Below are 72,089 nucleotides of genomic sequence, written 5' to 3' on the forward strand. Positions count from 1 at the left end.
TGATGAAAACGTGCCAAAATGACTAAAACAGGCAGAAACGAGCGAAATCGGTGAGAAACGATCGTTTCATCCAGGAATTTGCTCATATCGACCGATTTGGCTTATTTCGGCCAAATCTATCTATTTCGGGTTCAAATTGCACCAAATTGATGAAAACGTGCCAAAATGACTAAAACAGGAAGAAACGAGCGAAATCGGTCAGAAACGATCGTTTCACTAACGAAATTACTCAAATCGACCGATTTGGCTTATTTTGGCCAAATCTGTCTATTTTGGATTCAAATTGCACCAAATTGATGAAAACGTGCCAAAATGACTAAAACAGGCAGAAACGAGCGAAATCGGTTAGAAACGATCGTTTCATCTCTGAATTTGCTCAAATCGACCGATTTGGCTTATTGCGGCCAAATCTGTCTATTTCGGATTCAAATTGCACCAAATTGATGAAAACGTGCCAAAAAGCCTAAAACAGGAAAAAACGAGCGAAATCGGTCAGAAACGATCGCTGCATCCAGGAATTTGCTCAAATCGACCGATTTGGCTTATTTCGGCCAAATCTGTCTATTTTGGCTTCAAATTACACCAAATTGATGAAAACGTGCCAAAATGACTAAGACAGGCAGAAACGAGCGAAATCGGTCAGAATCGATCGTTTCACTAAGGAATTTGCTTAAATCGACCTATTTGGCTTATTTCGGCCAAATCTGTCTATTTCGGATTCAAATTGCACCAAATTGATGAAAACGTGCCAAAAAGCCTAAAACAGGAAAAAACGAGCGAAATCGGTCAGAAACGATCGTTTCATCTCTGAATTTGCTCAAATCGACCGATTTGGCTTATTTCGGCCAAATCTATCTATTTCGGATTCAAATTGCACCAAATTGATGAAAACGTGCCAAAAAGCCTAAAACAGGAAAAAACGAGCGAAATCGGTCAGAAACGATCGTTTCATCTCTGAATTTGCTCAAATCGACCGATTTGGCTTATTTCGGCCAAATCTGTCAATTTCGGATTCAAATTGCACCAAATTGATGAAAACGTGCCAAAATGACTAAAACAGGCAGAAACGAGCGAAATCGGTCAGAATCGATCGTTTCACTAAGGAATTTGCTTAAATCGACCTATTTGGCTTATTTCGGCCAAATCTGTCTATTTCGGATTCAAATTGCACCAAATTGATGAAAACGTGCCAGAAAGCCTAAAACAGGAAAAAACGAGCGAAATCGGTCAGAAACGATCGCTTCATCCAGGAATTTGCTCAAATCGACCGATTTGGCTTATTTCGGCCAAATCTGTCTATTTTGGCTTCAAATTATACCAAATTGATGAAAACGTGCCAAAATGACTAAAACAGGAAGAAACGAGCGAAATCGGTCAGAAACGATCGTTTCATCCAGGAATTTGCTCAAATCGACCGATTTGGCTTATTTCGGCCAAATCTGTCTATTTTGGCTTCAAATTACACCAAATTGATGAAAACGTGCCAAAATGACTAAAACAGGCAGAAACGAGCGAAATCGGTGAGAAACGATCGTTTCATCCAGGAATTTGCTCAAATCGACCGATTTGGCTTATTTCGGCCAAATCTGTCTATTTTGGCTTCAAATTATACCAAATTGATGAAAACGTGCCAAAATGACTAAAACAGGAAAAAACGAGCGAAATCGGTCAGAAACGATCGGTTCATCTCTGAATTTGCTCAAATCGACCGATTTGGCTTATTTCGGCCAAATCTGTCTATTTTGGCTTCAAATTACACCAAATTGATGAAAACGTGCCAAAATGACTAAAACAGGAAGAAACGAGCGAAATCGGTCAGAAACGATCGTTTCACTAACGAAATTGCTCAAATCGACCGATTTGGCTTATTTTTTCCAAATCTGTCTATTTTGGATTCAAATTGCACCAAATTGATGAAAACGTGCCAAAATGACTAAAACAGGCAGAAACGAGCGAAATCGGTTAGAAACGATCGTTTCATCTCTGAATTTGCTCAAATCGACCGATTTGGCTTATTTCGACCAAATCTGTCTATTTCGGATTCAAATTGCACTAAATTGATGAAAACGTGCCAAAAAGCCTAAAACAGGAAAAAACGAGCGAAATCGGTCAGAAACGATCGCTTCATCCAGGAATTTGCTCAAATCGACCGATTTGGCTTATTTCGGCCAAATCTGTCTATTTTGGCTTCAAATTGCACCAAATTGATGAAAACGTGCCAAAATGACTAAAACAGGAAGAAACGAGCGAAATCGGTCAGAAACGATCGTTTCACTAACGAAATTGCTCAAATCGACCGATTTGGCTTATTTTGGCCAAATCTGTCTATTTTGGATTCAAATTGCACCAAATTGATGAAAACGTGCCAAAATGACTAAAACAGGCAGAAACGAGCGAAATCGGTTAGAAACGATCGTTTCATCCAGGAATTTGCTCAAATCGACCGATTTGGCTTATTTCGGCCAAATCTATCTATTTCGGGTTCAAATTGCACCAAATTGATGAAAACGTGCCAAAATGACTAAAACAGGAAGAAACGAGCGAAATCGGTCAGAAACGATCGTTTCATCCAGGAATTTGCTCAAATCGACCGATTTGGCTTATTTCGGCCAAATCTGTCTATTTCGGATTCAAATTATACCAAATTGATGAAAACGTGCCAAAATGACTAAAACAGGAAAAAACGAGCGAAATCGGTCAGAAACGATCGGTTCATCTCTGAATTTGCTCAAATCGACCGATTTGGCTTATTTCGGCCAAATCTGTCTATTTTGGCTTCAAATTACACCAAATTGATGAAAACGTGCCAAAATGACTAAAACAGGAAGAAACGAGCGAAATCGGTCAGAAACGATCGTTTCACTAACGAAATTGCTCAAATCGACCGATTTGGCTTATTTTTTCCAAATCTGTCTATTTTGGATTCAAATTGCACCAAATTGATGAAAACGTGCCAAAATGACTAAAACAGGCAGAAACGAGCGAAATCGGTTAGAAACGATCGTTTCATCTCTGAATTTGCTCAAATCGACCGATTTGGCTTATTTCGACCAAATCTGTCTATTTCGGATTCAAATTGCACTAAATTGATGAAAACGTGCCAAAAAGCCTAAAACAGGAAAAAACGAGCGAAATCGGTCAGAAACGATCGCTTCATCCAGGAATTTGCTCAAATCGACCGATTTGGCTTATTTCGGCCAAATCTGTCTATTTTGGCTTCAAATTGCACCAAATTGATGAAAACGTGCCAAAATGACTAAAACAGGAAGAAACGAGCGAAATCGGTCAGAAACGATCGTTTCACTAACGAAATTGCTCAAATCGACCGATTTGGCTTATTTTGGCCAAATCTGTCTATTTTGGATTCAAATTGCACCAAATTGATGAAAACGTGCCAAAATGACTAAAACAGGCAGAAACGAGCGAAATCGGTTAGAAACGATCGTTTCATCCAGGAATTTGCTCAAATCGACCGATTTGGCTTATTTCGGCCAAATCTATCTATTTCGGGTTCAAATTGCACCAAATTGATGAAAACGTGCCAAAATGACTAAAACAGGAAGAAACGAGCGAAATCGGTCAGAAACGATCGTTTCATCCAGGAATTTGCTCAAATCGACCGATTTGGCTTATTTCGGCCAAATCTGTCTATTTTGGCTTCAAATTACACCAAATTGATGAAAACGTGCCAAAATGACTAAAACAGGCAGAAACGAGCGAAATCGGTGAGAAACGATCGTTTCATCCAGGAATTTGCTCAAATCGACCGATTTGGCTTATTTCGGCCAAATCTATCTATTTCGGGTTCAAATTGCACCAAATTGATGAAAACGTGCCAAAATGACTAAAACAGGAAGAAACGAGCGAAATCGGTCAGAAACGATCGTTTCACTAACGAAATTACTCAAATCGACCGATTTGGCTTATTTTGGCCAAATCTGTCTATTTTGGATTCAAATTGCACCAAATTGATGAAAACGTGCCAAAATGACTAAAACAGGCAGAAACGAGCGAAATCGGTTAGAAACGATCGTTTCATCTCTGAATTTGCTCAAATCGACCGATTTGGCTTATTGCGGCCAAATCTGTCTATTTCGGATTCAAATTGCACCAAATTGATGAAAACGTGCCAAAAAGCCTAAAACAGGAAAAAACGAGCGAAATCGGTCAGAAACGATCGCTGCATCCAGGAATTTGCTCAAATCGACCGATTTGGCTTATTTCGGCCAAATCTGTCTATTTTGGCTTCAAATTACACCAAATTGATGAAAACGTGCCAAAATGACTAAGACAGGCAGAAACGAGCGAAATCGGTCAGAATCGATCGTTTCACTAAGGAATTTGCTTAAATCGACCTATTTGGCTTATTTCGGCCAAATCTGTCTATTTCGGATTCAAATTGCACCAAATTGATGAAAACGTGCCAAAAAGCCTAAAACAGGAAAAAACGAGCGAAATCGGTCAGAAACGATCGTTTCATCTCTGAATTTGCTCAAATCGACCGATTTGGCTTATTTCGGCCAAATCTATCTATTTCGGATTCAAATTGCACCAAATTGATGAAAACGTGCCAAAAAGCCTAAAACAGGAAAAAACGAGCGAAATCGGTCAGAAACGATCGTTTCATCTCTGAATTTGCTCAAATCGACCGATTTGGCTTATTTCGGCCAAATCTGTCAATTTCGGATTCAAATTGCACCAAATTGATGAAAACGTGCCAAAATGACTAAAACAGGCAGAAACGAGCGAAATCGGTCAGAATCGATCGTTTCACTAAGGAATTTGCTTAAATCGACCTATTTGGCTTATTTCGGCCAAATCTGTCTATTTCGGATTCAAATTGCACCAAATTGATGAAAACGTGCCAGAAAGCCTAAAACAGGAAAAAACGAGCGAAATCGGTCAGAAACGATCGCTTCATCCAGGAATTTGCTCAAATCGACCGATTTGGCTTATTTCGGCCAAATCTGTCTATTTTGGCTTCAAATTATACCAAATTGATGAAAACGTGCCAAAATGACTAAAACAGGAAGAAACGAGCGAAATCGGTCAGAAACGATCGTTTCATCCAGGAATTTGCTCAAATCGACCGATTTGGCTTATTTCGGCCAAATCTGTCTATTTTGGCTTCAAATTACACCAAATTGATGAAAACGTGCCAAAATGACTAAAACAGGCAGAAACGAGCGAAATCGGTGAGAAACGATCGTTTCATCCAGGAATTTGCTCAAATCGACCGATTTGGCTTATTTCGGCCAAATCTATCTATTTCGGATTCAAATTGCACCAAATTGATGAAAACGTGCCAAAATGACTAAAACAGGAAGAAACGAGCGAAATCGGTCAGAAACGATCGTTTCACTAACGAAATTGCTCAAATCGACCGATTTGGCTTATTTTGGCCAAATCTGTCTATTTTGGATTCAAATTGCACCAAATTGATGAAAACGTGCCAAAATGACTAAAACAGGCAGAAACGAGCGAAATCGGTTAGAAACGATCGTTTCATCTCTGAATTTGCTCAAATCGACCGATTTGGCTTATTGCGGCCAAATCTGTCTATTTCGGATTCAAATTGCACCAAATTGATGAAAACGTGCCAAAAAGCCTAAAACAGGAAAAAACGAGCGAAATCGGTCAGAAACGATCGCTGCATCCAGGAATTTGCTCAAATCGACCGATTTGGCTTATTTCGGCCAAATCTGTCTATTTTGGCTTCAAATTACACCAAATTGATGAAAACGTGCCAAAATGACTAAGACAGGCAGAAACGAGCGAAATCGGTCAGAATCGATCGTTTCACTAAGGAATTTGCTTAAATCGACCTATTTGGCTTATTTCGGCCAAATCTGTCTATTTCGGATTCAAATTGCACCAAATTGATGAAAACGTGCCAAAAAGCCTAAAACAGGAAAAAACGAGCGAAATCGGTCAGAAACGATCGTTTCATCTCTGAATTTGCTCAAATCGACCGATTTGGCTTATTTCGGCCAAATCTGTCAATTTCGGATTCAAATTGCACCAAATTGATGAAAACGTGCCAAAATGACTAAAACAGGCAGAAACGAGCGAAGTCGGTCAGAATCGATCGTTTCACTAAGGAATTTGCTTAAATCGACCTATTTGGCTTATTTCGGCCAAATCTGTCTATTTCGGATTCAAATTGCACCAAATTGATGAAAACGTGCCAGAAAGCCTAAAACAGGAAAAAACGAGCGAAATCGGTCAGAAACGATCGCTTCATCCAGGAATTTGCTCAAATCGACCGATTTGGCTTATTTCGGCCAAATCTGTCTATTTTGGCTTCAAATTATACCAAATTGATGAAAACGTGCCAAAATGACTAAAACAGGAAGAAACGAGCGAAATCGGTCAGAAACGATCGTTTCACTAACGAAATTGCTCAAATCGACCGATTTGGCTTATTTTGGCCAAATCTGTCTATTTTGGATTCAAATTGCACCAAATTGATGAAAACGTGCCAAAATGACTAAAACAGGCAGAAACGAGCGAAATCGGTTAGAAACGATCGTTTCATCTCTGAATTTGCTCAAATCGACCGATTTGGCTTATTGCGGCCAAATCTGTCTATTTCGGATTCAAATTGCACCAAATTGATGAAAACGTGCCAAAAAGCCTAAAACAGGAAAAAACGAGCGAAATCGGTCAGAAACGATCGCTGCATCCAGGAATTTGCTCAAATCGACCGATTTGGCTTATTTCGGCCAAATCTGTCTATTTTGGCTTCAAATTACACCAAATTGATGAAAACGTGCCAAAATGACTAAGACAGGCAGAAACGAGCGAAATCGGTCAGAATCGATCGTTTCACTAAGGAATTTGCTTAAATCGACCTATTTGGCTTATTTCGGCCAAATCTGTCTATTTCGGATTCAAATTGCACCAAATTGATGAAAACGTGCCAAAAAGCCTAAAACAGGAAAAAACGAGCGAAATCGGTCAGAAACGATCGGTTCATCTCTGAATTTGCTCAAATCGACCGATTTGGCTTATTTCGGCCAAATCTGTCAATTTCGGATTCAAATTGCACCAAATTGATGAAAACGTGCCAAAATGACTAAAACAGGCAGAAACGAGCGAAATCGGTCAGAATCGATCGTTTCACTAAGGAATTTGCTTAAATCGACCTATTTGGCTTATTTCGGCCAAATCTGTCTATTTCGGATTCAAATTGCACCAAATTGATGAAAACGTGCCAGAAAGCCTAAAACAGGAAAAAACGAGCGAAATCGGTCAGAAACGATCGCTTCATCCAGGAATTTGCTCAAATCGACCGATTTGGCTTATTTCGGCCAAATCTGTCTATTTTGGCTTCAAATTATACCAAATTGATGAAAACGTGCCAAAATGACTAAAACAGGAAGAAACGAGCGAAATCGGTCAGAAACGATCGTTTCATCCAGGAATTTGCTCAAATCGACCGATTTGGCTTATTTCGGCCAAATCTATCTATTTCGGATTCAAATTGCACCAAATTGATGAAAACGTGCCAAAATGACTAAAACAGGAAGAAACGAGCGAAATCGGTCAGAAACGATCGTTTCACTAACGAAATTGCTCAAATCGACCGATTTGGCTTATTTTGGCCAAATCTGTCTATTTTGGATTCAAATTGCACCAAATTGATGAAAACGTGCCAAAATGACTAAAACAGGCAGAAACGAGCGAAATCGGTTAGAAACGATCGTTTCATCTCTGAATTTGCTCAAATCGACCGATTTGGCTTATTGCGGCCAAATCTGTCTATTTCGGATTCAAATTGCACCAAATTGATGAAAACGTGCCAAAAAGCCTAAAACAGGAAAAAACGAGCGAAATCGGTCAGAAACGATCGCTGCATCCAGGAATTTGCTCAAATCGACCGATTTGGCTTATTTCGGCCAAATCTGTCTATTTTGGCTTCAAATTACACCAAATTGATGAAAACGTGCCAAAATGACTAAGACAGGCAGAAACGAGCGAAATCGGTCAGAATCGATCGTTTCACTAAGGAATTTGCTTAAATCGACCTATTTGGCTTATTTCGGCCAAATCTGTCTATTTCGGATTCAAATTGCACCAAATTGATGAAAACGTGCCAAAAAGCCTAAAACAGGAAAAAACGAGCGAAATCGGTCAGAAACGATCGGTTCATCTCTGAATTTGCTCAAATCGACCGATTTGGCTTATTTCGGCCCAATCTATCTATTTCGGATTCAAATTGCACCAAATTGATGAAAACGTGCCAAAAAGCCTAAAACAGGAAAAAACGAGCGAAATCGGTCAGAAACGATCGTTTCATCTCTGAATTTGCTCAAATCGACCGATTTGGCTTATTTCGGCCAAATCTATCTATTTCGGATTCAAATTACACCAAATTGATGAAAACGTGCCAAAAAGCCTAAAACAAGAAAAAACGAGCGAAATCGGTCAGAAACGATCGTTTCATCTCTGAATTTGCTCAAATCGACCGATTTGGCTTATTTCGGCCAAATCTATCTATTTCGGATTCAAATTGCACCAAATTGATGAAAACGTGCCAAAAAGCCTAAAACAGGAAAAAACGAGCGAAATCGGTCAGAAGCGATAGTTTCATTCAGGAATTTGCTCAAATCGACCTATTTGGCTTATTTCGGCCAAATCTGTCTTTTTCGGATTCAAATTGCACCAAATTGATGAAAACGTGCCAAAATGACTAAAACTGGAAGAAACGAGCGAAATCTGTCAGAAACGATCGTTTCACTAACGAAATTGCTCAAATCGACCGATTTGGCTTATTTCGGCCAACTCAGTGGCCGTTTTCGACGTGACTAACACGCGTATCCTCTCTACGAGGTGGCTCAAAAAATGCCTGCAACAATATGAAAAAATAAAATCCTTTCATCGTTTGGAAAATTATGGAATTTAATTAGTTTCTTTATTTCTGTACTAAACTGAAAATGTTTTTTCCATCACATACGCTATTAATTCAACATTCGAATTGTTCATTGATGATAAGAGGTAATTTTTGACAAGTAAATAAACAATTCTCAGGTTAAAGTTAATGTTGGGAAATAATCAAGTTGGTCGTATTAACTTGACTATACACACGCGACAAAAGACCAACAAAAGCATGTTTTTATCGACGGCAGGAACATTTTATTTGATGGTAAATTGACATGATTGGCTGAAAATATAACGTTTCTCGGGATAATTGCAATTGTCAATGTAATATTGCTGTCATTGGTTGAATTTCAAATGTTCTTGAAATTTTATTGGTTGTGCGCATAAAGCGGAAATAATTTAGTAATACTATCCAATTGGACATTTACAGAAAATTCTGCAATTGATAGTTTTATAATTAATAGTTCTCTAATACAAAGTGTTACGCACGATAAACTGCTCTGTGTCTTTGATTCTCCAAAAATCTTAGGTGACTACCTCTTTAAACCTTAGGTTGCAGGAATCGCATCGTTAGCAACTTTTACTATCGGTTTCTCTATTTTGAGAATATGTTTCTATTTTGAATCATAACTGACGAATAAATCGTTCATACCAGACTAAATAATTTTGTACCAAAATATTAATTAAACCTTATTCTTTTTACATAAATGATTTATAACAATTACTATAAATATAAAAGGATAATAATAATCACTAAGTATCTATTATATAATATATCATTAAGTTATAATAAAACTTTATTGGAGAATTTTGACTAGAGACAAAGTTTGTAATACATAATTTATCTATATTCAAGAAACAAGCAATCTCATAAACAATAAGTTAATATTGCAAGATAACTTTTTAAGAGAATTGTTAGTGGTACCAAAGAGGCGGTGTAATACAAAGATAAACTACTTAGGCAGAACCTTGCTTGGGTTTAATGACTTCGTCACGTGTTATGTGATTCGTCCCTTGCGAGATTTACTAACCTACTACTATTTGTAAGGGTCCTATTGATACGATGAATGCACAAATATCCGGTTTAAAAGCCACACGTTTTTAACTATTCAAAAACCTTTCCTAAAAATTTAAATGGCAATCGACGACAGGTTGCTACGGTTTCGTAGGGCCCGTAAATCAAACCTTTACTAACATTTTACTAGAAGGGTGGTAATTTTGGGGCATATTTTTATTGCCTTGTTCTAGTACCCCTGACGGAGACATTCAATAATCGTGGGTTTAGATTTAATGCTTTTGTAAATTTTTTATGACCATTAGATTACAAATTCGTGTCAAATTTATGACAATGCTATTTCAATATGTCAGGCATTGCCAATTAAATCCAAATTCTGCTCTAGACCGTCTTCCTGTTAGGATATTCGGGCATATTCTGGTTATCAGCCTTTACTGCAAAAAAAAATTACACTAAAACACTTAAGGCTAAAAGAGGACTTTCTAAGATCTAATAACATCAAAAAAGAACAACTTTTAATTTAAATAAGAGAATAGTTGTGGAAACACCTGCAATTTTTCAACCGATATATCCCTAATTAGAGTGCGGTAACTACATAGTAAGTAGAAGAGAGTAGAGTAGAAAAAAATTAAAATAACCAAAAAAAAATATCTTCCAGAATAAAAACATAATTAGAAAATTACTATACGTAGAAGTCATATTTTTTATAGTGTTACAAAGCATTATTTAAGATACATACATATCTATATTAAATTTAGGTAAAGTAATGGAGGATAGGGGTGGCGGGGAATATATTTAGATACATGTGTTGTTTAAGGGTTTTCCGAACAACTTTAGGTTTTAAGGGGTGAGTTTGGAATTTTACACCCGATCGTACAAAAACTCTTTTTTAAGTTTATATTATCGTTCTCATATTTAATAAGCGATATCTTGTAGGAATTGTGGACATGTTCCTGGCAAAGAGCCTTTCTAGGGTTAAATTTTATATTAGATTGAAGGGAAAAATTAGAAATTTAACTTTCAAATTTAAAAATTTTTCTTTCTAGCAAAATATTTACCTCAATCTAAACAACAAAAGAGGAAAATTATTTAAATAAAAGGAAAGATCCTTGAAGGTATCTAGACCCTTCAATTAAACCTTTCTAAAACTCTTTTCCTAATCATTTCCTTTTTTCTGCTGATTTGCGATTTAGAAGTGTTTTTAAGATACACTAATCACATATGACATTTTATATAATGGAAGCTACATTAACTGAATTAAAAATATACTAAAGGGGTTCTTAACGATATGAGGAAGATAAATATGAATGTGTTTATTTGACTTATTTAGATTCATTCGTCTGGTATTTAAAGGTAAAGGAAAAAATATTAAAAAGTGAAAAATTATTGTAACCAAAACGCGAGTTACTCAAAAGCGAACACGGAAAATGCAATTTTATTTTAGCCGCCTATATAAAAATTCTCGTGGTTCTTGAAATATTTTTAATAACTACCTACTGAACATAACAGGTATATGTATGTATATACCGGGAAAACAACGCAATTAAAAATATAGCAACGTTTCATAATATATTATTTATATAAAAATAAATATTAAACTCTAAATTAAGTGGACTAGATAATTGTATACGTATGAAAAACACATACATATAAATAATTAAAAGATTTACATTATACAAATATGTAGGTGTTCATGACGTGGCTTGTACAAAAACGAAACATAAGTCCACGTCTTATCACGGATTCTGCCAGCCTCCTCAACATTTCCACTTCTTCCGTTTCTTCCTTAATTTTGTTGGTTATTCTCGGAATTTCCTGCTCCAGAAATTTTATTCTGATATTAACTTCTTCCTGTTTTGCTTTGCGAACGTCCCGAGATCGTTTAGCAGATTCTTTAGGCTTTGCTCTTTTTGCAAGATATTCTGGATCCCGGGTCCTATTATTATGGTGTTGAGCTCGACGCATATTCTCATTCGTATCGTTATTGGAGATCGACTTCACCTGCTCGATTCTCTTGAGCCGAAATTCCTTGTACCATAGGTGGTTTCATTAAAACTTTGGTACCTGGATTGGTTAAAAAGGAGGCAGAAGTCCACGCCTCACCAAGGATTCTGCCAACCTCCTCAACCTTTCCACTTCTTCCGTTTCTTCCTTAATTTTGTTGGTTATTCTCGGAATTTCCTGCTCCAGAAATTTTATTCTGATATTAACTTCTTCCTGTTTTGCTTTGCGAACGTCCCGAGATCGTTTAGCAGATTCTTTATGATTTGCTCTTTTTGCAAGATATTCTGGATCCCGGGTCCTATTATTATGGTGTTGAGCTCGACGCATATTCTCATTCGTATCGTTATTGGAGATCGACTTCACCTGCTCGATTCTCTTGAGCCGAAATTCCTTGTACCATAGGTGGTTTCATTAAAACTTTGGTACCTGGATTGGTTAAAAAGGAGGCGGAAGTCCACGCCTCACCAAGGATTCTGCCAGCCTCCTCAACCTTTCCACTTCTTCCGTTTCTTCCTTAATTTTGTTGGTTATTCTCGGAATTTCCTGCTCCAGAAATTTTATTCTGATATTAACTTCTTCCTGTTTTGCTTTGCGAACGTCCCGAGATCGTTTAGCAGATTCTTTATGATTTGCTCTTTTTGCAAGATATTCTGGAACCCGGGTCCTATTATTATGGTGTTGAGCTCGACGCATATTCTCATTCGTATCGTTATTGGAGATCTACTTCACCTGCTCGATCCACTTGAGCCGAAATTCCTTGTACCATAGGTGGTTTCATTAAAACTTTGGTACCTGGATTGGTTAAAAAGGAGGCGGAAGTCCACGCCTCACCAAGGATTCTGCCAGCCTCCTCAACCTTTTCACTTCTTCCGTTTCTTCCTTAATTTTGTTGGTTATTCTCGGAATTTCCTGCTCCAGAAATTTTATTCTGATATTAACTTCTTCCTGTTTTGCTTTGCGAACGTCCCGAGATCGTTTAGCAGATTCATTATTCTTTGCTCTTTTTGCAAGATATTCTGGATCCCGGGTCCTATTATTATGGTGTTGAGCTCGACGCATATTCTCATTCGTATCGTTATTGGAGATCGACTTCACCTGTTCGATCCACTTGAGCCGAAATTCCTCGTACCTTCGTTGCAAATTTTTCAAGTGCTTTTTGGCCAGCTCATCGTCATCTAATCCATCGTAGAACAACATAGTTGGATCCACTGGTAATGTTGATCATTGATTGATTGATGTTATGAGCGATGGTCTTAAATGGTCTCGTTGATATATTTGAGGATGGTGTAGGGGATAATGAAGAATGCAGATTTGGCTGGAGTGCTGGAGATATACTGCTTTCACTGGTCGCAGAAGCTGAGCTTGGATACAACTCCAGATCCGATTCAGGAGTTCTATTTCTTATTGAAAGGTCAATTGGCTCTTCCAGAGTGGAGAGTCGGGAAAATGGACGGAACGGCACAAATGACATCTTCTGAAGTGCTGAAAATGAAAAATTTCTCATAAATATTACCATGTTTTTGAAGGAATTCACTTGGTCCGACAGTTTAGATTTAGATAGATTTAAATTCATTCAGGATCGATCTAGTATGATTACGGCGACTTATTCATGCGCTAGAAATAACTTCAACGTCTGTTAAATATATAGTTGCAATATACAGTTACAATTGCATGTTTTTAGCTGACTGAATAAACACCACATTATTCATGCCGATGTTAGTGAAGAAATTGCTTTGCTGCTCTTTTTAAATGGACTGATGGAAAGTTCCTAAATCCAGTTTTTCTCAGGATATTTCTTGGACCTTCCTCAGGGAGCTACTCAGCTATATTTCAGAACCGTTAGTTGGAAGAGATTAAAAGAAAATCGAATACGGGGAATTGATATAAAACATTTTCGAAATTTTCAATTATGTGCCTGTTACAGGAATTAACTGAAAATAAAAATATGAAAACATTGCTTCTACTTCCTATAAACTTTACATGATACCACATTTCAACTTGAGCAGCTCTACATGAACTTAATAGGCAGGCATTATTTAATTAACTACACCTTTATCATCGGTTTATTAACTTTTTGTTTACCCCTTTATAACTAACTTGCCAGACTAAAAAAACGAATCTTGTATAAAACGTGAAACATTCTCTATGCTCTTGTTATAAAAAAACTAATTATAAAAATTATGTAATTATTTTTCCTAGGTGTAATATATCAATAGAAACAAAAAAGGATTTGAAAAAAACTGGGCTTAACAATTAACAAAAGTAAAACTTTTTCAGTAATATACAAAATCAAGAAAATTCGATTGTTCAATTTTAACTTTTGTTTTGCATTTTCTCTTTATGCTACTTTCCTAATTTTGCATGAAAAATTAGATAAAAAAACATAAAGTCAAACATTTTAAATTAAATATTAAGCTAATAAGTAAGTAACAAAAGCTTTATGACTTACTTATTCCACATAAGTAGAAAATAAAATTGAGCATAAATATCCACAAAGAAAAGTAGATTGTTCAACTATAGATAGAGTGGCAATTTATTGAAAGTTATTTGAGTTGTTTCGAGCACCTATAGAAAGTGATTTTACACGTCCTCTTATTTCATATGTTGACTTTGAGCCATATTTCAAAACCAAATCTAATTTTTGGCTTCACTTCTTCAATTATCTGCTTTATTTTGTGGTTATTTTGTGCACTTCTTTATCTGTATTATGGTATAGTAGATTTGCTTTCAAAAGTTTCTTTTGTAATTTTATTAGTTATTTCATATTCATTGTACCTATTTCTGAATTAGAAACCGGAAAATGGCCCTTCCTGTCTTGGAAATAGGTTAGTTCAGGTTAGTGCGGGGTTTGTATAGTGTTTAAACTTATTTAAATGTAAAGTCGCTTATTTTCTTATTATAAGTAATATTTCCTTTTGTTTTTAATTTTGTTAACTATATCTTTGTCATAATGTCATATATCATTTGAAACACTCTACAATAGAGACATTTTTAAGACAGTTTCAGTTAGCGTCGCATTGGAGATAATTTTGTTTAAAATGGAAGAATAACTTGGAACCAAAGTATTTTAATATATTAATTTGTCTACATAATATTTTGCAATATTAATTTTTAATTAATTTTTGTTTTGCTTTGTCAATATGCATATTAAGAATATTTTATAAAATATTTTCCAAAGTGGAAAGTATTTAATACTAAAAAAAATGAACTTAATTTTATCAACTCAATGGTTTCATATAAAAATCTAAGAAAGTCAACATTTCAAAAACGATGAGTCTTTGTATAAGGATAAATATGATTATATAGAATCAAAATAATCTCATCTATCTTCTATTAAAAACTTTCTATCGCTCTACCTAACATTATATATATTTATATAAAATAGAATATATTATACTCAACTTACATTTAATTACAAAGAGTAAGACGTTCACACACTCGTACGATTGATAACCAGTTGTATCTTAAAGGCAAAAAGTTAAGAACTCGAAAAACGATGTTTTTCAACTGAGACAGCAACTACCTGTTAGGGGATGCTCAAATTCTTCCCCCACTTACGGAAAGTAGGAGGTACTCTTATGGTGAAAGTTTCATCCAATAGCAAAAGACCTTTGGGTGGAGGCACCGAACGGGGTTGTAAGCTATTTTGACGCAAGATACGGAATTGGGTCGACCATCATAAAATGGCCAGTAATTACGATTCACAAACATTGCAATCTGTGTATGTGTAAAATATTATGATGAACGTACCTTTAATTAAAGAGAGTAGGATAACCCTGCACCATCATAATCTATAACGAATTGAACTTTCATTTTATATACTTCGAAATTAGAGAACTTACTCTTTTTAACTAGATCTGCAACCCTTTATTAGGGGTTGATGAAATGTTTCCACCAGTCAAGGAAGATAGGAGGTACTTTTATGGCGAAAGTCTAATCTAATAGCAAATGGAGTCTGAGATGAATTGAGTAGTGTTGCAAACTATTTTGAAGAAAGAGATGGACCTTGAGATGAAATAACAAATCGTTTAAACCCTTTATCATTCCTAAACATTGGGCCTTGAAACACCCGCCATATTATAGGGGTACCTGTATACTGTGAAAATCGCAAATCAATGTGAATTTGACAAAAATACGTAAAAAACCTCATTCTTGGTTAATTCACTTGCTATTGTAATAAAAAAACCCTTAAAGTATTTACATCCACAATGAATGCCTTACCAAGCAGTCACGCCTCCCCAATTTTCATTTCTTTGTTTTAACAAACAATGACTTAGTAACTATAACAGGTGGAAAAGTGAAAAGCCAAGATAATGTCTGACTTCTTAAGTTATACCAAATATCCAAAATATCAATATTATTGTGAATTTGGGGAAGTCAAGGTAAATAAAACCTAAAATACAAAAAGAGTTACAGGGTGTAACCGCTTTCCGTCGTCACCCAGTTTATGTATATGTTATTACTTGCTTTTATGTTACAGGGTAAAAAAATGCCTAAAACCATCTTAAGTATATCGCTTGGATGGCAATCCATAACTTTCTTTTGTCAGTTTGTGGTCAATAGTAAAACGTTGAGGAAAAGTAGTATCGGACGTTAAAAACCTTACAGCTGTTAACTTTGGCACCTACGTTGCCTTGTTGCTTTTTCTTAATTTTTTTTTTTAATTTTTTTTCTATATGCACTTTGTTCTGCTATTAGATAGAAAGGAAGGAGTTTTTTTTTTCAAAAATGTATCAACTTCTATATTGTATCTAAATAATGAGGAAATTAATAATTATGATATATGTAGGTCAAGATAGGTGACATAAAAAATATTTGTAGGTAAATACGTACGCCTATTACTGTGAATCAAAGTTGTCGTTGAATGGTAAAAGGTCAAATAAAACCAATTCAATCAAATTTTCTTAGCGTCTTTTGTCAGCAGTGATTTTTTACTTTTCCTGCTACTTTTACTATATACAGTTTCTTCAATTTCAGGAATATCCTAAGATTCCATTTTAGCATAAAGTTTTAAGCGCTCAAAAATAATAGCAACTGCCTTACTTACAAGTACATGTTTTGTTGCTTGCAATTCGTAAGTTTTTGTGTGATTTGTTGTGATGACTAATTTTTCCATTATTTAGACATTGTTAAGGACTTTTAGGTTATTGTTTCTTGGCGTAGTTTGCTTAGTTAATTTGTTTTGTATTTTTATCCCTTAAGTTACGCCCATGGGCATCGATACGTATTTGAAGGATTCCATCTGGGCGCCAGACCATCGTACCCATCAGGCCATATCGAAGGGCTCTTTATGGCTGGGAAATACGCTACTAGTCAAAGGAAGCTTTCTAAATTGGACCTTTGCCGCGATCCGCAATTCGGCAGATCGCAATACTTCAATGAAAGCGACTTGTATAGGTATTTGCCAGATGGCGGCGATTTTATGACCTTAGGCGCGACCATTGCCCGCAATGGCGTCTGGTATTGGTGCGCCCCTGGGTGGAGTTCCTCGGGTTTAGTACTTAAGGGATGATTGCAGTAATTTTGCTCTCTTTGACCAGTGCTCGCTCTAGACATGTGATCGTAAACGTAACTCGTAATCTTCCCAACTAAGCAAACTCCCACTTCATACTTAGACCAATACTTTACCATTATTTATATAAGTGAAATTTAATACAGTCCACTTTCGTAAACCAAATTGTTGTTTTCGTGGTTTTCGTTTATCGAAGGAACCTCAACAGACATAGTATATAGTATTGGCCGACAGTGTTCAGTTGCTAAGTAAGTTTATTTTCACCGATTTCAGTGAAGAGGAGAAAAAAGGTACCTCAAAAATATGTTGTTAATAAATACGATTAAATTAAATTTTTTTAAAATAGTTCATTTTTAAAGTTATGCAATATGTGAAATCATAAAAAAATATAAAATTATATATTAAGAACATATTAACATTTATTTATATATGTACAGTATTTTCTAGCGACAATATGCACCTTCTTTTACTTTTTTATTTGAAGACTTAGAAAAATGTTTCAAACATAGTAATTGTGTAGAATTTTCTAAGAATTTAGTGGTATCAAACGAAGAGAATTGAATTTCACCTTTTCGAGGCAAGACCAAAACTTACATTATCTTAAATGGGATACTCTCTATGTATATTATTATTTATGTAGTCCATCCTCTTTATGCTGGTTAATCAACCAAAAGAATCGAAAAAGATCAACAAAATCATAAATTACTCTTTGAATAGCTTGTAGAAAAATTGAATATTGGCGATAAATATTGGAGGTGCAAATTGTGCAGTTGTCAGCTTTTGTTCAATGTTTCAACACCGACGAAGATTTCTATAGGAAATGAACTTCTTTAAGAAGAGATTTACTGAGAATATTAATTAGGGTTGTCAGACAATAAGGGGATTAATATTCCGTTGGCAATCCTTTTGGTTAAAATCTCGTCAATGGATGGGGTGCTTAAAGTCCGTTTAAATCAATCAATTATTTATTTGCTTACATTCTGACGATTGATTTAATATTGAAAAAAAAATTTTAAAAATGGATGGCTTATTTAAAAAAACATTAAATAACCTCAAATTCTCTAAAACCTACTATGTTTTTTAATTTAAAGAAAAAATTTATAAATGGGAATACGAATCCTAAACGTTCTACATTTAATAAATTTCCAAAATGACCGGTAAATTACTATTGATAAAGAAGAAATTAATATCACTGTTAACCCTCCAATAGGAGCGTGGACTACCATTGTAGTCCAAACATTTTCTTATGGCAGGAATTTGAAAATTAATTTATATTCGGGATAAATGCTTCTATTTAGTATGAAATTAGATGGGAGCAGGTGCGTTTGCAAGATTGAGAGACTGCAAAAGACGTTTGGACTACATTTGTAATTCACACGCCTTATCACATAACATTTTTGCAGTGTGTTCAGTTTATATTTTAACAACAATACATATTTTCGGTATGTTCTTTGAATTATATACTACATAAATTTGTTTTCTTATAATCGTATTGTTGATTATGACAGATTTTGAAATGTCTGAATTTAAAAAAGCACGTTTGGAAACCAATAGAGATTCTGCTGTTTAGATGAGATGGTACGAAGAGGCTTCAAGTGGAGAAGAAAGTCCTCCGATGACAACGAAGATGAATCAGAGGACGATTTTCTGGAAAATAGCGACCATGAATCAGGATCTGAGCAAGAAGTTTCTTCAGGTGCAGATGAAAATTCTTCTGATTCAGATAACTCTGGTGAGGAAAAATATAAGAAGACTAATTTCTATATTGGAAAGGATAAAAACCACTACGTGAAAAAAAGAGAGGACTAACCTGCTAGTACGAATTCGCGCCCACAACATCATAAAACATTTTTCTGAACCAAAAAATAATGCTCTCAATGCAGTGTCGGAAATTAACTGTATAAAATTGTTTCTAACTGACAATATTATTCAAATGATAACTATGCCTGCAAATATATACATAGAAAAAAATTAGAAACAACTTTCAAAGAGACAGAGATGCAAGGTTAACAGATCAGAATTAGTGCCCTAATTGGAATTTTGTTTTTGATTAGGGCATTGAGAAGCTCTAGAAAAAATGCTCGTAAAATATGGAACAACTCGAAAGGAAACAGTATGGAAACGTGTTACCTTGCAATGAGCCTAAAACGGTTTCGTTTTCTTATGAGGTGTATGCGGTTTGATGATATTACAACAAGAAACTATAGAAGAGAAATTGACAAATTTGCTCCTATAAGGGAAGTGTTCGAAACTTTTGGGGCTAATTTTCAAAAGAACTTTATATCAAGTGAATTCCTTACAACTGATGAACAGTTTCAGTTACAATTGATGAACAGACAGAACAGCTTTTAGAGGTCGCTGTAGTTTTAAGCAATATATACCAAGCAAACCGGCAAAATATGGGATCAAGATGTTTGTGTTGGTAGATGCGAAAACCCAGTATACTTTTAACCTCGAGCCTTATGTGGGATGTCAACCGGAGGGCCCATATAAACAAAATAACTCCATAGAAAATATTGTTCTTCGATTGGTGTACCCTGTAGAAAGAACAAATCGTAATATAACTGCCGATAATTGGTTTAGCAGTGTATCACTGGTAAAAAAGTTGTTGACTGAAAAGAGACTAACCTACGTTGGAACTATGCGAAAAAACAAACGCGAAATACCCGTTGAATTTTTGCCAAAAAAAGGACGAGAAAACTTCACTATTTGGATTTCAAGAAGATCTTACTATGGTATCATACTGTCCCAAAAAAAATAAATCTGTAATTCTGATTAACACAATGCATCATAACAATTCAATCGACCCAGAAAGCTATAACAAGAAGTTACCAGAAATAATAACCTGCTACAACAGAACGAAAATAGGTGTCGATTTAATAGATCAGATGTGTGGGACATATAATGCGGCAATAACAACGAATAGATGGCCAATGGTCATATTTTATGACTTACTAAATATATCTAATATAAACGTTTCATATGCGTATAAAGTCAATCACCCTCAAGATAAAGTTTGACGGTCAGATTTTATTAAAAATTTTGCATGGGAGCTAATAAAACCCCAAATTGAATATAGATCAACTATAAATACACTACCAAGGGAAACTAGACGCCGAGCAAGAATTCTAGTTGGACTAGATGAAACCTCATCTTCTCCTCCACTACCAGATTTGACGGGAAATCGCGTGCGTCGTTGCTATTTATGTCCAAGAAATGTCAATAAAATGACCAGAAGGTTTTGTCAAAAAAGTATCAAGTTTGCCTGCAAAGTACACATGAGAGATATGTGCACTGCATGTTTGTCAGACTAATTATTTACATGTTTGCTATTATCGGTTTCCTTTAGTTTATGTTATTTTGTTGTATTTACCTCAATTCATCTAACTTTGTTCATTGATTAACACAGAAATTGAAACTGTTCACTTTATTTTGTTATATTATGCTGTGTTATCCTCATTTATGAGATATCCCTCTCAATAAAGATTTAAGAAACATATTTGAAGTTTCTTTTTCCTTTGCAAAGAACTCACTTAATAAATACCTGAAAAAGTGGTTTATGCAATGGCAATAACGTAAGTAACATGGAAATGAATCATTCTTTTACCAAATTTCAAAATGTTTTATAAAAAAAATAAAAACAGATGGACTACCTTTGTAGTTCACGCGACTAACTACCGCAGTAAAATTCACGCGCCTACCAGAGGGTTAAACTTCAGTCACTAACAGTAGCATCCATTTTAGAGTGAACACACTGATTGATTAATAAAATTTTAACGCATTTAAATGTTATTTTAAAAACGTTAATATCGAACGCAGATGATTAAACATGGGACAAACATCCGCACATAAAATTGGAAAAGAATCCTTTGTGAATGTTTATCCCATCGACTTTTCCGCGCACTAAAATTGAGGTGTACGTAGGTTTACTTCATTTGATTTTACCAAAAAAATAGTATTGATCTAAAGGAATCAGTTAAAATTCTGAATAAAAATTTAAAATGGATCAATTTTCTACATAATTATTTGGAGCGAGAGAGAAAACCAACGGGGTAAACGTACTAAGTATCTGCAGCGGGATTAATAATTAACTGTCGCGTTTGTTGAAACGCATTTGAAACGGTGAGATTTATTATTAGATAAAAACAAATGTTGTAGCTATTGCCAATAGGCAATAGCTACAACATTTGTTTAAACGATTGCTCAGAAAATTTGATTATAATCCTCATTCATGCAAAACTCCGAATATTTACCCCCGACGACCTTATAGAGTAGTTGTTTCAATTTTAGCTACACAAGGTATTTCATTATAGTTGGTCAAAAATCAGGAGATTAATTTTTTTGTTAATATTATTAAACTCCCCTTCCGGTTGAGTTTATGATATAGCAATCTAGTCAAATTACACTAATAAGCTATTTGTTTTTAACTTTTAAATTAGGCAGTTCCATTTGAAATAAGGAAGTTTATTTCACGTGCGGGGTATGGATCATGCGAGGAAGGACGATATGGCCATTTTTAAGTTCCGCTCCTAAAATGAAGGGGAGCCTCTGTTTGAACTTTTTTTCTAATGTTAAAAGTAAATAAATTAGATATAGATAAATTGTCAGTGAGACAGTGTCTTCATACATTCTTTCGCCAAAAATTATAAAATATAATAGGAAAGAAGTACAATGGATATTTTTGTCGGTTTTGAAATATTTTCGAAAACTCCACAATTTATATAAAGATCCCTTACCTTGAATATTTACACTCCATATAAATCTTACAGTTGTTTATAGGGTGATTTATGGTTTAAAGTATTTTATGGTAGTATTCTATGGTAAGTTGGTTTATGAAGGTTCTAAAATTAAAAATCTAATTAATTTTTGCACTTTTCCAAATATTAGTAACACTTCAAAATTCTACATGTTCTAATTGAATTTATTGATTTTCAAAAGTGAAGCTCAGTGCATAGGATAGGAAGTTTGTAGCTTATTCAGCTAAGAAGATTATTAATAAAACACTCTAAATTTAGATTAATCAGTAGATCAATTTCAGTTAAAAAAAAAACGGTTAATTCAGTTTAAACAGATCATCTAGAATTATGTAAATTTCCAAATCAAGTCAAATCAGGTTTGTCAAAAATCCGATAAACCTTTGGGAAATATTCACTGGTTCTAAAGCATTTTTCACCAAAAACGATGGCTCTGAGTGACATGACTAAGGTACATTTTTTCTAAGCAGAAACAATACACTATTATCTTTTTCATTTAAAAGTGGATTTTTGGTACGGACAAAAAAGTACAAATGAATTAAAAAAGTATATATCATGAACCGAATGTGGCGCCCTATATGATCAACGTAAAAATCGTTGGCAGATATGAATCCTTTTCCTGAAAGCCTCCAGGTATTTAATTTTATGAGTTTTAATGGTTTGGTATAAGAATTATAATTAAAAATTGATTTTTAAGTTTTTTACTTTACAATTCTGTAGCTTTGTAATTACTAACTTTTGCGCTCCTGTGGTAGAGCATTGTAAAGCTTATTACTCTATAAGTCGAAACTCTATTCACATAAAAATAAACTTATGAAGTTAAAGCTCATCTAACACAACAAAAAGAGCATAAAAACCAAGAAACACGTGCTAAAGGATTATATGAAAATCTCCCATGCTTTCTTCTACATAATGCTGGGCAAATTCGATGTTAATACTGCAATCTTAGAATACATTGTACCGTTAGCATGAAAAATGTATCTACCTGTGGTACTAATTTATTGCCTAAGAGACTGTGGTGCACGTAATTTAGGTCAGGTGCTAATTGTGAGTACCTGTTTTACTTTCTTAATAATTAGTTTATTTATAGGTGTATTATAATCTGGTTGTTGTCATAGGTAGGTCTGGCAAACCACCAATTATTATTATTTTTTAGAGTATTTGTGAATAGTTACTTTTTGTCAAATTAGTTTATTTAAGTAGTTGTCAAGATTAAATAAAACAGTTCTTTACTACATTCACGATCATCAACATCTTTTAATCACACAAGGACATATATATATATATATATATATATATACATATATCTTTTATTAGCAGTCACGTGTACAGTGACCAGCACATTTTCGTTACCAATTATATTAGACTGGCCAAAACGACTTAATACTACGTCCGATATTCCGCAAGGACCACACAAAACCCTTCCTATTATCACAGTGGCAGATGTTTTCGTCAATCTATATAGGTCAAAAGCTGTATTTACAATAGGGATTAGATTTTGCTAAAATAGGTACATGTACAGTTATAGCTGTGTCACAGACATTCATCAAAACTAAATACAAAGGGCTAGTTTTATGGCATTTTACGTCAAAAACCCTTCATAATGCGTATATTTGTAAAGGCTGAAGATGAGACGTGACAAGTAGGTAAAGAGTTTGAAATGGAATGAAGATTTGAAAATGGTCAAGAATAGAGACCTCCGGTGGTCAGCAGCTTTTCTATGAATTGTATTATGTGCCTTTGATAACTCTATCCATCATTGAACAATTATATGATGTAATGCTCAATTAAATCCTACTTATTCAATTAATTTATTAGTATTTAGAAATTGCTTGTTTGAGCCACACAGTCTAACGAACTATTTTGTACCGTTACAGTTATAAGTACCAGTTTTTATGTTATAAACCTTTTTTTAAGCTGGCGAGGAGGTAAAAAGAGAATTTATCTAAAGACTGTTTTTTTGAGATGGCAAATTTGCGAAATATTAGAACTCGTAAAAATCCTTTTTCTTACAAAAGACTACAATTCGCAATGCAACCCTTAGTTTCAAAGGGTATCGCTGCAATAAACTCTCTTTGAAACATATTTTTTGCAGTTATTTTGGCCGTAAAGGAGGTAACGGTACTATCACTGAAAATTTGGAAGTGAGCCTTGAAAGTGATAGCCCGTAAAGTCATTTATCTGGAATGATTTTTTAAGATTATATAGGGTCTTTGTAAATTACGGTGCCAAACTGAAATGTCTGATAAATCATCGAAAAATAAGTTCAGATTGATTAGTAAATTAGCGTCCACAAATCCGCAATTTTTGAGCATCAGGGTGTTAAAATTTTATAAAAAAATCGGAAGTATAAAAAATTCTCCAAAATCACTTATTAAGTTTTTATGAAAATGTAGAAGTGTTATCTGCTATCATTGACGGTTCGTTTCCTGTGCTAATTTTATTTTTAGTCTCATCAGTGAGATTTCATTTTAGTTTCAACATTACCAACTTTGATATTTTAAAGAAAAAAATTGTCTGACACTACTTATTCTCAGAACAAAATTTCCTTTGTTATCAAAAATTATATTACAAACTCAGACAACGTAAGCCAAATTTATTAGTTTGCAAAATATGTGTATTACCCTTACAGAGGGTTCTTCGACATTCAAATGATTAAGTAACAAGTAGTAGTTTTTGTGGTTTTTGAACTAAATGGGAAGTTGGTATGTAAATTGTCTGCTTGTAAATCGTTAAAAACAAGATAGTATAATTGATGTTTGTGAAATATCTAATGAATGATTTTATATCAAATTCTAGTTATTAAAATCGTTTTTTCTCAAATTACACTGGAAGCCGTAAAATGCTTCAGTTGGGGAATTTCCCCCAAAATTGTGATAAAAATCCTCAGTTGAAAGTCAATTTGAATTCGCTAATAAAATGTAATATGAAACCGAAAACATCCTACTCTACATCCAGATGTTCTCTTCGAAACGTCCTGATTTGCGGAAGCGCAAGGGTGACTTGCCCTTAATTTCTTCCTATTTGTTGGATATGATGGAAAAATGGGGTCAGATCATTGTTTCGCTTGTCAGGTGCATGAGTCACAATAAGTAATACCGTTCGAGGGTGGGAAAGAGTTGATACAAATTCGTTCATTTTACGACTAGAAGCACATATTTGAGGGGCGGTCAGTACCGTTCCCGTTTAAATGATGGTAGATTGTGGAATTTGATAGATCAAAATTCACAAATTGCACTTCATTGTCAATTTATGCGATTTTCTGTAAATCTACGGTAGCTTGAGAAACAAAGCAATTATCAGAAGAAATTTATAGTTAGTTTTAGTCCTTCAAAGGCCAAATTTCAGCTAGTTTTCACAGAAACTAAGAAATTCACCAATACCTAGACTCTATTTCAAAGTTTCTATGGGGCTCAGTCTATAGTTAAAATTGGCAGGACATTAACAATTTACTCCTAAGGGCCAAAGTATTTTAATCTAACTTTGTAGCTTTTTGCTAACTTTGTAGGTCGGATAATTTAAATAAAAACATAGGAACGGGTCAACCACATGTCTGTTTATATTTCGAGTTACATTTAGTGGAACAGCAGTAACTTGGTTTTTAGAGCCAATTTATAAATTGTAAACTTATTGGGCAGTAAATTTCTATGTTGAAATAAAGTTCATATATAGTATATGATATCTATGGCGATTATCATTTTGATTCAACAACTCATTTTCACCAAATACCACACCATCAATGCACATCATAAGTTAATGTTAACAAATTAATAATTTAATCTTCAAAAAGCTATAAGTCCATAGCTTTAATACTGCGCCATAATGTCTTTTGGAACTTTCTTGGCTTAAACCGTAGTTAAATATCCAATACTGTTGTTTGTGTTCCTGGTAATTCACAAAATTCTTGATGTAAGTCATGATTTTTTGTCCTCTGTTATTATAAAAACCGATAATTATTTAAAAAATGGTACCTACTAAAATAGGTTGCTAAATATCTATTTATCGATTTTTTACATATTTATTCGTATTCTTAATTTGTGTTCAGTCTATTCGTCTAGATGAGTTGTTTTGCCACAGCTTTTTTTCCTATAACTTAATTTTGTTTTTTACTCATACTACAAAATGTACAGATTAAGTAAACTGGTATTAAATTTGGTTTATTTGAGATCAGTTTTGCCAAATCATTTTCGTGTGTATGTTCTATGTTTATGTTACTTTATTTCTAAATTACAATTTTTCAACACATATCAGTGGTTTTTGTCAATCGAAACTGGATACTGTTAAAATTTGCTATAGAACCAAAACAATTGCTAAGGGTTCGAAATTGGGAAAATGTACTTTGTTCTTTTTAAAACTCAGAAAAAGATATTTTTAAATTACTGTAATCTACTATTGTATATAACCTACTATGTACAGGGTGTTCAAATAACGGAGAACGTCGGCTGTATCTGGGAAACTACTCATTATTGGATCTGGAGAAAAAAAATATTATAACTAAATAGGCCATGAGAAATCGCTGGAAAATATTTTCAAGTTCGTAACCATACCGTTAGGGGGCGTTTTTTACATGACAAATCAATAAAAGACGACTTTTAGTAAAATTTATCTGGAAAATGTATATTTTGAAAATTAAATATCAATTTTTGAGACAATATGTCACAACTTTTGTAGGAAGAGTTTTTTCAAATTTTTTGAAACTGAAGGGTGAGGGAAACTTCTAAGTCAGCTCAAAAAAATTCAGTTTTATCGACATTAGCTAAACATAAAACTACATTGTAATACCTCGTTGGAAAGGTCTTTTTGCAAGCTATGACGTGACAATTATTTCACTTCATGTTAATGTGACACAAATACCGTTAGGGGGCGCAATTTGAAAAATATGGTAATTTTTCAAGTTATTTTAGAAAACTTAAATGGAAGGGTATATCTTTTGTTGCACCATTCGAAAGAGCGTTAAATTCTGCTTAATATAGTCGAAACCCGATGCAAATATCTTTATGTGGTAGTAAATTATTGCAGTTTGAAAAAAGGGTTTTCTTACGCATGAAACAAACCAGCTTCGCTTATGAATCAAGTAGGCCGCGAGCGTATCTATGATCGCTACGTCAGAAATTTAAAACAAATGAATAGGCATTTCAATAAACACCATTTTTATCCATAAGATTATTATATTGACATTGATTTTGGTAAACGTTTTTGATCGTGATAAAAAAAATGCCAATTTCGAACGAGGAAGCTTTCGATATGCTTGCAGTTTATTTTGAATGTTTACAAAATTCAACAGTAGCGGCAAGGATATATGCGTTAAAATATCCAGAAAGAAGAAGTTATAAATCTAAGGCATTTAAGAATTTAGCTTTTCGTTTGCGATATTATGGTGTTAAATCCCAAAAGCACCGACGCCAAGTGTTAAGGACTTTAGGTTATTGCTTCTTGGCGTAGTTTGCTTAGTCAATTTGTTTTGTACTTTCGTCCCTTAAGTTACGCCCATGGGCATCGATACGTATTTGAAGGATTCCATCTGGGCGCCAGACCATCGTACCCATCAGGCCATATCGAAGGGCTCTTTATGGCTGGGAAATACGCTACTAGTCAAAGGAAGCTTTCTAAATTGGACCTTTGCCGCGATCCGCAATTCGGCGGATCGCAATACTTCAATGAAAGCGACTTGTATAGGTATTTGCCAGATGGCGGCGATTTTATAACCTTAGGCGCGACCATTGCCCGCAATGGCGTCTGGTATTGGTGCGCCCCTGGGTGGAGTTCCTCGGGTTTAGTACTTAAGGGATGATCGCAGTAATTTTGCTCTCTTTGACCAGTGCTCGCTCTAGACATGTGATCGTAAACGTAACTCGTAATCTTCCCAACTAAGCAAACTCCCACTTCATACTTAGACCAATACTTTACCATTATTTATATAAGTGAAATTTAATACAGTCCACTTTCGTAAACCAAATTGTTGTTTTCGTGGTTTTCGTTTATCGAAGGAACCTCAACATTTTGGTCCTTCGAGCCGGATACGGGCTCGTGGAAAATCGTTCGTCGTTTATATCGTGCTAGAAGTTGTTCTGTAGGCGTTGGTAGAAATCGCTACACGTGCCAGAACAAGAAAATCATTCGTCGTCGTGGCTAAGTAAGAAGAAAAGCTTGGTGTGTTTGGATCATCGTGGAAGCTAAGGAGCTTTGTTTGGGAAGTGGGTAAGTCCTTTATCCTTATTTCTTTATCCTTATTGTTTCGTTTGTGCTACTCGTATCGATCAAATAATATCTTGTGTATCACAAATATCGTAGCTGCATATTTTGTAAAATCTTGAATCGACCACAAATTGCAACCCGTAGTCATTTGTATTGGTGCTCATAGTAATTTATAGTTGAATATATTTAATTTGTTGAGATTATGGCCTCTGCTGAGGAACTTAAAAAGTTAAACGTGGCTAGGAGGATATGCAAGGCCCAACTTACTATGTTTGGTAAATTTATCGAAAACTTGGATTTGGATGATGGATTAAGTAGCACTGAAATCAATCAATTAGTAGAAAGATTTAATAAATTAGACACTATTTTCGATAAGTTTGAGGCCGCCCAAAGTAAGTTGGAGCTACACGCTACTGATCTTGATGAAGAGGTAAATGAGCGAGCTGAATTTGAAGACCGATTTTATGGGCTAAAGGCTGATGGCAAAGATTTATTAGATAAATTTAGTAAGGCCGACAGATCGGCAAAAGTCAGCAATGCAAATGAATCGATGCCTCCTAGTCCCTTAGCAGGCGTCAAGCTGCCAGTTATTTCGTTACCCACCTTTTCTGGTGATTATAAAGATTGGCTAGGTTTTCGGGATACCTATGTAAGCTTGATACACAATAACCACTCGTTAAATCAAATTCAAAAATTCCATTACTTGCGGGCGTCGTTGCAAGGTGTGGCATCTCAGGTTCTAGAAACTCTGGAATTTACTGATAATAATTATGATGTCGCATGGACAACCTTAAGCGAGCGATACAATAATACGCGAGTACTTGTACACATGCACATGAAGGCGTTACTCGAGATAGAATCGGTAGATAAGGAATCGGCTCATAAACTGAGGGACCTAATTGATAACGTAGGGAAAAATCTAAGGACGTTATCGGCGTTGGGTCAAAAAACTGAACACTGGAGTGATTTGATAGCCTGTCTCGTAGGTAGCAAGCTGGATCGAGTAACGGAAAGGCATTGGGAAGAGGCGAAGGGCAACAAGAAAGAGGTTCCCTCGTGGGAATCCTTGCGAGAGTTCCTAAAAAATAGGGCAGACATGCTAGCCGCAATCGAGCGTCAAAGGGGCAGCACTAAGATAGAGAAAAATGCGGGATTCAAACACAATAGGGCAAGTGTTAAAACTTTCGTAGGAAGCGATTTGAAGTGCGTAGTGTGTAAAGCAAATCACCTACTAGTTAATTGTCAAAGGTTTCTGGCTATGCCTCCCAGCGAAAGATTTAACAAAGCCAAACAACTCAAATTGTGTTTGAATTGTTTAAAGCTAGGGCATTTCGGAAAGGATTGTCGCGCAAAGCATTGTGCCAAGTGTACGACTAAGCACCACACATTGTTGCACTTTGAACCTAACAGGGGGCAAGAGGCGATCTCCCATTCGGAGGAGAATTTGGAACATAGGGTTTCGTTGTCTGCACTAAGTTCGGAAAACCATGTCTTTCTGTCTACAGCTTTGGTAGAGGTTCGCAGTGCCGGGGGGGCGTGCTTGAAAGTACGCGCGCTTTTGGATTCGGGAAGTCAGTCGAATTTCATTAGCTCTTCGTTGTGTAAAAGGCTAAAGTTAAAGATGGACAAATTTGAAATGCTAGTCGGAGGATTGGGTTTAAAGGCGTCGGAAATAACACACAGTTGCAACGTCGAGGTGTGTGCTCGACGCAGGGGTTATCAAGCTTCTTTGAAATGTTTAGTTTTGCCCAGGATTACCGGATTCATTCCTGGTGCCGTTGTGGATGTCAGTCGATTAAACATTCCTTCCAACATTACATTGGCGGATCCAGAATTCAATAGGCCTGGTCCCATAGACCTTTTAATAGGTAGCGAATTGTTTTATAGATTGTTGTGTGTTGGTCAAATTAGTCTTGGTCCGAATAGCCCCATCCTGCAAAAAACTAGGTTCGGCTGGGTCGTCTCCGGAGCGATGATGCAGGCTGGCATCAGCAGCACAGTCTGTAACTTGAGCGTCAATTCGAGGCATGGTGGCCGTGAAATCGAATTTGACTTGAAAAGGTTTTGGGAAGTTGAAGAGAACTTTGCTGAGACCAAGGCCTGGTCGGCTGAGGAGCTTTCATGTGAGGAGCATTTCCAAAGAACGCATAGGCGTTCGTCCGACGGTCGTTTCGTTGTTGCTATCCCCTTCAAGCATCCTGTCACTGAGCTAGGTAATTCGAAGGAGAAGGCTCTCCAAAGGTTTTTGTCGTTAGAGCGTAAGCTCAGTAAGGATCAAGGGATGAAGGATGAATATTGCAAATTCATTCGTGAATATTTGAGCCTGGGGCACATGTCTCGAGTGCTTGATGAGGATGATAGTGTCGTCTACTACATGCCTCATCATCCTGTGATCAAATCGGAAAGCTGCACTACTAAATTAAGGGTTGTATTCGATTGTAGCATGCCTTCTTCAACAGGCAAATCCCTTAATGAGTTGCAAATGGTTGGTCCTGTCATCCAGCCCGATTTGTTCGACATTTTGATTCGGTTTCGTGAATTTCGTTTTGTAGTATCGGCGGATATCGCCAAGATGTATAGGCAAGTATTAGTTGAGCCTAAGCAACGAGCGTTGCAAAGAATTCTTTGGAGGGAATCGCCCTCAGCCCCTGTCGAGGCTTTCGAATTAAACACCGTAACGTACGGTCAAACTAGCGCCAGTTTCCTGGCCGTGAGGTGTCTTCATCAAATAGCCGAGGAGTGCGAACTCGATGTAGCATCTATAATAAAATCGTCGTTTTATGTCGATGACTTCCTTCACTCAGTAAATTCGATTGAGGAAGGAGTCAGCGTTTGTAGCAGGGTTTCGGCCGCATTGTCGGGCGGTGGATTCAAGTTGAGAAAATGGATTTCCAACGAACCTGAAATTTTGGGCTCCGTAAGTCAAGGAAGCGAGGACTTCCAGGTGCTAGACTTCAATGGTGATGATAGGGCTAAGATTTTAGAGTTGACATGGCAGTATTCGTCGGACATCACTGCTTGTTCGCGATTCGATCCTCAATGTTTAGCGCCTATCATGGGTGACCTTCCATAAGAGCGCTTAACTGTTGGACGCGTATTTTCAGTGGTAGGAGCGGACTACATGGGTCCTCTCCATATCAGGGATAGAAAGGGTCGCGGCTCGAGGTTGTCCAAGTGCTACGTAAGCGTTTTTATATGCTTTGCAACGAAGGCTCTGCATTTGGAATTAGTGTCTGATCTCAGTAGTGAGTCGTTTTTGCTCGCTTTTCGTCGGTTTGTGGCTCGGCGTGGACGGCCTAGTCATGTTTACTCGGATAATGGCACAAATTTCGTTGGTGCCAATCGGGAACTGTCAGAGCTCGGCAGTTTCTTAATTAAAGAATCTCGCAATTTGGTCGATTCATGTGCTCGAGAAGGTGTGCAGTGGCACTTCATACCCGCCCAATCACCTCACTTCGGAGATCTTTGGGAGGCTGGTGTCAAATCGGTAAAACACCACCTGAAGAGAGTGGCGGGAAATGCCAACTTAACGTTCGAACAATTGATCACTTTATTAGCACAAATCGAAGCGATTCTCAATTCCCGTCCTCTTTCTCCCATGTCTCAAGATCCCAATGACCTAACTCCCTTATCACCCGCTCACTTCCTGATTGGAAGAAGCACCACGGAGCTGCCCGACCCAGACCTGCAACATGTTCCTGCAAATCGGCTGTCTGTATTCCAAAGAATCCAATTAATCAAGCAGCACTTTTGGAAGCGATGGAGCAAGGAATACGTCAGCGAACTTCAGCAGAGGGTGAAATGGAAAACGCAGCAGCAAGACGTCCAAGAAGGAGTGCTTGTACTCGTCAAGGAAGACAACTTTCCTCCCTCAAAATGGCGCATGGGACGAATTGTAGCAGTGCATCCTGGCCGGGACGGAGTGAACCGTGTAGCTACCATAAGAACTTCCAGTGGTCTGGTGAAGCGCTCGTTTAGTAAGATATGTCCCTTGCCGGTAGAGACTGTCGTTGAAGACGCTCCAAGCGCTTCAAGGCGGGGGGCATGTTAAGGACTTTAGGTTATTGCTTCTTGGCGTAGTTTGCTTAGTCAATTTGTTTTGTACTTTCGTCCCTTAAGTTACGCCCATGGGCATCGATACGTATTTGAAGGATTCCATCTGGGCGCCAGACCATCGTACCCATCAGGCCATATCGAAGGGCTCTTTATGGCTGGGAAATACGCTACTAGTCAAAGGAAGCTTTCTAAATTGGACCTTTGCCGCGATCCGCAATTCGGCGGATCGCAATACTTCAATGAAAGCGACTTGTATAGGTATTTGCCAGATGGCGGCGATTTTATAACCTTAGGCGCGACCATTGCCCGCAATGGCGTCTGGTATTGGTGCGCCCCTGGGTGGAGTTCCTCGGGCTTAGTGCTTAAGGGATGATCGCAGTAATTTTGCTCTCTTTGACCAGTGCTCGCTCTAGACATGTGATCGTAAACGTAACTCGTAATCTTCCCAACTAAGCAAACTCCCACTTCATACTTAGACCAATACTTTACCATTATTTATATAAGTGAAATTTAATACAGTCCACTTTCGTAAACCAAATTGTTGTTTTCGTGGTTTTCGTTTATCGAAGGAACCTCAACACCAAGGAAAAGGTCGCAATGAGAAAAACATAATAAATGTGCTGGCATGCATAGAACTTAATAGCCATATTAGCATTAGGACCATATCCCGAGACATGGGGATTTCTACTGGATCAGTATATAATATTCTAAAAGATCACAGGTTTGTGTTAATTTTTTTATTTTGCCATAGTTACAAAGTGTTTTTGAATTATAATTTCTTTTAGATTACATCCATATCATGTAGTTTTACATCAAGCTCTTTCAGAAGAAGATTTTGACAGACGCTTGGATTTTTGTCATTGGTTAATTAAAATGACAAAAGAGAATCAAAATTTTCTTTCAAAAATTTTGTGGACAGATGAAGCAATATTTAGAAGCAATGGTGGTGTGAATCTCCACAATATGCACTATTGGTCGCCAACTAATCCACACTGGATGCAAGAAGTGCATAATCAAGGACATTGGAGTATTAATGTATGGTGTGGGATAGTTAATGGAATGATTATCGGACCCTATTTTTTCGAAGAAACATTGAATGGCACTAGTTATTTACAGTTTTTGCGTAATGAGTTACCAGTGCTATTGGAAGAAATTGATCTTCAAACACGACGAGAAATATATTTTCAGCACGATGGTTGCCCAGCGCATTTTGCTCTTAATGTGAGAGAATTTCTGGATGTTACATTTCCCAGGAAGTGGATAGGCAGGGGAAGTTTATTTCCATGGCCGGCGAGGTCGCCAGATCTTACGTGTTTGGACTTTTATTTATGGGGTAGGTTAAAAGACTTAGTTTTTCAAAGAAGACCAACTACAAAAGAAGACATGAAAAATAGAATCCGAAATGCCGTAACATCAATCACCTTAGGAGAAATCCAAACTGCAATTTTTTCTACAAAAGAGCGACTTCGATTGTGCATTGAAAATAATGGGAAACAATTTGAGCATCTTAAAAATAATTAATTATTTTTTCATTTTAATGTTCTTCTTTTAATCTTAGTTATTTTTTTAAAGTGCTTTTGGGATTTAACACCATAATATCGCAAACGAAAAGCTAAATTCTTAAATGCCTTAGATTTATAACTTCTTCTTTCTGGATATTTTAACGCATATATCCTTGCCGCTACTGTTGAATTTTGTAAACATTCAAAATAAACTGCAAGCATATCGAAAGCTTCCTCGTTCGAAATTGGCATTTTTTTTATCACGATCAAAAACGTTTACCAAAATCAATGTCAATATAATAATCTTATGGATAAAAATGGTGTTTATTGAAATGCCTATTCATTTGTTTTAAATTTCTGACGTAGCGATCATAGATACGCTCGCGGCCTACTTGATTCATAAGCGAAGCTGGTTTGTTTCATGCGTAAGAAAACCCTTTTTTCAAACTGCAATAATTTACTACCACATAAAGATATTTGCATCGGGATTCGACTATATTAAGCAGAATTTAACGCTCTTTCGAATGGTGCAACAAAAGATATACCCTTCCATTTAAGTTTTCTAAAATAACTTGAAAAATTACCATATTTTTCAAATTGCGCCCCCTAACGGTATTTGTGTCACATTAACATGAAGTGAAATAATTGTCACGTCATAGCTTGCAAAAAGACCTTTCCAACGAGGTATTACAATGTAGTTTTATGTTTAGCTAATGTCGATAAAACTGAATTTTTTTGAGCTGACTTAGAAGTTTCCCTCACCCTTCAGTTTCAAAAAATTTGAAAAAACTCTTCCTACAAAAGTTGTGACATATTGTCTCAAAAATTGATATTTAATTTTCAAAATATACATTTTCCAGATAAATTTTACTAAAAGTCGTCTTTTATTGATTTGTCATGTAAAAAACGCCCCCTAACGGTATGGTTACGAACTTGAAAATATTTTCCAGCGATTTCTCATGGCCTATTTAGTTATAATATTTTTTTTCTCCAGATCCAATAATGAGTAGTTTCCCAGATACAGCCGACGTTCTCCGTTATTTGAACACCCTGTACATTAGAAAATAATTTCTGGAAATACGCCTTTATGTGTTGTGTAATTGTGTAAAAGAAAAAAATTGTTAACTTTATTCTTGTAGAGGCTAAGGAAGCCTGACGCACTATTGCAGGACCCTGTATAAGTATTTAAATAAATTGCTCTAATTTTCATTTTAATTATTAATTAATTAATAAATAATTTTATTTCCTGGGAAATAGGCTATCGGCCTTTTCGGCCTTTCTGCCTGTTACATGTTTCCATTATTTTCCATGTTGACACAAAGTATATTATGATAATATACAGGGTGATTCACGTAACTGTTTCATTAGAAACTTTTGTGCTTGTAACTAATCTAAATTTTTTATATTTGGGAGTTAAACTAATATAGATAGACTCTACTTTTTTAAAATATTTTGAAAGTCATATCACTTCCGGTTATACCGGAAGTCAAGGTCAACTTCCTTATTTCAAATGGGACACCCAGTATATTTTTGCATTTTTGGAATCTAGGGATTAAGCTGATTAAATTCTTATTAGGTACTCCTATACCTAAACCTAACCGTTTCAAAGATATTTTGGTTTAAAAGAAAAATCTGTCTAAAACACCATTTCTATAAAATTTAAAATTCTCAGCTATTATTGAAGCTGGCTTTACGAAAATTTGCTGACATGTTAACTAGATATGGTAGATTAGGTTAATGTGAAAAGTTTTTATAAATATCATACAGGGTGTCCAAAAAATATGTCATATTTAAAGAACTTTGATAGCCAAAAAGTCGCTTATTTCAAATGGAACACCCCATATATTTTTATATGTTTGGAATCTAAATTTAATTCTGAATCGATTACTATTAAGCATCCCTATACCTAAAATGAACGCTATTGCTATAATTTGCGATTTTTTAATATTGTACACTAATAATTCTAAGTATCATAGTTGGCTTTGAAAAGAACATGGCTGCTTCCGGTAAAATGCGTTAATGTAATTGTCAATTTAATAAGTTCGCTCAGCAGTTTAGAATCATGAACTTTAATAATACTTATTTAAATAATGATATTTTAAATTTATTCTTTATTCATGGAGAGTGTAACAAAGTTTTGGAGAGAACTTGTCGTACATTCAACGAAAGATATCCGCATCTTCCGAAAATCACAAAGAACAAATTTAGGATATTGGAATCAAATTTTTTAAGACATGGAAAAGTCGAAACTAAAAAGTCTTATTCTAGACCCATAATAAATAGCGAAGACAATGAAATCACCGTTTTAGGATATTTTAATGCATATCCGAATTTTTCTATTCGAACTGCTTCTAATGATTTAAGTTTGTACTTTTATTGTTATTAATGATGGCAATTGTTTATCTTCAATTAATGATTTTTACAGATTTATCATATTCATCAATTCAGAGAATTCTAAAGAAACATAGAATGCATCCTTATTCTTATAAAATTGTACAGTCATTTAAACCGGGAGACGAAGTTAGAAGAAGTAAATTTTCTGAATTTATGCTTGTTCATATTCAGGAAGATCCATCATTTTTGTCAAATATTATATGGACAGATGAAGCAAAATTCACAAAAGGGGGGCTTATAAACAGAAGAAATCTTCATTATTGGGCAGAAAAAAATCCTCAAATATTCAAAGAGGCCCGTCATCAAGATAGTTTTAGTGTTAACGTGTTTGCCATGATCATGAATAATGAAGCAAGATATTTTATTTACAATGAAAATTTAAACACTTCAAAATACTTAGATATATTGAGAGGTATTGTCTCCGACTTTTTAGACACTTTACCTCTTAATATGCTACAGACTGTTTGGTACCAAATGGACGGTGCACCGGCTCACTCTTCCCATGAAGTTTATGAAGAAATGAATCGGACATTTGAAGACCGGTGGACCGGATGTAACGGGCCATGGAAATGACCACCAAGGTCACCTGACTTGATGCCCCTAGATTTCTTTTTATGGAGTCATATAAAATCTCGAGTTTATGAAGTTTCCATAGAAAGCAAACAACATCTTTGTGATAGAATTCGAGAAGCTTTTGAAGACCTTCACCCCATTACAATTAATAAAGTGACACAACATGAAGTTAAAAAAAGAATTTTTAAATGTTTAGAAGTTAATGGAGGTCATATTGAACATTTATTTTAATTTAATTTTCTTTGTTTTGATTTATTATTTTTTTATTTATTGTGGATCTAGAATAAGACTTTTTAGTTTCGACTTTTCCATGTCTTAAAAAATTTGATTCCAATATCCTAAATTTGTTCTTTGTGATTTTCGGAAGATGCGGATATCTTTCGTTGAATGTACGGCAAGTTCTCTCCAAAACTTTGTTACACTCTCCATGAATAAAGAATAAATTTAAAATATCATTATTTAAATAAGTATTATTAAAGTTCATGATTCTAAACTGCTGAGCGAACTTATTAAATTGACAATTACATTAACGCATTTTACCGGAAGCAGCCATGTTCTTTTCAAAGCCAACTATGATACTTAGAATTATTAGTGTACAATATTAAAAAATCGCAAATTATAGCAATAGCGTTCATTTTAGGTATAGGGATGCTTAATAGTAATCGATTCAGAATTAAATTTAGATTCCAAACATATAAAAATATATGGGGTGTTCCATTTGAAATAAGCGACTTTTTGGCTATCAAAGTTCTTTAAATATGACATATTTTTTTGGACACCCTGTATGATATTTATAAAAACTTTTCACATTAACCTAATCTACCATATCTAGTTAATATGTCAGCAAATTTTCGTAAAGCCAGCTTCAATAATAGCTGAGAATTTTAAATTTTATAGAAATGGTGTTTTAGACAGATTTTTCTTTTAAACCAAAATATCTTTGAAACGGTTAGGTTTAGGTATAGGAGTACCTAATAAGAATTTAATCAGCTTAATCCCTAGATTCCAAAAATGCAAAAATATACTGGGTGTCCCATTTGAAATAAGGAAGTTGACCTTGACTTCCGGTATAACCGGAAGTGATATGACTTTCAAAATATTTTAAAAAAGTAGAGTCTATCTATATTAGTTTAACTCCCAAATATCAAAAATTTAGATTAGTTACAAGTACAAAAGTTTCTAATGAAACAGTTACGTGAATCACCCTGTATACAGTATAATACAATAACATTTATTGGGGAAGGGGTGTCAGAGGTCCTTGTAGTACTCAAGTAGCGTCTTGGTGGGGGTTTTATATCGTGACTGTCTATTTTGTCTTGTTAAACAAAGACTTTTTAGTATGTTCCAGTTTGTTTGTTTGTCTTTGAATTTTTTTGTTATGTTTTCATGTCTTTCTCCAATCCTTGTCATGTTGCAGCGTTGGTAGAGCAGTTCGTTTGACGGGTTATGTAGGGGGTTCTGGGGATGTCTTATTCTAGTTATTGTCCTAAGTGCTGTCTGTTCGGTTGTCTGAATTTTTTTTTTAGTCTTTTCCGAAGCGTTGGCCAGGATTATGTTCCCGTAGTCCAGAAGTGGTCTGCATATTGCTTTGTATATTTTTGTCGCTGTTTTCGTGGGTATGCCGGAGTTCTTGTAAGTCAGGGACCTGAAGTATTTAGCCCTTTTGATGATTTCAGATTTAGTTTTGTCTGTTTGTTTTTTGAAATTGAGCTTGCTGTCTAGTATAATTCCCAAATACTTCACCTGTGGCTTTGGTGGCGTTCTGTGTCCGTCACAAGTTATTGTTGGTGAGTCCGGTTTGAGTCTGTGATTAGTTATTAGTAGCTGGTTCTTTGTGGCATTAGGAGTTAGCTTCCATTTGTAGAACCAGTCCATCGTCCGGTTTGTCAGTTTCTGCAGTTGTTCTGTTGCTTTTTTAGCAGTCTTAGCGTGACATATATGTAAGTGCTGTGTCGTCTGCATATTGAAGGATGTATGAGGTCTTGTCAATGTGGTTTTTGTTATTGTCATCGTGTATATAGTTGTATATGTCATGGCAATATACAGGATGGTCACTTTTACGACGCATTCTATGGGAATTTTCGAAACGGTTAAAGATACAAAGTTGGTTAAATGGAAAAAAAGTTTCGTATTTTTATGCTCTGCAAAAAGCTGAAAGCAAAATTGGAATATCTTATGTAATTACTAAGATATTAAAGAAATACCAAAAAAGTCGATTTTCTTTTTTTGTCTATAACTTATTTATTTTTCATACAATCATTTTGAAACTTGGGTGTTCTATATTTTCCGTCAGTGTCTTCAATATGGAAAGATCAAAAATATCCTAGGCCTACTAGTTTACGTGAAAATAATACTAACTTTCGATTTTCTTATGGACGCCATATTGGATTTTCGCATTTTTGAAAAACACGAAAGATTTACGTTTCGGCGAGGTGCAACACAAGGGTTTTCTGAACTATTTTACAATAAAAATTTAAATATTTTATGAAAAAAATCAAGTAGCACTAGATTTGTCGAGGTCATAATTGGTTTCCAAGTTACTGACTGTTTTTGACACATAAGTAATAGGTCTATAGTTTCCTACATCGGTGTTGTCCTGTCCTGGCTTTGGGATTGGGATAATGATGCCGTTTTTCCAAGAGTCTGGGATTTCGTTGCTATTTATTATTATGTTCATTTGTTGTAGTATTTTGTCTTTCACTTGTTCCGATAGACATTTTAAAGTGTTTGTTTTCATGTAGTCGTGTCCAGGTGAGGTGTTTTTCATCTTGGCAAGAGCCTCATTAAATTCTGTGTGTGTTATTGATTGTGTTTTGCCTTTCATGTTTTCCGTAGTTGTTGCGAAGTATCTGTCGTACCACTTGCTTATCCTTGTCCAGTTGCCTTTTTCGAATTTTGGATTTAATGAAATGCTAAAAGCTCTCTGATAGTGTCTCGCAAACGCGTCCGCTTTTCCTTTGTCTGTATTCAAGCTCTTTCCATTCTCCGCAATTGTCCCTGCATTCTCCGTTTTTTTGTATTGCGCTAGTTTTTTAATCTTTGTCCAGAACGTTCTCCCTTGATCACGTTCGATTTCTTTGCAAGTCTTTAGCCATTTCGTCTGTCGGTACTGTGAAACAAGGTTGTGTATGTCGCGGTTTAATAGGTTAATATTCCGTTTTAAGTCATTGTTTGAAGTTGTAGTATACAGCCTGTAAAGTTCTCGTCTCCGTTTAATTAATTTTATAATAAATGGAGGCAACGTATGTTTATAGAAAGTCTTTTTTTTAGCGGGAGAATGATCCATTATAGCGGAAGAAATCTGTTTTTGGAGCTCTACTATGTTTGCATCTGGATGGATCTGTATAAATTTGTCTATCTGATTTTTGACTTTTTCCACATTCGTTCTCTCTAAATCAGGCTGTGTTGCGTCCGTTGTCGTTCTTGGTTGGTGTTGTAGATTGAGCGTTAGAATGATTGCCAAATGATCGGAACCCAGTTCATTGGTCAGTTCAACATTTTTTATTACGCCCGTCAAGTTTTTTGTATGTATTATGGCGTCAGGTGTCGTGTCATTGTTTTCTGGCATGAGAAAAGTCGGTGGGGTCTGTATTTTGATAAAGTTCGAGTTGCTGAGGAAGTCCTTGATTTGTTCATTTTTTTGTCTGTTGAAGTTGATATCACCTATTATAATACAGTATTTATAGAGTGATGCTTTTGCCAGGATGTTATGTTCAATGCCGGAGTGTGGGTGAATATATGTTAACAGCACGTGAACCTTCTCGTTTTGGTACGGCATAGTGAAGTGTAGGCATTCGTTTAGTGTGTTATTTAGAGATAGTGGATTGGCTTTACCCAGGGCAACTGAGGGTTTCATGAAAGTTGCTGCTCCCCCTCTAGCATTATTGGTAGCATTACCATGCTTAGTGATGAATTGCCAGTCTCTCTAAATTAAGGTTTTGCCTGGTTTTGTTTTTGTCTCAACAAACATGCATCCGTCTATGTCCCTTCGTTCTATGTAATTGTATATTACTGTCTTCTTTCTCACTAGTCCGTTAATGTTTGCGTAGAGTATTTTTATATTGAATGTGAGGTATTAGTTATTGTGTGTTGTGTGATGTCTTTGGGTTGTGTAGGAGAGTTTAGGTCGGGGTTAAGGAGGTCGAACATAAGAATATATATTTGTTTTCCAAAAAAGTGGACCGTTGTTTCTATGTTGAAGTCTTCAATAAATCGTTTCCGTAGATTTTTCAGGAGTTCTTTTCTGTTGATTTTGTTTTTGTTTAGGGCTTTCTTGGTGACGTTTATGATATAATCATGTTTCGTAAATGGCTCGTGGATTCTGTTATTTTGAGTAACCTCTCTCGGCAGCTCTGCTGTTCTCTTATTGTTGCATTTGATCTTGACATTCGGGATGCCTTCGATAGGTGCTGTTGGTCGTTTAGGGCATTTCATGCTCCAGGCTGCATGATCTTCGGAACCGCAGGCCGAGCACTTTGGAGGCAGTGGTGAAGTGCAATTTATTGTTTTGTGAGGCCCGAGACATTTGTCGCATTTTATGGTGTTTGGGCAGTTGGCAGTGGTGTGGTTGAATGCGCTGCATTTGCTGCAAGAGGCTGGTATTGGAGGCGGTGGTCTACTCTCGGTCACCCTGTATATACGTCCCAGAAAGTAAATCCCTCCCTCGGACATGAGTCTTTCGTAGGTTTCAACCTCCCCTGTTATTAAACATATCATCAGTGTGGGTTTTTGACGGTGCTTGGAAATAATTCTTTTGCAGAATCTGATTTTGATGTTTATGGATTGTAAGTGTTGCGCAAAATTTTCCTCTGTTATTTCCGGTTCAACCCCGTTTACTATGACTGAGTAAGACGGTCCCGGGTTGTTTTGATGTTGTTGCAAATTCTGTATTATGTTGGGTTGTTTCGATTTGTTATAATCTGTTATTTGTTTTTGTTGGATCAGCGTATCTAGGGTTTTTGTTGCGGCGTTCTCGTCGTTTGTCTTAAGAAGAAAACGTTCCTTTTGTTGTATGATGATGTCAGAGTTGCTTTTGTTTATATTTTCCCATGCGTATGCTAGTTGGACTCTAGTAAGTTTCGGAGCCGAGATATTGAAAGAATGTTCGAATACAGGCAAAGTACGCCGTCTGGGGTTTGCTGTGGAATTATTTCTATTTACTTGCGTTTTTTGTGTGTTTTCGTTTTCTGTGTCGAACGTGTTAAAGTTTGTGCGTTTCTTTTCTTGGGTGGGTGTTTCGGCTTTTCTAGGTCTCCCTCTTTTTCTTGATCTGGGGGTTTTAAACCCTTCTTCGTCCATTTGGCTGGAACCATCGGATTCCTGCCCGGAGGTGCTCTCCATGTTGGGCTTGCTGTGCTATATTGGTTCCACTACGATACGGTGTCCGATAAAACGATGCGTACTCTCCGAAAAACTGTTCGTTCTCTTCATTTTAATAACTTCATATTTTCGATTTTTTTCCTGTTGTTATATTCATGAATTTGTCAAAACCATCTTGAAGGAAAAAATTTACATTTTGTGTGTAAATTGAAATGGGCATAGTTAATGCTGAAAACCGCCTAACGATATTATCATTGCCAACTGAGATATAGGGCATTTTTCAATTTTCGACCATTTTGAAAATTGCTCATAACTTTTTTATTTCAAAGAATATTTCAATTCTGTAAAGACATCTTATCAATTCTTAAGGCACTTTTTTAAGTACAATCCAGTGGCTTACTGAGATTTTTTCTACAGTTCTCCATTTTATCAGAAATACATAAATTGTATATATGTTTAAATGGAAATCATAGTTGGCTATGAACTTAAAAAAAGGCCTGTGTTTAACTCTTTCCAATGATATAAAATTATAGGTACCTATTTTTTGAAAAATGGCGTAAATATTAAATGTTTTTCCTTTACATCGAAGGGGGCTTTGGAACAATCATTCGTTTCCAAGGTTTTATTTATGTTGTTGTCAGATTACTGCTATCATTTATTAAGGCTTTGTGTTAAAATTGTTAAATAAAAATATGTATGAAAACTTTGAAAAATACGATATGTTAAAATGTTATACATACAGGGTGTCCTCGAATTGCGTGGCAAAAATGATACCGCAGATTATTTAAGTAAAAATAAGTCGATTTAACTAGAGCCTCAATCCAAAAGTTGATAATTACGGAGTTACAGGGTCTTAAAGTTGAAAAAATAAATCGTATTTTCTTTAATATCTTTCGATTCCTTTGAGGTTAATTTCACAAAATTTCGTATCTGAGGGTGTTTTAGAATGCGAAATTCAAATTTATTAACCATTTAGTTGTATTTTCTAGAGGGCACCACAAGCGACCATTAGGACACATTTAAACCTCTACAACTTTTTGTTCCATAGTGTATGTCATTTTGGCACTGAAAAATCTATTATATTTTCCTACCTTTTACAATTAGAAAAGGTATACTTTATTGAAGTCGCTAGAAACAATGGTTTCTGAGAAATTTTATAGAAATGGTATTTTAAAAAGATTTTTCTTTTAAACCAAAATATCTTTAAAACGGTTAGATTTAGGTATAGGAGTACCTAATAAAAATTTAATCAGCTTAATAACTAGATTCCAAAAATGCAAAAATATACTGGGTGTTCCATTTGAAATACAAAAGTTGACCTCAACTTCCGATATAACCGGAAGTGATGTGACCTTCAAAATATTTTTAAAAAGTAGAGTGTATCTATATTAGTTTAACCCCCAAATATGAAAAATTTAAATTAGTTATAAGTACAAAAGTTTCTAATGAAACAGTTACGTAAATCACCTTGTATATGGATAGGAATATTCCGAGGAAGATATTTGTGGCCCCATTTTTACCAAGAAAGTTTAAATGCAAATGATTATATAAACATTTTGAGCACTTATATTGTCCCATTTTTGGAAGACTTGCCTTTAGCTGTCTCTAAAGTTATTTATTATCAGCAAGGTGGTTGCCCTCCGCATAACGCCAGGATTACAACCGATTTTTTAAATGAAAAATTTGGAGAACATTGGATTGGTACGAAGAGCCTCATACCTTGGCCTGCTAGATCCTGTGATCTAACTCCTTTAGATTTCTTTTTCTGAGGGAGATTGAAGGATCTTATATTTAAGGGAAGAACAATTAGCACAAGAGAGGAATTGCAGGAGGCTACTAGGCAAGTTTTTGCAGTTATTAGACCAGTAAAATTAATAAATAGCTGTAAATCTGTGCGTAAAAGATGTCTACTGTGTATTCAACAGGGGAATGTTCAGTTTGAACATCTTCACTGATTATTTTTTTAATTAAACTTCTAATTCGTGAAATACCTTTAATTGTTTTTTTGCTTATTTTATTGTTAATTGTAGCTTTAAATAGTTGTTTATATTGTAAATTACTTTGTTGGAATAAATGTACAGCATTAAATTATAACAATAAACAATTGAGTAAAAAAGTCAACAAAAATCCAAGGCCCGCTTCGATGTAAAGGAAAAACATCTAATATTTCTACCATTTTTGAAAATAGGTTCCTACAATTTTATATCATTGGAAAGGGTTAAACACGGGCATTTTTTTAAGTTCATAGCCAACTATGATTTCTATTTAAAAATATCTATATTTATGTAGTTTTGCTGAAATGGAGAACTGTAGAAAAAATTTGAATAAGCCACTAGATTGCACTTAAAAAAGCGCCTTAAGAATGTCTTTACAGAACTGAAATATTCTTTGAAATAAAAAAGTTATGGGCAATTTTCAAAATGGCCGAAAATTAAAAAACGCCTTATATCTCGGTTGACAGTGATAATATCGTTAGGCGGTTTTCAGCATTAAACATTTCTCAGAAATCGAGTTCATGACATCTAAGTCGATTTTGCTCTATCTAATCGGGAAATAGGTTTTCTCCGTGAAAACAGACCAAATCCGACCACACTATACATTTTGGTCTTCAAAATCCTTTAATATATGATTTTCAATTTTTACAAAGAAATTAGGGATGAGTTTTTTTTTTTTAATTTAAATTATAGTGCCTCAACAGCTAAGGTCATTGGCACTTATCCTAGATAATGTGTATGTCAGAGATTTATTAGTTTTTAAGTTCTGTAAGTGTAATATTAGAAGAGACAATAAGATGTAGGGCAGGCTGACAGCCTTCTTAAGAAGAAGCATTGTCGAGCGAGGTCACTAATACCACGACGCTCTTAAGTGGCCATGTGTGCTAATTATTTGGGTGACACTAAACTATTGGTTCCTTTCTAATGGGGACTAGCAGGTACTTTTCCCACGGTTCTGAAGGACTCACCAGAACTGGGAAAGTTAAGACAACAGGGACAAAGAACAGGCAGTTAATAGATTGACGAGCAGAAGAGCGGTCGTGGGGTAGTGAATTCGCTAGTCTGTCTTTTCATTCTTTGACTTTTATAGAGATACCTTTCCTATAAAATGGAAAACGCTATTCCGACATATACATACATATATCTGCAATATTTTGGATTGTCAAATTGTCAAAATCGGACTGTAAAGATTTTACAGGGGTGGTACGGTTTTAAAAACCCGCACTAACTTCGAAAAATCCTTTTAGGGTTTTGTTGTGGGAACCTTAAATTTTCATTTCCTTTCAATTTTATCCCATTTTAAATTTCTTGTATTTCAGTGAAATGAACGTATTACCGAAAATTTGATGGCAACCAAATTGTTTTAAAAAAAATTGGTTAAAAAAAAATTCGGTTGGAGGTTCATTCTTGTGTCAAAACCTTGTGAGTTCAATGGACCGACGGCTACAAGACGTCATTGACGCCAATGGGGGATAACCCACTAATAGAATTGTTTTCCGTATTGTTTATATTTAATTTTGTCATTTAATTATATACATTTTAAATTTATTTTCTCTCGATCGTACTGTATTTCCGAAAAAAAAGTGTTTTGAGATTTTTGCTTTTAACGTAAGCATTATAAAAAACACCGTTTATGTCATCTTTTGTTTAAAGAAGAATATATATACGATATAGCAATCACTTGATTGTTAGGTGAGAGGTTAGAAACAGTCGGATTAGTTACATAATTCCTAGTAAAATATTATTGTTAACGAAAGTCTTGAAGTTTATTAAATTGTTCTGTATAAAATGTTTTGTGAGTTATTGGTTTTGTTTATAATTGAATTTAACATGTATTTTTTTGGTATTTATCTTGAACGAATATATGCTCATACCGATTTTTGGAATTTATAAAATTCAATGTTAATATAATGATGTTTTTATACAATTAATAGCCGAATTAATTTATTTGAGATTTTTCAACTTGAAAATATTCTTCCAAACTTGGTAGAAGATGTAAAATTCTAAATTTATTCGCTTAACAAAACGTTTCTGTTGTGGATTATTTTTTGTGAACTGATATACTATATAGAAATAAACTACATATGATTGCCTACAACTTTTGTATTTAACTTTTTCTTTTTTAGATTAAAAGGAAAATCTCTAGGTGGGTGGTGAAAATATGATCAATGACCTTGTATATTTGTATGTGTATATATGTAGGCATATACTATGTATGTATGAGCATTCCTTATTTATGTTAAGATAATTCTGTTAAGACTGTAACTAGTCAACCATTTCCTCAATTAAGATACCCGATGCTACGCCCCTGTATTTGTAATTTCGTTTAGTTCCCGAATCCTACTAGGTTTTTTTTTTTGTAAATTATTTTAGTAATAGTCACGTGCATTCAAGGAATTCTCAGCGTTAGCATCCATCACCCCCAGATGGTGGTTGTTTTATGATTGAGATTTCCAGCAATGTTCTTTATCGGAGCTATAATGTCCGTCCAATTTAAGAGCCGCTCTGCCGACCTGGCCAACGAAGGTCCAATCGGCTATTCATCCGGACGTTGCGCGTTAACACAATGAGTAGCCCGGAAGCCGACAATTGCTTCCAAGTTAGGGGTACGTCTATGAGTACCGGCCCTTAGCTCTACTATTTAAGACCTAGAAATGTAGAAATCTCTCTTTCATCTATCATCTCTCAGTGCAACAACATCACGACCAAGACACTGTGAGATCCTCAGCTACCTCGCGCACCCTTTTCCGACTTGTAATTAAAAAATAAAAAATAATTCACTCCGGGCGTGAATTATTAAGTTAGTTAAGTGCATTACTTCCTGTATTGTTCAATAGTACAATAAATAAATTGTAAAGTACTCCCGAGTTCATTGTCCGCGAGTTACGAGATCCAGTAAAATATTCACGAGGGTGGTACTCGCGTCAATCGAGGAACGAACCCCCTAACCCGAACAAATTCACTAATATTAGCTGAAAATGATACAGGATTTGGCTATAAATTCCTTCTAACATAGGCGTGAGAAAAAGATAGAGAGTTGTTTACGAATTCTCCTTTAACGTAGGTGAGAGAAAAATTGTGAAGGGTTTGGTACTCGTGGGAAAGAGGCTGGAATGTTAATTACACAGGCCAACAAAATGATACTCCTTCTGTCCGAAAATATGGTATAAATTTGAAATAAAATCATAAATTATCTAGTGTGCTGGAAGCAAATGACGATAATAATTCAATTAATATAATTGAAATTGAAACAACTGAACAATAGTATACATATATTTGAAATCTATTATTTATTAGTGAAGTCAGATTATGAAAATCAAAATTTCATTTTTTTAATAAAATTAAAATATCCACTGCGGTAATTTCAAAATGGAAAATTTTAATAAAAATAATGTGGATTTACGAAGAAGAGATATCAAATCGTACCATTTAAGTAATGAACAACGTTGTGGTATCTTGGAACAGCTACTACAGATGAAGAAAACACGAAAATTAAAACACGGTGCCATTAAGAAAGTTGCAGATACACTTCATGCAAGCCGTTTGTCTGTAAGTAGAATTGGGTATACAGCACAAGATCAATACCGAGAGTACAAAATTTGAACGTAAAAAAAGCTTCAAAAAAGAAAGAAAATGAGGAAAACAATGAAAAGGTTATTCTACCAATTTAGCTGAGATAAAGAATATACCATTGAATCGTCGAGGAACAATTCGCAGCCTTTCTTTCGCAATTAATATCCCAAAATCAACACTTTTTGATATCTTCAAACAGCGAAAGCATTTTAGGCGCATATCTTCTACAGTTAAACTTACTTTAACAGATAAAAATAAATTAGATAGATTACATTTTTTCTTGTTAAAAGTAGATAATGGACTTTTTAATTTATTTATATAAATATGTTCATATTGATGAGAAATGGTTTTATCTTACTAAGATTAAACGTTCCTATTACATAGTGTTAGACGAAGAAAAATAATATAGAAATTGCAAAAGTAAACGATTTATCACTAGTTATGTTTATGGCTGCCATGGCTCGGTCACGCTATAATACACATCGAAAACATTTTTTTGACGATAAAATTGGAATATGGTCCTTTGTATATCAAGAATCGGTTAAAAGAAATTCCAAGAATAGAGCTAAAGGAACATTAGTAACGACGTAACGTAATGTGGAATCCGTTATTGCCTACCACTGTAAGAAAATGATCGTAGAAAACGTTATTCCAGTAATTAAATCAAAATTTACTCAAAACTATAAAAACAAAATTATTTACCTACAGCAAGATAATGCAAAACCACATTCTTTTGATAATAATGACAATTTCGTTGCTGCAGGTACTACTGATGGTTGGAATATTACATTTAAGTCACAACTACCAAACAGTCCTGATTTAAATGTTTTGGATATAGGTATTTTTAACTCTATTCAGTCGTTACATATGCAGCCTCGCCAAACACAATCGATGAATTGATTGAATGTGTTCAAAATGCATTTAATAAATTAGAGAAAAATACTCTTGACAACGTTTTTGCCATATTACAAACATGTATGGAATCAATTATGTTGGCCAGAGGGGGAAATTCCTATAAAATTTCTCATATCAATAAGGCAAAACTTCGTCGGGAAGGCTGATTAACTGAAAATTACATATCTCACTGGAGCTCACTGGATACAATAGTGGCACATCTCGAAAAATGACCATTTCCAGTTAATTGAACCATAATACTGCTATATTTGTGCTTTACTAACCAACCATACTTACACATTGTTATCTCAACATGGTACCGCTAGATGGAGCTAGCGACACTATTGAATTTCGTGTTTTTCAACTTTGACACACCCAAAACCGTCACAAAGCTCAATGTGTTAGTGATCACCTCAATGTGAACAATGTAAACCGACAAAACAGTGGCACATTTTCAATAGTACGGTAAAGCAGATTAAATATTTTAATTTTAACGAAACAAAATTCGTTTGAAGTTATGCCAATATTGTTTGTTAAAATGTTACAATAAACCCCCATATTATTGAATCAACATATTTTGTGTTACTATTGCATATTTATTCATTGATATTTTTGAAATGTGTCATTATTACTTTATACGAGTATATCTAGGTTTATAAGCTTCAAAACTTTATTTAAAACTAAATATAATACTTGCCTTCTTAGAACTACAAGTGCGGCAAAATTAGTGGAATAAGTATCTATGAAAATTTGTTCTTTGTTTCAGCCCAGAGAATTGAACTGCAAGATATTAATAGCAATATAGAAAGTCAAAATGATAATTCAAGAGGCAAACAAATGCTAGGACTGTTAGGCATTAAATTAGTAAAAGACATTTCTTCTAACTGTAATACTGACACCTAGAAAATTGTACCTGATTCGTCTGTGATTGATTAGCAATGTAGAAACAGTTGTAAGCAATTTAGAAGTAAACATCGAAAAAAAACACGGATTTCTAAAGTTGATCCTGACCCATCTCCACAAATGGAAGTTGATATAGAAGTGGAAGAAACCGGATCAGAATGTAATCCACTTTCAGACGACTTTATTAACGACCCCAATTACCAAGCTGAATTATCCACAACAGGCAGTGAACAAGAAGTGCCAATGCAACAAAGTCATAAAAAAGCAAATCTAAGAAAGGAGAAAACTACAAAAAAAAAGAAGAACCGTCAGAAGTCAGAAGTAGAAAAGAAACAAAATAAAATCACTCAGGAATAGCGGACAGGCTTATGTTACTCTAAACAAAGGCACCTAAATAGAAAAATGAAACCTCCTTGTGGTGAAAACTGTAAACTTAACCTGAACTAACCTGAACTAACCTGAACTAAATTCTCCACAGAGGAAAGAACAGCAATATTTCGTAAATACTGAGATCTGTCTGATATTATCAAACAACGATCATTTATTGCGACATTGATGCATGAAATACCTCGAGATGATAATAACTCTATATCTCGTAATGGCAGAAACAAACGAACCAATAATAATATTTTTCATTTATTAAAGAACGATAAGAAGATAAATGTTTGTAAATTGTTCTTCACATCGACTTTGGGAATTACCACTCACTGTATTCGAAGCGTGATAATCAAGAGAAAAGAAGGAAATTTTGAAGATAAAAGAGGAAAGCATGGGAATCAAAAGCAAATACCTGATGTAAGAAATGATATATGTGCTCACATTTCATCCATTCCTAAGATTGGGAGTCATTATACAAGAGCTCATAGAGAAAAGGAGTATATTGAAGGCGGCATAACCGATCCGTAACCGATCTATACAGAGATTATAAAAATCTTTCTGAGCAGGCTGGAAAATCCGTTGCAAGTTTAACAGCATACAGGATGTTATATGCTTTAAATTAGTTTACAATCCAGTGACCTCTATTTCGGCAAGGTTTTATTGGTAGCGATTGATAGTCCCATGATATCGTAGAATGTTCAAGACCATGAATAGCACGTCCAGTTTCATGCCGTCATACAGTTTTTGACGGCACCGATTGTTGTCCTATTCACGCGATTGTTGCGAAGATGGACTGAGAACAGATGTGCGTCTAATTACAAGATGTTCGCCTCATTTGATTTACAACCAAAATTTCCAATGTCGAGTCCAATAAACCTCCCTTCCGAACTTCTCATCGACGGGGTTAAAAAAGATGAGACAAATCTCGCTCTCTTCTCCACGAACATTCGGACGGTACACATCGCGATCGGTCACTCACAACACCTTAATTTACATTCACTAATACTCTAGGTATATTACATTATAGTTATTCGAACATATCGTATTTTAGATTTATTGTTATTAATTAATAAATAGTGTTAACCAACATTGTGAATTGATTGAACAATTAATATCATCTCGTTTACAACCATACGGGAAAAACATTGGTCCTTCGAGCCGGATTTGAGACACATATCGGTACGAGTGAAGTGAATTTAAGGTGCATCGACAATTCATCAAGGACGCAAGACACACCAAGTGCTTGAGGTGCCAGCTATCAACGAGGTCGATATCATTGTGAAGTGCCTGATTGATCATCACAACAACCAGTGCAGTTAGAAGTCAACAGAACGTAAGCTATATCCTTTCATTTATCCTCAATCTAGTATATTCAGCAAGTCTCGTTTACAACTGTATTACGACGAACACAGATCGCATACATACATAAGCATGGCTGGTGACGATTTAAAGACCAAACGCGGAATAATCAAAACGAAAATCACCCGTTTTAGAAAATTCTTAGAAGATCCCGCGAATAAAGACAAGCATTATCAAATACGCGCACGGTTAACAGGTCATGAGTTACTCTGGTCAGAATATGGACACATACAAGATCAAATAGAAGTATCAATTCAGGCGGGAGATAGAGATGCTATAGCAAAGGAATCGGACGAACGCGACAGTTTCGAATCCGATTATTATGAACTGGTTGGACTAGCGGAAGAGCTAATAGCAAATACAAATAATGGCAATAAATCGGGACAAGGAATCAACGTAGCCGCGCAGCCAAATACACAATCCAACAACGTGTCTATGTTAAAGCAATTACCACAAATATCATTGCCCAAATTCAATGGGGACTTATCGAAATGGATAAATTTCCGTGATTCATTTGATTCATTAGTCAATTCTCAGGCGTTATTGTCAAAAATTGATAAATTCAATTACCTCAATAATGCACTTGAAGGTGAAGCTGCGCGTGCAATTCAGTCGTTAGGCATTTCAGAGACAAATTACGATCATGCGTGGAAGAAGCTTCGGGATAGGTACGAAAATTCCGAAGAATTAATTCTGCATCACACACGAGCCCTATTTGGACTTGCTCCCATGACAAAAAACTCATATACGGATTTACGCCGTCTTATTGATGATGCACATAATCATCTAATCGCCTTAAGAAGTATGGGGCAAGCAATAGGCACATGGGATTCGTTGCTCATCCACTTAATTTACAAAAAGGTGGACGATGAAGCCCGAAGTAGTTGGAATAAACGTACATTGACTACCTTAGGCAAACGCACATTCGACGATTTTACTTCCACCCTAGAAACCCATTGCAAATATCTACAAACAGATTACATCGAGAAGAGATCGATCGCACTGAATCAACGAGAGCAAGCCAGTCATAGAGGTGGAAAGGGGACAAACGAACGCGCTGTATTATTAACCACAACCATGAACTCATGCCCAAAATGTAAGGGGAACCACCCCATCTACATGTGTAAAAAATTCAGAGAGAGAGAAGTACAAGAACGAATTGAGCGCATTAAGGAGTTGAAGTTATGTTTCAACTGCCTGAGATCGGATCATCAAAGCAAACCTTGCTTAGCGGGTACGTGTAAGAAATGCAGTCGCCGACACAATACCTTATTACACGTCAATAAGCCCAACAGTGAATTAAAGGACACATCCAATGAGCCTACCATGACATCTGAGAGACCTAATAACTCCACTGTATTAACCGTTCAGTCATCGGACAACTCTTCAACACATGTGATCCTTGGTACTGCTATTGTACAAGTACATGATCACGAGGGAGTGATCCATGAATGCCGAGCATTATTGGACTCAGGATCACAGATCCATTTCATCACGCAAGAGCTATGCAACAAGTTAAGGTTGTTCAAAACAAGTACGGATACGACGATTTCCGGAATACATCAAGCGACAATCAATTTGAATTATAAGGCATTATTAAAACTACAATCACGTACTACAAGTTTTAAAACAACAATCACTTGCCTAATCACCCCGAAAATAACGGACAACTTGCCTAATAGTGAGATAAACAGGAGAAGCATAAAGATACCATCTGGAATTGAGTTAGCTGATCCCTTATTTGACGACAGTCGACCCATTGACCTTCTCATAGGTGCTGGATTGTTTTGGGATTTGCTATGTGTTGGTCAAATAAAAACTGGCAGGGACCAGCCCCTGTTACAAAAGACGAAACTAGGTTGGATTGTCACAGCAAGCATTCCACAGCAATCGCAATCGTTACGTGACAGGGCGGCATGTCATATGATAACAAACGCACAATTACACCAACAGGTAGAGAGATTCTGGGCAGTTGAGGAGTGTACGCAACGCAGTGGAGCCCCACCATTGAACCCTTTTGATCCATGCGAGCAGTTATTTAGATCTTCAACGTCTCAAGATTCAAATGGCAGATTTATTGTTAATCTTCCATTCAACGACAAGAAGGATCAATTAGGCGAATCATATCATATAGCAGTAAAACGCTTGATGTCAATGGAAAGGAAATTCAAGTCTAATGCTGCTCTACATGTTGAATACGTCAAGTTCATGAAAGAATACGAAGAGCTTGGGCATATGTCGAGGTTATCGCAAACACGAGTGGAAGAGGTGAGCCATGCATTCTATCTTCCACATCATGCAGTCATCAAGGAACAAAGTACGACTACCAAACTTCGAGTCGTATTTGACGGTTCGGCAATGAGCACTTCCGGTCTGTCATTAAACGATGTCCAACATGCGGGATATGAGGTACAAGATGAACTATTTTCGATACTATTGCGATTCAGGAAACATAAATACATTGTTGCAGACGATGCAAAACAAATGTATCGACAAATATGGGTGAAAGAGCAAGACAGAGCTTATCAACGAATTTTGTGGCGCCCCAATGACACACTACCTATAGAAGTATTTGAGTTGAATACAGTTACTTACGGCACGAGGCCTGGGGCATACTTGGCAAAACGATGTCTCAGACAAATTGGTGAAGAAAACAAGGAAGTACATCCTGATGCGTGTGAGGTCATCATCAATGACTTTTATTTAGATGACTTACTTACTGGCGCAAACAGCGTCGACGCTGCTAAGGAATTAAGCCAAGGATTAACGCAATTATTAAGAACAAGAGGATTTGAATTACGCAAATGGGCGTCCAATGATGCACGGATATTAAAGGATATATCAACAGATGAACGAGTGATAGAACCCAACAAGGATCCTAAAACTTTAGGATTGAAATGGAAAACGAGCACTGACGAATTATTGATCACAATAAGCCCGCAAGAAGAGAGGAAAATAACCAAAAGGTCAATATTATCACAAATCGCTCAGATATTTGACCCATTGGGGATTATTGCCCCCATCACCGTTCAAGGGAAGATTATTCTACAACGCATATGGCAATTGCAACTCGAGTGGGATGAATCCTTGCCCCAAGATCTATACACGATTTGGAAGGAGTTTCAGCAAGGACTTATACATCTATACAGCATTCAAATACCTCGCCGAGTGCTGGGCGACCAAACCATACGAGTAGAACTCCACGGTTTCAGCGATGCATCTGAAAGGGCATTTGGAGCATGTATCTACTTAAGATCGACGGATAAAGAACAGAAGCACACAGTCCGACTGCTTTGTGCGAAATCAAGAGTTGCGCCACTAAAGAAGATGTCCATACCTAGGTTGGAACTATCGGCGTCCTTATTACTATCTCAATTGGTCAGTAAAACAACGCAAGCCTTAAAAACAAAGATCGAAGATCAATATTTTTGGAGTGATTCGATGATTGCGTTAGCATGGATTAAGGGCCAATCAAATAGATGGAAGAACTTTGTAGCTAATCGTATTGGAGAAATACAACGATTAACTAACAACAATTGGGCACACGTCACTTCCGAAAACAATCCAGCCGATTTGGTCTCACGTGGTGCGGATCCGATACAGTTGTCCAATTCAGCATTGTGGTGGCATGGTCCTTGGTGGTTATCTCAAGATAATACATCATGGCCATGCAAGGATATACAAGTAGAAGACGACGCAAGTGAGGAAAGGCATGTGGTACCTATGATCGCTCTCACCAATGTGATTCATCCCTTCAATTCGTTTAACAAATTCTCATCATGGCCACGATTAGTTCGTGTGCTAGCATACTGTTTAAGGTTTATACACACAACGCGTAATAAGGACAAGGATATAAAATCATCAGCATTGAGCACCTATGAAATACAACGGGCGCAAAGGTGCATCATTAAAATTGCTCAACAGGAGTGGTTCAGTGAAGAGTTGAAACGTTTGAAGGCAGTTCAACCAGTGGCAAAATCCAGCCGACTATCATCGTTGAATCCCTTTATTGATACCAACGGTATACTCAGGGTTGGTGGCCGTCTTCAAAAGGCGCCCATCGAATTCGATCATAAGCATCCTATTATATTACCGCCAAATCATAGGTTGACATGGCTAATAATAGAATATGAGCACAAAAGGCTGTTGCATGCTGGTTATCAAGCAGTGATATCATCATTGCGCACAAGATATTGGCCATTGTCAGCTAAGATGATGGTACGTAAAATTGTGAAAAAATGCGTCACGTGCATTCGATTACAAGGCACCACTACCCAATATATCATGGGCAATTTGCCGTCATCGCGCATTACCCCCACTCGTCCGTTTCTTATTAGCGGTGTAGATTATGCTGGACCCCTGTACTTAAAGGAAAGGGGTCGCAGTCGTGTCACTATCAAGGCATATATGTGCATTTTTATATGTTTCACTACCAAAGCTGTGCACATCGAATTAGCACATGATCTCACGACAGACGCGTTCCTGAATTGCTTACGACGATTCATTTCACGTCGTGGTCGTTGTCAAAGGTTATATTCAGATAACGGGTTAAACTTTGTAGGAGCTCATAATCAGTTGAACGAATTAGGAGCCTTGTTACAGAGCAAGGGGTTTCGCGATAAGGTAGGGGAATATACAACAAATGAACAGATCGTTTGGCACTTAAATCCGTCATATTCACCTCACTTTGGCGGATTGTGGGAAAGCGCAGTCAAGTCCACTAAATTTCATTTGAAACGCGTGGTTGGTGAAACCAGGTTAACATATGAAGAAACATACACAATACTAACACAAATCGAGGCTTGCTTGAATTCCCGTCCATTATCACCCCTATCTGATGATCCAAATGATTTAACTCCACTAACTCCCGCACACTTTCTCATTGGAGAATCCCTAACGGCCTTACCTGAAGCTAACGTTAGTGAAATACCGATCAATCGCTTGGACAGATATCAACACTTGCAATACATGGTTCAACATTTTTGGCGACGATGGCAGCAGGAATATCTTCATCAACTACAACAGCGCAACAAATGGACTCATGGCTCACCGTGCCAATTGAAACCAGGATCCATGGTCATTATTAAGGACGATAATTCACCTCCTACGCGATGGCGTTTGGGGAGAATAACTCAGCTGCATATGGGCACTGACAGCATAGCGCGAGTTGTGTCGCTAAGGACTTCGGATGGCATAATAACTAGACCGGTGGTAAAACTTATACCGCTACTCATCGACCCTGAAGACTCTTCCTCTAAGGTAACCCGATCAATAACAGCAGCATCAAGTGAGCAGTAACCCTTTGCAGAAAACCACTGAAGTTAGAACTAACTTAAATTAATTGTTATATTGACAATTAGTTATGCATACTTGTAATGTAGGTACACACACATACACGTCTTACTTGCATAACATCATACGCTAATCGTTAGAATCACCTATCATCACATTCATTTGAAATGGGTCATTTCAAGGGGGGGTGTATGTTATATGCTTTAAATTAGTTTACGATCCAGTGAGCTCTGTTTCGGCAAGGTTTTATTGATAGCGATTGAGATTCCCACGATGTCGTAGAATGTTCAAGACCATGAATAGCACGTCCAGTTTCATGCCGTCATACAGTTTTTGAAGGCACCTATTGTTGTCTTATTCACGCGATTGTTGTGAAGATGGACTGAGGACAGATGTGCGTCTAATTATAAGATGTTCGCCTTATTTGATTTACAACCGAAATTTCCAATGTCGAGTCCAATAAACCTCCCTTCCGAACTTCTCATCGACGGGGTTAAAAAAGATGAGACAAGTCTCGGTCTCTTCTCCACGAACATTCGGACCGTACACATCGCGATCGGTCACTCACAACACCTTAATTTACACTCACTAATGCTCTAGATATATTACATTATAGTTATTCGAACATATCGTATTTTAGATTTATTGTTATTAATTAATAAATAGTGTTAACCAACATTGTGAATTGATTGAACAATTAATATCATCTCGTTTACAACCATACGGGAAAAACAATGAGAAATTTGAAATTAACTATCGATTTAAAAAATAAACAATTAAAAAATGAATACTTAAAAATACCTTTCGAATTTAGAACTAACTTTGATGAATTTCGAATAGAAATCCCAAGCAAAACAATTAAACAAGTTTCATTCAAAACAAATTTACCTAACAATACCAATTGAATAATACCTCAATTTCAAGATGAAACAATTGAATATCCAATAACTTTAGTACAAATAAAAAACAATCGCTACAACATTGATATCACTAATCACTCTGAAAAAAGCATTGCATTACAATGTAACTCACAAGATCATCTACCAATGGAACAGATTGAAATCAATAATTATGAAATAAATGATTTTGAAGAAAACCGAAATAAACAGAATCCAATATTAAAGGAAGAAAATAAAATTAATGATACAGAAATATCACAATTAATCAGATACGATCATTTAAATAAAGAAGAAATAAAAGGCCTATTCCAAGTAATTAAATCATGCCAAAAGGTGTTGCACAAACCCAAAGATCCTCTAACTTTTTCAAATAATGTTAAACATGTAATTTCAACCACAGATGAAATTCCTGTTTATACTAAAAGTTATAGATATCCCTATGTTCATAAAGAAGAAGTACAAAAACAGATCACACAAATGTTGAATCACAAAATAATAGTACCCTCAAACTCCCCGTGGAGTTCTCCAATTTGGATAGTGTCAAAAAAGCTAGATGCTTCAGGAAAACAGAAATGGAGACTAGTAGTAGACTATAGAAAACTTAACGAAAAAACTATCGACGACAAATACCCGTTACCAAACATTGCGGATATATTAGACAAGTTAGGAAGAAGTCAATATTTTACAACATTAGATTTAGCAAGCGGCTTTCATCAAATTGAAATGGACCCTAAAAGTAAAGCAAAAACAGCCTTTAATGTTGAAAATGGACATTATGAATTTAATCGTATGCCCTTTGGTTTAAAAAACGCACCAGCGACTTTTCAAAGAGCAATGGATAATATTCTCCGTGGTTTGCAAGGAAAAATATGTCTTGTTTATATGGACGATATTGTAATATATTCAACAAGTCTTCAAGAACATTTAAATTCACTAAAAACAGTTCTCAACCATTTAATTGAGTACAATATGAAAATTCAGTTAGACAAATGTGAATTCCTAAAGAAAGATGTTGAATTTCTTGGACACATAATAACACCTGAAGGTATCAAACCAAATAAAAAGAAAATAGAAGCAATAAAAAATTTCAAATTACCAACCACACAAAAGGAAATAAAATCATTCCTTGGATTAATTGGTTATTATCGAAACTTTATAAAAAATCTTGCAAAAATAACAAAGCCAATGACTAATTGTCTAAAGAAAAATACGAAAATAATTCATGATAAAGCATTTATCGAATCTTTCAACCTATGTAAAAACATTCTAACAAACAGTCCTTTGCTACAATACCCAGATTTCTCAAAACCATTTATATTGACAACAGATGCATCAAACTATGCTATAGGCGCAGTATTATCACAAGGAACAGTAGGAAGTGACCTACCAATTGCCTATGGAAGCAGAACTCTAAGTACTACAGAAAGCAATTATTCCACAATAGAAAAAGAATTGTTAGCAATAGTATGGGCAACGAAATATTTTCGACCATACTTATTCGGAAGAAAATTTATAATCGTAACCGATCACAAACCATTACAATGGCTCTTCTCAATTAAAGAACCAAATTCAAAATTAGTACGATGGAGATTAAAATTTCAAGAATATGATTATACAATACATTATAAAAAGGGAACCCAAAATGCTAATGCTGATGCACTATCAAGACCTCCAAGAGAAATTGATCAGGAAATAAACCCTATTGAAGTTCAACCACCATTAACTCACATGTCAGCAATATGTGAAAAAGAAAAAGAAAATAATTCTGAAGACCAATATTTATGGCTTGACAAAATTAAATATTTCTTCGAATCGCAAAAAGAATGATTTGATAAACCAAAGAAAGTCTTCCCAAAACAAAAAATTAACGTAATATCTGATATTCAAATTAAACCACCAAAAGAGAAAGAAGAAATTATTAAAGATAATCAACCATCAACGAGTAAGCAATTAAAAGAGCGAAAAGTATCAACAAAAGACTCCGACACAATTACTGTACATTCAGCAACTGAAAACCCTATATTAGGAGCACCCTATGTTAATAAGAGTATTAACTCTTATAAAAACCAGATAATCTTTAAATGGACAAATAAAGATCATCCTTACGTACAAACCAAACAATTATTTAATACAAAAAGAAGAATATTCATGTTTATCAACAAAGAACCTATAACGGAAGAAATCCAAACATTAATAACAGAATACTTACCACCAAACCTATATTGTATGCATTTCCCCGATAAAGAACTAGAACCTTTAATATTACGAATTTTCCAAATGACATTTAAAAATAACACATACCAATTATTCATCTCAAACTTACTATTAGAAGATATAATGGAATTAGACGAACAAAAAGGTATCATTGAGAGATATCACACAACGAAAACATCCCATAGAGGAATAACCGAAAATATCGCCAACATTAAGCAAAGATATTATTGGCCGAGTCTAGAAAAAGATGTGATAAATTATATCAGTACATGCGAAATATGTCAAAAGGTAAAATACGAAAGACACCCCCATAAAATAATATTCAAACCAACAACAACAAAACCATTCGAACACATCTACATGGACACATATTCAATTGCAAAACAGAAGTTTCTCACAATTCTTGATAATTTTTCCAAGTTCGCAGCGGCATACCCAATTAATGAAAATGCCATTGAAGTATGTCAAAGTTTGATAAAATTATTTGCACATCATGGAACGCCAAGTAAAATTACAACGGATAATGCACCTTCTTTTAAAAATGCAATGGTACAAGAACTATGTCAAACTTATCAAATAGAATTGCACTTCACCACGCCTTACAACCCAAATTCAAACTCTCCCATCGAAAGATTTCATTCAACCTTACAAGAAAGCTTAGTAGCATTGAAACAATATCATAAGTCGAAAACGATTCAAGAATTAGGTGACTTAGTTGTATTAAACTATAATAACAGTATCCATACATCCCATGAATATACTCCATTCCAAGTTCTTAAAGGGAACTTAAATTATCAATTAAATTTTGAAAAGGATTTAAACCAGTTACAAACAAATTATATACACGAAATAAATGAAGTATTGCAGGAACTAAACAATCATATCAATACTAAATTAAATATTAAAAAAGCCATGAAATTGTCACAATTAAATAAAAACCGTAAAGATAACCCTGAAATACCAGAAGGAACACAACAATTACTAAAAACACCTAAAAAATTAACACAGAAAATAGAACCCAAATATAAACAAACTACTTTTGTCAACCAAAGACATCCAAAAGATACTAAGACTTGTGTTTTGTTTTCAGATGTTCCTCATATTCCTAGTTCCTCTGCTGGTCAAAGCCCAGTATACGATAGAAGAACTCAAAAACCCATTATTACCAATATATCAAGGTCAGAGTTACGCGATAACAAATAATCATCATGTTTATTATCACGTAAACCTTACAAACATGCATAATTGTATTCAAACGATAGAAAAAACCCTATTACAAGTTAATACCATACAAAATCTTAATATCCCATCATATCAACAATTACTCATTACTTATTAAAGCAAACAGATTCTATTAAGGCTTTCATACAACACTACACTACCCCTATGAGAGTTAGACGCGGTTTAATTAATATCGTCGGTAAAGCTCATAAATACTTGTTTGGTACTCTTGATGCTGACGACGGTGAACGATATGATAATTATATCAAAATCCTAAGAGAAAATCAAGACATTAGTAACACACAGACAATTGTGAAAAAATTAACTAAAGATATTGATGCTCAATTTAACACTGTTAAGACAAATCAACAGCAAATTCAAATACAAATTAATGATTTATCTAAAATGACACAATCAACATCTACAACTGTTTACTTAATCCTCTTACTTGACAATTTAGAGCATAATATCCAAACAATAAATGAACTAAAAATAACCCTAAAGACCGCAATAAATTTCGCTGAAATAAATATTCTTCATCATAGTATTCTAAATTATAGGGACCTTCATCACATAATACAAAACATCCCTATAGATCAAAGAATTTCATTCAAACATCTTATATCTTATTATGAAGCAGCTCATACAGACGTAACCATCCAAAACAATTTAATAATCTTTTATATTGCTGTACCACTAATAAAGAACCAGCAATATAAACTCTATCACATTTATCCTATACCAATAAATAACCAAATGATAATGCCTATTAACACATACTTACTACAATCCAATGATAAATCATATAATCTAAAAGAAAGATGCCCCAAGACAGAAAAATTCTATCTATGTTCAGAAAATTTATTGAACTCAAATGAACCCTGAATATTTGAGACAATAACATAAGTAAGATTTCAGTCACAGAATTAGAAGACAATTATTTAATAATAATCCCACAAGAACAACAAATTCTTCAATTTAAATGTCCACAACAGACGACGGTTGAAACAATAACAAAACCATCCCTCGTCTTACCCTCAGAATGTACTGTTGAAACAAATAATCGATTGTATGAATCACAAAAACCACAAACAGTAAATCTATGATTAAAGTTGCCAGCACTTACACTGAATACAACTTTAATACATGATATCAAACCTTTGGTACTAGAAAGCCTACACCTAGACGATATACGCAATGATTTAGAAATCGCTCAAAATCTTAAAACAAACCCTTTAAAGAAATTCGATGTTATCAACACAAGCATTTCTACAACATTAATAATCATTGTTGTTCTAGTAATTATTTGCATCATACTTTACTATGGTTATAGTTATTATCGTAAGTCTAAAATAACTAAAAAACCTGTACAAATAGGCATAGAACTACAACCCCTCGAAAAGTTACCCACCTTTTCTCAGTCTTAAGGAGGGAGGAGTTATATGGCTATTTCACCTTACATTGTAAGATTTAGCTATGATTCATCATCTATTGTACGTGCCAAAATGACGAATACTAAGTTTGGCCATATCAGCAACTAATTACTATAAAAGGCGAAACCATGTAAATCAACAGTTAGTTATAAGTTGACATTCAAACTAGATGTAGTTATCTAAAAGAATCTTGTATTGCTCTAATGAATAAAGTTTTAATATTTTTTAAAACGTTCATTTCACGATCAGAAGTATAATTGTTGCATCACTTTTCGAATGTTTACTACCAGGTCTACCGGTATGAAATGAGCGCTATTTTGTGAAAATAAAACACCAATTTTAACAAGGAAAGAAAAATAAAATTTATTCAAAATATTAACCATTGTTTTCTACACATTTTGACCACCTTTCTGGCAATTTATAGATACAACGCCAATAGAAATGTGCCTCTTTGGCATCAAACCAATTAGACACCCAATTTTCTACTTCTTCGTAGGAATCGAAGTGCTGCTCAGCCAATGCGTGTCCCATCGATGAAAACAAATGGTAGTCCGAAGGAGCCAAGTCTAGTGAATACGGCGGATGGGGTAGCAACACCCAGCCAAGTGTTTTGATGGTATCCTGAACCGGTGTTGCTTTGTGTGGAGGTGCGTTTTCATGGAGCAAAATTACCTTCCCGTGTCTTCTGGCCCATTCTGATCGTTTTTCGATCAACGCATTGTTTAAATTAATCAATTGTTGTCGGTAGCGAACAGTATTAACGTTTTCACCAGGTTTTAAAAGCTCGTGGTGCACCACACCTTTCTGTTCCCACCAAACACACAGCATTGCCTTCTTGCCGAATCGATCAGGTTTTGCAGTCGATGTTGATGGTTGTCCCGGATCAACCCATGATTTTTTCCGTTTATGATTTTGAAAATAAATCCATTTTTCATCTCCAGTAACAATTCGATGCAAAACTAATTTTCTTTCGTGCCTTTGAAGCAAAATTACACAGGTGTTTTTTCGGTTCTCCATCTGTCTTTCATTCAATTCATGCGGTACGCATTTTCCACATTTTTGGATCTTTCCCATAGCTTTTAAATGATCAGAAATTGTTTGTTGTGTAACATTTTTAGCGATGAAGCGAATTTTGATGTTGATGGCTTCGTTAATAGCCAAAATTGTCGCATTTAGAGTTCAGAGAATCCACATGTAATTGTTGAAAGAAAAATACATCCATAGCGTGTTACTGTTTGGTGCGGCTTTTGGGCTGGAGGCATCATTGGACCATTCTTTTTCGAAAACATGGCTGGGTAGGCAAAAGCGGTTAATAGTGTTTGCTGTCGCGACATGACAGTCCACTTTTTGATACCTAAATTGCAAGATATGGATGTGAATGACATGTAGTTCTAACAAGAGGGGGCCACATATCCTACAACCTGCGAGACCATTCATTTACTGCCTAAATAATAATATCCGAGTCGTGCAATTTCCCGATATGGCGATAAGAATTAGCCAACAAGGTCATGTGACTTTACACTCCTGGACTTTTTTCTTTGGGATTTTTTGAAATTTACGGTCTATGCCAACAAGCCCACGACGAGCTATGCATTGAAAGAAAAAATTAAGTGCTGTATGAACAAAATTCAGCCACATTTATGTAAAATGGTTATGAAAAATTTCATCAAGAGTGTGTATGTGCCAAGAAAGCTATGAAGGCCACTTACCTGATATGCTATTACATAAAGTATACATAAAGTATACATAACCCTGTCCTGTATACTTTATGAATCAATTAAAAAATTGCCATTATCAATCAAAAACCTGTGTTTTCTAGAAAAATTACTTCTTATTTGAATGTTGGGGCACCCTTTATAACTTGTGACCATAGGAGTATTACAAACAGTACAATAAATTAGTGTCAAAAGTATTCCTGAGTTTGTTTTGCGAGTTCCATTATAGATGTATAACACTTTATGGTTGAATTGCGTTTTAGTCTTTTTTTCGAGCTTAATTAAGAAAATTTCTATTGCGGACCTGTACATATTCTTTTAATTTTTAAGAATAAACAATTAGTTATGTCAATTAACAGTGTATGTTATTTGAGTGTTTAATAATAATCTAATGACTGAATTGATGTACTAATTTAATAGAATGCACAAAGAGAAAATAAATTAAAATTAACAGAAGTCCTAAAAATCGAAAAACAACAACAAACCAATACGAATAAAACAATTAAATTTAGAACATATGTCCGAAAAAATTGCCATTATTTTCCAAGCATAAATAGCACCTTGAAACTGTCGATTCTAACATCGTAGTCAACATGTGTGGAGTAATACCGGCAACTGCGTGCAGAACTAACCTCCTCAGTTTCTGCACTGTAGCATAATTTTGCTGATAAACTTAATTCTTAACAAATCCCCATACGAAGAAATCAAGCGGGATTATATCGAGTGAACTATTTCATTTTATTTAAGGATAAATAAAATAAGGAGCAATTTAACACACCTTAAATTTTATTTAATACGAAAAATATGAGTTGATAGTGTTGATATGTACCCAACGTCGCTCCAAGGTCAGTTTTCTTTAGGACGAAAAAATAAGATTCGATCGTGTTGGTATGTATCTAAAGTAGGCTCAAGGTTGACGAAAGCGAAACAGTAGAAATTCTTTCGAAACTCGTTTGCGAGTTAAATATTACCACTTCAATCAAAAACAAAAAAAAAGAAATAGCTCAAAATGCGTAATCAATTGCAATCAAGACAATGGGGCGTCTGTACACGTCCCCACAGAGCATTCCAGTAAGAAGCCAAAATAATCCACGATCCCCAAAGGGCAAGGCGGAATATCTCAACAAAAATAATTAAATGCAACAATTAACTATGTTCGGATACGTAAATCCGCATAGATCCGGCTCAAAGGACCAAATTGTCATGGAGATCAAATTCCTCCGAAGGCCAAGTGTCTACACTGTAAAGTACTTCGCGCTAATTTCTCATGGAAACTTAATGACAATATTGCAAAACGATTAGATTGTTTGCATTTAAGACACTGCCCTTTTAATCAATGTATCAGAGCCATTCAAATGTGATCGACTTTGACCAAAAGTTCAAGTTCTGTTTACTTCCAACTACCCCTAATAGTGTAATTTAGATAAGTTGCATTATCAATTATGTCATTATAGCTTTTACCCCATATATACCGGGTGATTCAAGAAGATGGTTCGCCCTTATAACTTTTTTGTTTTTAAACTTAGAAAGTTGAAATTTGGAGGGAAGCTAGGTAAACCATATAGTAATTGGACATCATACAGTTATTGGAGAGACTGACTAAAATAGGTTATTACAAGAATATGTGACGGAGCCAGTAGCGCGTGCAGTGTCACCCGTCTACAATGACAGCGACAGTGCACTGCGAGCCAGAACATCTCGGTTCTGTAGAGAACTAAAACAACGGCGGGAAAACATTTTCCATAACGGTTTCCGGGAATACATTCTGGATAGTTCAATCAAAACCATATAAAACCGTTGGCCACACCACCAACGGTCCCTTTTCTCTTTCGTGCCTCGCACCCTCCACATATACTCCAACTGATAACAATCATACTCTGTACATAGTAGAAATAAGTTTATTCTAAGTTTAGTAATAAAACACAAAACGTTCCTGTTTTACGAGTTCTGTGTGGCAATCCTATTTCTGACACCCAATGGAAAACGCCTAGTGATTCCATATCTCGACAACAGGACAAATAGTTTAGAAGTCGATGCGGTTTTTCGTTGACAAATGTCAACGTTGTTGTGACATCTTTCATACCGATTTAAGATTTCCCGCGAAATTCTCATTAGTAATGCGTATTAGTCAATATATTTTTGCTGTGTAAAAATTCCTTAATTACCGATAAGTACATAGCTGTTTAGAAACCATATATTGTTTAATAACAATGACACATATTTTTTTGTTAATATAGAACTTTATATTTCTCAATTCTGAAAGTGTACATGTAAGATTTCGGTATCGTTATGGAAAAAATAAATAAATAAAACAAAGTTAGTTTTGAGGTACTCCTTTACTTGTCAAGAATCAAGGCCGGAATGCCCCCCGATACACATGTCTTATCCACCCCCGAGTTCATCCCTGCCTTTTTAAGAACATTGATAAGCCACATTCCAGGTTTTTCCTCACGATTCCCTGACCCATCATCAATTTTTCTCTCACCTATGTTAAGGAATTCCTAAAAAACCATATATCGTTTTCTCACGCTTATCTTAGAAGTAATTTACGGCTAATCCCCATATTATTCTCACATGGTATTACTTGATAGTCTCAACATAAGCAAGGAATGCTCACACGGCCAATTCTGACACTAAATTCGCTCTCGGATTTACCTCTAACAATTATTGACAAATAAAGCATACTCAATGAATTAATCTAAGTTTTAACAAAAATATACTCGATGAATTACATCTAAGTTTTAAACAAAAACATACTCAATAAATTAAATCTAAGTTTTCAAACAACAAAAAAACTCGCAAAGTGCGAAGCGCTACGGTTTCCAACATCAACAATTTTTTTTTGTCAAATGCGAAGCGTTATGGCTTCCAACGTCAACATTGTTTTTTTTTTAATATATTTTTTCAATTGGTCAATGCTCACACGAGCCTAATAACAATAACAATAAGTAAATAATTAGTCATCTTCCATCTGAAACTTTCCAGGCCATATTCGTAACATATCGGTTGCAACAATCCTTTTGCGATTTGTTATTAAGTTTAGCAGTTCCACTCGATCATTCGGAACGAGTTTTGTGATTTCAAAAGGAACGTCATACCTTCTGTCCAGCTTTGCCAAGTGAGAGTTTCCAGATGGATGGAAAACGATATCTCCTACACTAAAGCTTTTGTTAATTCTATGCGTTTTATCATATTTAGATTTCATGTATTCTCCATGCCCAAGAATACGTTCATATGCTAGTAGACGATCTTTTTCTAGAGTATCAGTTATGGTGCGAGGAATGGCAGACGTTAGAGACTCAATGTTTTGGCTGGTTAGGTGTCGACCCGTTAGAAGATAAATAGGTGCGAATCCTGTAGTTTTTTGAACCGTTGTGTTTAGTGTACCCTGTAACTTTTCCGTGCTACTTGTCCATTCTGACTTATCTTTGAGTGTTGTTCCTAACAAATCTAGTACCGTAGAGACATACCTCTCGACTTGGCCATTACCTCTAGGGGCACTTTTGGCTACACAGTGCTGCTCAATATTTAGGTCTGATTGGTATTTTGTAACTAATTTGTCGATAAAATTTGTCCCGCGGTCGGAAATGACTCTTTTTGTGTTTCCTAAGATGTTCAAATAAATTCTTAATTTATCACGGGTTTCTGTTCCCGTTAGGGTTTTTATGGGAATTAAGAAAACAAATTTAGTAAAAGAATCTATTAAAATTAAAAGATGTTTAAATCCCTCCTTAGTTTCGGGAAAAGAACCGACAAAATCGGCGTGTAAGGTGTGAAACGGGATTGGTACCTTTTTGATGGGATGTAGGGTTCCTTGTTTTGGGCCAGTATGTTTTTTAGTCAATATGCACGTTAAGCATTATTACAGTATTTCCTGACAAATCGGACCATTCTGAGGAACCAGAAGTAATGATTTATCATTGCAAATGTTTTATCTATTCCGAAATGGTTCTGTTCGTCATGTAATAACTTTAACAGACCAAATCGGCTGCCTTTCGGGACATAAGCACGATAGATAGGGGGGTTTTGTCCCGGGTTGATTTTTCGGAACAAAATATCTTTTTGACAAAAGTATTCATGTGTTAATTTCCCTTCTTCTAATTTGGATTTAATTTCTCGTGTAATTGGGTCTTTTTTTGACTAATTTTTAGTCAGTTATCGGTTGTAATGATATTTATATGCAACGTGCGGGATTTCTCTATCGGATTTCGATTTAAGTAGTCTACGTGCTGAATATATTTGCCTTTCCGATATTCGATTGTAAAGTTGAATAATTGTAAGTACAGCCACCAGCGCGCGACTCTCGGGACCAAATCCTTTTTGTTTTGGGTTAATTTTAAGGCATTACAATCGGTCACTAGCTTGAAGTTGAAGCCTAGCAAATGTACCCTAAAGTGTTTAACGGCCGTATATACCGCTGAGTTTCCAATTCGTATGAATGATATCGGCTTTCTGTATCTGTGGTACGCTTGGAAAAATACGTAACTACCCTTGTCGTCCTATCTAGATGTTTTTGAAACAGTATCGCCTCGAATTCCAATGAATTTGCGTCTGTGTGCAACTCGGTCTCTAAATTTGGATCAAAAATGGCTAATAATGGAAGTTAACTTAGAAAGGCACAGACGTAAGTCTTCGCGATTTCTTGTTCACTTCCCCAAACACATTTTTCGCTAGCTCTTGTTAGCTTTGTTAGCTTGGTTATAGGGACGGTACGAGTCGCGAACTCTGGAATATACTTCCGAAAATAGCTTGCTAATCCCATAAATTGGCGAACCTGCTTGACGTTCCTTGGTTCGGGCGCCCTAAGTAAGGCCTCGACCTTTTCCGGTCCCGGTTTTACCCCGGCTTTTGATATGACTTGCCCCAAATACAAAATTTCGTTTTGGAAAAATTTGCACTTTTTAATATTGAGAGAAAATCCGGCGGCGGAAAGTGCTTGTAACACGCGATCTAACTTTTCTAATCCCTCGTCAATTGTGTTTGATAGAATTAGCACATCATCCATGTAAGCTAGAGCGTCCCTGTCCTTTAACCTACCTAGAGCCTTGCATATTGCCCTTTGGAACACAGCTGGCGCGTTTGATAACCCAAAAGGAACCTTGAGATATTCAAACTGCCTGTCAGAGATAACGAACGCTGTTTTGTCAATAGAACCTTCCGACACTGGAATTTGATGAAATCCCGAGGCCATATTGAGGGTTGTAAAATATTTCGTTTTTCCTAACTGATCGATTTGGTCATCAATACGCGGTAAGGGAAAGCGGTCCTTTACAGTTATTTGGTTTAGTGCGCGATAGTCAACGCACAGCCGGCTTGAGCCGTTCTTTTTGTGAACTAGTATTACGGGACTGGCGTAGGGAGAATTACTTTCCCTAATAATTTGATTTTTTAATAAATCTTCGATGATTTCCTTGACTGTTTCGCGTTCACACAAGGCCATTCGATATGGGTTGTAGTGGATTATCTTGTCGCTCTTTAATTTTATCTCGAGTTCCCCTGTATTGACTTTAGTCACTGAGTTTCCCGTAGTAATGTGCCCACTATACCTGAGAAAGATGGTTTTTAGTGAATCTAGATCTTTTCCTCTGAGAGTAGTCACGATTAAATCGTCAGCCAAGGAAGCAGGATTTACTCTTCCTACCTCCCTGTTGCCTTCACTGCTCAAATGGATCCGGGTGCCATCTGAATCAGACATAATTTGGATTCCCTTGTGTTCGAATAAATTCCGACCCAAGATGACATCGAAATCCATAATTGTGTCTTCGACCACGTGAAAGAGTAACTGAAATGCCGTTCCCTCACGTTCGATCGTCAGACGAGTTTTACAATTAGTGGGAACCATCTTACCCCCAAATCCCTTCAACATCAAAAAACTGGGGATCAAATGACAATTGAGTTTCCTAGCAACACTTTCCCGGATTAAACTACATTCAGCCCCGGTATCGACTAAACAATTGACTTCATTACCCTGAATTGAAAACTTTGTACAAAACTCATTATTTAATTTGACAGTGAAGAAATTAATCTTTGCTATTTTATTATCAGATTCCCTTGTTCGCTTGTTTTTTTTTTAAGCATTTCGATTCGTCATGACCCTGTTTGCGGCAAAAACTACAAGTTACGCGGGCAGGTCTTGTTTCCAGTCCAGGTTCCTTTCCCGAATTGGGGCAATTTCGTACTAAGTGTCCTGGACTGTCACAAAGATAGCATAATTTAGGGCGATCATCTTTCCCGAACGGATATTGGCGTTTCGTTCGAATAGGGGTGGCTTGTTTATTATTATCTACCATTTTGAAATTATTTAAGAGAGATAACAACGCAGCCACAGTGGTGACCCCACTATTAAACATCGCGGTTCGTACCGTTGCGTCTCTAACGTCACCCATTACGAGTTCTACCAACTGAGACTCAGATAAATTAAAGTTCAAGGCCTTAAGTAAGGAAATTTTCTTTCTATCATACTCACAGTACTCTTTAGCGTCGTTGCTGGTGTATCTGCTGGCCTGGCGAAACCGCTCACTCAAGTTGTTTTTCGGCGGGTATAGGTCCGACAGTTCCGCCTTGAAGTTTTCCCAAGTTTTCTCGGAAGGCTGCCAAGCGTTGAACCATTCTTTGGCGTCGCCCATCAATACACTAGCCGCTCGTGATAGAGTCTCGAAATCGGTCCAATGGAAGGCTTCTCGGAGCTTTTCGATCTCGGTTACCCATCTCCTGCTGCCCCCAAATCGTCACTTGCTGAATTGAAGAGTGGTATTTGGATCGAGGTGACTACATTCTTTGAAGAGTTCGGTTGCCCTGCGTTTTCCCTCATTTATTGGAGAGTTTCAGCTAAGACTTGGAACAAAGCCTCCATGTTCCAGTTTTGCCACACTCGCGATTTTTGAAGAAGAAAGAAAAAAAACTTCCGTGTAACTACTCGGCGCTATTGAAGCACGACCAAAGCACTTATTCGCACACAATTAAAGCACTGATTAGGACACGACTAAGGCACTGATTAGGATTGTATCCCACTTCTGATGTAAGATTTCGGTATTGTTATGGAAAGAAAAAAATAAAAAACAAAGCAAGTTTTGAGGTATTCCTTTACTTGTCAAGAACCAAGGCCGGAATGCCCCCCGATACACATGTCTTATCCACCCCCGAGCGCACCCCTCTCTTTTTAAGAGCATTGATAAGCCACATTCCAGGTCTTTTCCCACGATTCCCTGACCCATCATCAATTTTTCTCTCGCCTATGTTAAGGAATTCATAAACAACCCTCTATCGTTTTCTCACGCTTATCTTAGAAGTAATTTACGGCTAACCCCCATGTCATTCTCACATGGTATTACTTGATAGTCTTAACATAAGCAAGGAATGCTCACATGCACAATTTCATCAAAAATTAAATGGACAAAAGATGCAACGCTACAAGGCCCATTGGAAGTGAAGAGAGACTAGCTGCCTTTTTAAAGTAAATCATTTTAATATGTGATGTACTCATTATTATTATTCAAATGAATGTGAAGTTAAATAATTTATATAGGTGAACACATTATGTGAGCCATTAGTTTATTGTTCCTCAAGGATATTAATGGAGCTTAACAGAAATTGTCCGAGTAATATAGGATCATTTTCTGTGGATTTTAGATTTTCCAATAATTTATTTCTCTCTTCAACTCTTAATTTAGCTTTTTCTTTATATTTTATCCATAGTCTATTTTAATAGAACAGCTACATATCTTTCTTAACTTTTTTAGCCAATTTTGGGGTTGCACTTGACGCGGATGTAACTCATGTCGCAAGTAACGGTTTAGAAAGTTTTTGTGGTTGCAATTCATTCTCTGCGCTTTAGTTTTGCTCCTGCATGTTGAATTCTAAAATATTTTTGTCTATGTCTGCAGATCTGACATTATTTTTTTAAATTTCCATACTTTGATACTTTGGATTAGATTTATGTATCCCGCCAGTCTAGATCCAAAAAGGAATAAATAATAATATTAGGTTTCATTTAAGAGCAAACGTCTA

The 72,089-nt window shown here is 35.7% G+C and overlaps 3 protein-coding genes and 1 pseudogene across 3 annotated transcripts; 3 read left to right on the forward strand and 1 right to left on the reverse strand.

Moving 5' to 3' along the window:
- Window positions 1–11,638: 11,638 nt before the first annotated feature.
- Window positions 11,639–12,595, reverse strand: LOC136419058 (uncharacterized; the record flags this gene model as incomplete). Its single annotated transcript, XM_066405232.1, has 3 exons — window positions 12,368–12,595; window positions 12,002–12,292; window positions 11,639–11,926 (listed from the first exon to the last, which is right to left on the reverse strand). Coding segments are annotated over exons 1-3 (807 nt in total), but the record flags the coding sequence as incomplete, so codon positions are not given.
- A 603-nt stretch (window positions 12,596–13,198) lies between these two features.
- On the forward strand, window positions 13,199–20,434 carry LOC136419053 (piggyBac transposable element-derived protein 4-like; annotated as a pseudogene).
- An 8,131-nt stretch (window positions 20,435–28,565) lies between these two features.
- LOC136419054 (uncharacterized) lies at window positions 28,566–33,940 on the forward strand. Its single transcript, XM_066405228.1, has 4 exons — window positions 28,566–31,422; window positions 31,468–32,405; window positions 32,989–33,140; window positions 33,205–33,940. The coding sequence occupies exons 1-4, from the start codon at window positions 28,566–28,568 to the stop codon at window positions 33,938–33,940; spliced, it is 4,683 nt and encodes a 1,560-aa protein (XP_066261325.1).
- A 17,440-nt stretch (window positions 33,941–51,380) lies between these two features.
- Window positions 51,381–56,606, forward strand: LOC136419055 (uncharacterized). Its single transcript, XM_066405229.1, has one exon. The coding sequence runs from the start codon at window positions 51,381–51,383 to the stop codon at window positions 56,604–56,606; it is 5,226 nt and encodes a 1,741-aa protein (XP_066261326.1).
- Window positions 56,607–72,089: the final 15,483 nt, after the last annotated feature.

Source organism: Euwallacea similis, unplaced genomic scaffold (genome assembly GCF_039881205.1).
Source record: "Euwallacea similis isolate ESF13 unplaced genomic scaffold, ESF131.1 scaffold_63, whole genome shotgun sequence".
NCBI classification, from domain to species: Eukaryota; Metazoa; Arthropoda; class Insecta; order Coleoptera; family Curculionidae; genus Euwallacea; species Euwallacea similis.

Coding starts and splice junctions, on each gene's coding strand:
- LOC136419055 (XM_066405229.1), top strand. CDS start 51,381: ATGGCTGGTGACGATTTAAAGACCAAACGCGGAATAATCAAAACGAAA.
- LOC136419054 (XM_066405228.1), top strand. CDS start 28,566: ATGGCCTCTGCTGAGGAACTTAAAAAGTTAAACGTGGCTAGGAGGATA. Junction 32,406..32,988: donor CAAGCGCTTCAAGGCGGGGG/GCATGTTAAGGA, acceptor CGTTTATCGAAG/GAACCTCAACACCAAGGAAA. Junction 33,141..33,204: donor AATATTCTAAAAGATCACAG/GTTTGTGTTAAT, acceptor AATTTCTTTTAG/ATTACATCCATATCATGTAG.